Source organism: Gobius niger (assembly GCF_951799975.1).
Source record: "Gobius niger genome assembly, chromosome: 9".
Classification (NCBI taxonomy): domain Eukaryota; kingdom Metazoa; phylum Chordata; class Actinopteri; order Gobiiformes; family Gobiidae; genus Gobius; species Gobius niger.
The window spans coordinates 14836868-14908956 of NC_136860.1; the positions used below are offsets into that span (position 1 = coordinate 14836868).

Below are 72089 nucleotides of genomic sequence, written 5' to 3' on the forward strand. Positions count from 1 at the left end.
AGCACAGCTCTTATAGATGGTGCATAACGTGGAGAGCGTGTTATTGTGGGGAGAAAGTGAACCCAGTGCTTTGACAGATCCATCACACAGCAGCTCCTGTCTGTCCCCGCGCACACAGGCTGGCTCTCAGGCTGGTTGAGGGGCCGATCCTGGGGCCCCCGCTGCTGGAGCGTGGGGCCCGCGCCGCTTCATCCACTGGCTCCGGGCCAAAACTGAAGCCCTGTCGCCGCTGTCCTTCACCCTCCGGCTCTGATGAATGCTGCCCGATTAGCAACTTTTATTAGATCGAAAATACTTAGTAGAAATTCTTTGATTAACAGCAGAGTTTAGGGGATGGAAGGCTATGAATTGGGCGTTAACCGAGAAACAGGCCATGTTAGGTATGAAAGGATAAAAAAAAATCAAAATAAATAAAATAACGGAGAAGCCACATTTAAAGGGTTTAAAAATGTTGAAACTAAGTATTTTCCTCCTCCTACATGTTCCAGCCATGTCCTAATGTGTAGAATGAGCCCAGACCTGTTCACCACAACTGCCTCTAAAATCCTGCACTGTTACTCAAAAAGTTGCTACTTTGTGTCTGAAGTGCCGTCATGCACAAGCTTAATATAGAACCTGCAGTTACGCGGAAGACCTGAGGTGGCAGTAGTGAGTATAAAAATGACTAACTTGCATCTAGTGTCCTTAAGGCTACCGTATGCAGACAGTTAGCAAGCTGGCTAGTCAGGGAAACTTTTTTAGCATTCATTCGACGGTGAAGAGGGAGCTGAGTCGGGGCAAAGCTCTCGATTTACCGATCGATCTACGTTCCCACCCTCACCTATGGTCATGAGATTTGGGTAATGACCGAAAGGACAAGATCGCGGATACAAGCGGCCGAAATGAGTTTCCTTCGCAGGGTGGCTGGGCACACCCTTCGAGATTGGGTGAGGAGCTCAGTTACCCGGGAGGAGCTCGGAGTAGAGTCACTGCTCCTTCACGTCGAAAGGAGCCAGCTGGTGGCTAGGGCATCTTTTTCCGATGCCTCCTGGTTCTGGGCATGTCCTAGTAGGACATGGCCTCGTGGAAGGCCCAGGACATGCTGGTGGGACTATGTCTCCGAGCTGGCCTGGTGTCTCCGAGCTGGCCTGGTGTCACCTCGCGTTCCCCCAGAACACTGGAGGAGGTGTGTGTGGATCGGGAAGTCTGAGCATCTCTGCTGAGACTGCTGCCCCCGCGACCCGGCCCCGGATAAAGCGGAAGAAAATGGATGGATTGATGGAACATCATAAATTATGAACGATCCAGACGTTTTAAGGGATATCTAAGCCAAGTTTGAAATCATTAATCAATGTAAAGATCTTTAAAGATTAAGATGATAAAAGTGGCCTAAATTAGCTAAATGCTAAATCACATTCAATAATGTTTCTGCTTTTTGTGGGGCTGGATACACATCCAGTCCTGACCACTAAACATCCTCTTATAACATGTTAAAGATAAACCACATAAAATAGATAAATGCCTTGAAACGGACAAACAATAGCTCACCACAGTTTAATATAGGGACTGACTTCACCATTCATTTCTATGGGGACAGAACACTCGAGTCAAACAGGTCTAGGAAGCTTACCGAAGAATTAAATTGCTATCTTTTTGTCTAATAGCGGAAGAAAATGTGTTTTGTCCATCCTTTAGTTAGTATATTGTAAACTGGGAGAAACACTGCATGTAATTATTAAGCCTTATATCATTTCATGAACTTGCAGTAGTGAGAGTTGTAAAACATTCTGATAAATGTGTCCCTGTGTATTAGTATTGAGAGGCTACAAATGTGTTATAGGAATGAGTTTGGACCACAAATAACAGTTACATTTAGTGGCTTCCTCTTTCATTGTTTGTAAAAATAATGATAATGGAAGAAAAAAAATCAGGTATAGAGCCTTCATGTAATAACCAGTACTGTATTTGTAAATCAGTAGATGGATTGTGCGGCTGATGATGCCAAATTCAGGCGAAAGCAATGAACCGTCTGGACGAGGTCACATGAGTCTATTATTATAACTCAATGCTGATATTTTGGTACTAATTAAGAAGCAAATTCTCCATTGAAATTTGAAACCATTTTCAGCAACAAATCAAAATATTTCTTTTTAAAACTAAACCAATCCACCACATTTTTATAAACTTTTCAAGAGCTTATATAGTCTGAAATACATAACAAAGGAGTTTTGATTGTTCTCCCTCGCAGACGACAGGCCCGTGATGGCGAGCAGATTTGGAGCCTGCCCTGATCATCTGCTGTATCTGTCACATCCACAGTTACATTACCACTGTCTCTCCGGTGTCAAAGCTCTCCAAAGCAAACAGATGGAGCAGACTGGCAACAGAAGGCCCCACAATTATGGATCATTTGATTGGAGATCTTATTTAATTATTCAACCAAGTGGCTGTCTTGGAGAGGAGTCAATCCACGCGGCCTACTGTACAATATGTGTAAGCAACTGTTACAATGTTCTGTTAATTATGAGCTGAGGAGACGAGAGCGCCGCAAAGGCACTATGTCGACTGATGCAGTATGTTCAGAATTTTAACTTTCAGAGTTTGCAAAACACACCATGAGATATAAAACTAAATATGTTTTTTTATACTGAAACCTTTGGGTCACTTTTGGAAATTGGGGAGTTAAAAACAAGTGTCATAAATTTGTTCGAGAGGTCTGAATAGTAACTGTAAATATGTGTATAAACCCCCCCCCCCCCCCCCCCCCCCAAAAAAAAAGCAGCCCAGCCGGCACATGAAACGGCCCCTCCTACCCCACATCGTCCCATTAAGTACATTGAGCTGGCCCATTAGCTTCAGAAAACACTGAACTGACCCATCCCGACCAGCACATAACCTGACCCATCATATCCTGTATATAAACCAACCACTATTATCCATCATTTCATCACAGTAGAACTGTAACATTTTCGTCCCTTTCAACAAACCCATGTTTTATGTGTTTGTTATGTTTAAGTGTCTAAAGTGACCCCCGTGAGTGAGCACATTAACCAGCACATTAACTGACCCATACTGCCTAGCACTTAGTGACGTAATAATATATCCAGATTTTGGACGTTTTGATAATATATCAAATTCTCAACCCAGCACATGAACCGATCTATCCCACCCAACACATCTGATGACCCTTCCCATCCAGTACATAAACAAACCCAACTGACCTTACACTTGACTACACGTGACATGTTATATTTGTAAATTTGGACTTTTGATTGTGAAATATCCTCATCTTCTCTACCCAGCATTTGAGATACTACTTCAACTACGTCTGCGTCAACTGATACTGCGTCAACCAGAGGTGCTGGTCCGTACATACACGGACCCTTTAAACACGCAGTATTTGAATGATTTCGAGTGTGAACAGTAAATAGATGCCCTCACATTTTCTACCCAGCAAATGCAAACCGACCCATCCCATATCCAACATATATTGACCCATCCTACTCAGCATTTAAACTGACCCATCCCACCCAGCATTCAGTAGGATTTTCTTTGTGCAGCCTTTATTGTTAAACAATCCTCACCATCTCTACCCAGAATGCAAACTAACCCATCCCAGTCGACATATTAATGACCCATCCCACCCCGTGCAGAAACTTACATCACATCAAATACACTTTGCGACACAAAACCTATATCAATGGAGTTTTCAACATAAATCGATACCCCCACTTTGTTTATCTTGCATGTGAACTGACCCATCCCATCCAGCATGGTTTGACCCTTCCTATCCAGCACATGAACTGAGCCATCTTATCCAACTATATCCTTATGTTTTACTGAGGTCTTCGCTAAAATGTGTTGACCCATGAGCCTTGAAAGTACTGGAAAAAGTCAGCAAGAAACCCTCACTGAACTACTACCTTTTGGAAATAGCAAACGTGGAAGTAATAAAATGATTGAAAGTGAAACAAAAAACAAAAAAAAACTGTCACATTTGAAATCATTTGCCGAGTTAAATATCAAATTGAAATTACCACGAGTTTTTGATTTCCATTTGTCGCTCTGCGTAACTCTCTTACACGATGAGGACGACAATGGCAGCGAGACAATGAGCTGAAATTACAATCATGTCCGACGCCGCTCTGTGATTTTCCAGAAGTAAATTAAACGTTGTTGTCTGAAGTTGTTTTTGGCAGGGGAAAAAAAAAAAAGAGAGAGAGAGAGAGAGAGATGTATTTAACATTCAGGGACAAAGCAGAAAAAGTGACAATTGCACGTCTCCATGGAGATCCGTAATGGCCGGCGGATCATTGTGTGGAGAGTGGGCAGGTTTAATGCAGATAGGATGTCATTATTATTTTCCGTATCCTAATGACCATCATTATGCATGGACACTGATTGAATTCCATTTGTTACCTGCGTTTGAGCCTGAGTGGAATAATTACCATTTAAGTGTCGCTATTAAAATTCATGCGTGGATGTTGGGGCTTCCTTTAAAAAAATAACTCCTCTTTGAACGGGAAAAGTGGCTATAATGCGAAGTGTAATTGCATATGGCGATCGCAGTGGCTTTTTTAAGTTGGAGTCTGTAAATGGGGAAAAAGGGAAGCAGAGCCTTGTTTCTATCAATGCCGGCACAGTCGCTAAATATTTAATTAAAATAGATCTCTCGCTAAGTGTGATCAATACAGCATCTCGTCGGAATAAGCTTTTTCAACCTCTGCCGTCGCATACGAAATACTCAAGTGCAAATGACAGGTTAAACAGGGAGTTTCACTTGAACATAGTTAGGGTTCTTGTTCGCTTTCAGATTTGGGCTAAACTGGAGAAAAAACGGGGGTGAAGAGGTTAAAAAATGTAATTGCGGTACTTGTAAGGAAAATAATGCTATTTGATTTTATTTCTGAACTGTTCAGCCTTACCGCGCAGCAGAGGTGGGTGGAACTCACGATACATATACACGATACATATCACGATACTCAGGGGGCCGATCCGATACGTATTGCGATACAGTAATAATGATAAGTAATATGTGTCCAAAGTTTATAAACCAAACTCAATATGACATTATTTGAAGTGTTAAGACGAAATGTAACAATGTAAGTGCATGATTCCTCCAAACACAAGTATTGAAAGTATTGCGATACTTGATAAAGTATTGCAGCAAAAAGTTTTGCGATCCAATACGATGTTTTGTCCCAGCCCTATCAGTTACATTTACTCATTAGTACATCCACTTCAATAACTTTTTTGAAATAATCGTACTTTCATCGCACCAGCCTTGGCAACTAAAAAAAAGGCCTGGAGGCGTAACTGCACCGTTGACAAGCCTCTCCCGGCAGCGCATCGTTCAAGCTCCCGTTTGCGAACTCGTTCCTCTCGCTGTGGCCTTTTAGCTTTGAGCTTTTTTTGTTTTCTTCATTGCAGTAAGAGTAACCTCTGCTTTTCGCCAGTCCCTCATTAGTTTCTCACTCTAGTAACCCTCGAGCACCCTCTATTGACTGTCAGTGTGAGAATGACAAACGTGAAATTGGATGTCTTGATATAAGTCGCACCCCCAGCCACACTATGAAAAAAGTGTGACTTGTAGTTCGGAAAATACGGTACTTTTTTCATACAGTACTTTAAAGGGGGGGTATTATGCAAAATCGACTTTTCCAAGCTTTACATCATGTTATTATGTCATTCCCTCATTAAAAACAAGTGTTGCCTTGGCACATTCACGTATTTTTGTGTAATCTGTAAAAACTCTGATGGCGGCCATTTTAGGGATAGGTTTGCCTGAGTCCTCTTAGGAACGCCCCCACCTCCTGGAGACGCCTCCGAGCTTTCGTCACCAGCCGAGTAACCAACCACTGCTCCTCAGCAGAACCCCCTCCCCACTGATGCCACAGACAGCGTGTGGAGGGGGCGTGTCTGAAAGGGTCAGAGGTTCTTAAAGAGACAGACGCCTATTTCAAGACATTCGCTACAGCCATTTTGAGAGAGCAATTTTATACAAGGCAGTTATTTTAATTTACTGCATTTACAGACCAACAGAAGGTTTCGTCATCATTGTAGTGTGATATAGACTGGTGCTATGTGATTGAAAAAAGCATAATACCCCCTCTTTAAAATGTACTGTACTTTTACCTGAGTAAAAATCAAACAGTACTTAACGCTACTGAGAGTAAATCTGTGAGACGCGTAAAAAATAAGTGTATATGTAGATATTTTGGCTTCTCTACTCCCCCTCTGCCGCACAGCACCTCAACACCCCACATTCAAAGTTCTCTCTCCATTCTATTACCTTCATTCAGCGGCAACTTGTCCAATTCTCTTCCCCTCGTTCCTTAACTACAGTGCGGGCCTCCCTCTACGAGTGTTTACGTCGTGGGTAAATAAGACTTTGTGCTTCCCTAATACAGCCATCTCTGTCTCCGCCGCTCCACTATTGCGCTCCAGCAACCGATCCGGGCTAAGCTAATCCATCACTGACAGATTACCGCTACGGCCACTTCCACACACATTACAGCGGGACAAATGCAGAATTGCCGGTGAACAAGTCGGGAGTTTTGAAGCCAAGAGTGGGACTTCCAGGTGATTTGTCAAAGTCAGGCAGAGCGGGTTTGATTGCGGGCCGGTGTTTACGCCCCCTCAGCCCCAGCCACCGCGCTGAGTTTACTGTAAATCACATGGCTTTTATTGCCAGATTTTTGTGGCTTATCCTCCACGGGCGCGAGCCGCTTCAAGCCCCCGAGCCTATTAGGGATTTGCGTCGGACTGTGCGGAGGGACTGGATACACGTCGCACAATAAATCAAGACAATAATTTCTCAGTTTGGCGCGCGGTTCTTTATGGGAGGTAATGCTTCCGCGCAGTAAATGTTACAGTGCGTGAAATGGCTGCTTGTGGAGAGGATACAGCGGAGCTCGTAAAGATCATTGGATTCTATCTGGAATAACAAAGAATATAAACTCGAGCTGAGATGAGTTGCCACGTTAATAGACACAATGACACATGAGTCAAGGTATCGGCCTCATCCTGCAATGGAGAATCAGAACATCATTTATGCACATATTCAAAGCAGAAGAGGCATAAACACGTTCTCTTGTCCATCTTAAAGTGCGTCTTCAGCTCCATATTGTGAAATGATGTTGTTTATGCATTGACCAAAGCATTTCCTTTTTGCTCTACAGTAGTATGGGATATAGAAATCTCACTGGTGCAATGCTTCTGTCGATGTTCTATCTTCTACAGGAGGTCAGTCACACATTGTCGACAGTTTTATTTTGAGCTGTCGCCTGTACTCTGGAGTCGAAGTGTGGGTCATTTCGCCTCTCATCCCAGAAGCTGTGTCAGCGGTTCTTTGGTGAGGTCTACAATATACCGCACTGGTTTAAAAGGTGGGGTATATGCAAAATCGACATTTAAGAGCTTTTCACCCTGTTACAGTGTTGTTCTCTCGTCCAAAACATATCTGGTATTTTGTTTCGAGCCACTAGCACATCTTTGAGTCATTTTTGGATCTTCACCGGTGGAAATTCTGATCATTATTAATATTGCTCTTGCCAAGCCTTATCCTCTCATCTCAAGGTAAAAATACTTGCACGTAGGGATCTCTGTGAGGAGACCTCGCACACAGTCCGCTCATACAAATGTATTAAATTTGCGGCAAACTTAAAGGTGCATTATGCAACTTTTTTATTAAAAATTGATATGTGGGAAGAAAAAGGGAATAACTTTTCCTCCAGACACGACGTGTGTTCCTCCCAAACTATGCAACTTTGGTTTGTGAAAGAGCACTTCGATGCTACTGGAAAAATGTAATGGTGGAATAAGTAAGTGAACCCCTGTATTAAATAACTGGCTGACTCTTCTTTTGCTGCACTAACTGCTTTCCTATCTTTTCCTGTAGATTAGACGCTCACAACGATCAGGATGAATCTTGGACCGTTCCTCTTTACAAAACTGCTGCAGTTGATTCAGGCGGTGTACTTACTTATTCCTCGCTCCCATGTGAATGTTTACATGTTATGGCAAATAAAAATATGATAAAATGTAAATGTTTAGGTGATGTTAGTTCAAGCAGACACTGTTTAATATTTTTTATGATTCTTATGAAGATCAGATCACATTTTATGACCAGTTTAGGCAGAAAAAGAAATTCCAAACGGTGTACTCACTTTTTCTCCCCACTGTATATTTGGGCGTATTTGGCCTTGGGTGACCCTGTGGCTATATGAGTGGTCAGCATGGCGCCTTTACTTTAGATCATGGTGGCCTCTATAACATTCCAGAAGCAATTGTAGGTTTTCTGGTGAGAGGATCCATCAGCAGTGAAAACCTTCAAAACACTTGATCTTGAAGCATCCTAGAGACCACTGTGATGGAAAGCAAAGGCACCATGCTACCACTGAGTCACTACAAGGTCAGACACACACACATATCAACTTTTTATTTCTACATCAAAAGTTGCATTATGCTCCTTTAAGTTCAGATTCAAAACATAGTGTCATGGACGGCTCCCCTGGTGCCTGTGCTCGCAGTGCCAAGTGAGAAAGGGAAGATGGGAAGGTGCACTGAGAGTCAAGACACATCTGAGCTAAAGCAGAGAAACTCATCTTCTAGGGAGGGGGCACCAACTATTAAAGTGTTTCATGTAAACTCATTTAATTTAATCCTACAAATATTATTGGTGTAGATTTGAGCATGAGTTTAATTTTTATTGGTTTATTGGTTTATTTGGTCTGGACAGTGCATGTTAATGAACATACTGTACATGGGTCTCATGCATGTAAACAAGCCACACCGGATTGTAGCCTTGGGTAATTTCCATCGGGCGTCCCCCATACGCACTCTCTAACACACTCACATTCATCCTGGCCTATTGTACATGTTTTTAGTGATTTTAATGAGCTACCCCTCCACCCTCTTTTCTTTTTTTTTCCAGGGTGGTGGTGGTGGCAAATTTCTGCTTAGGGAACCATAATGGCTTGCGGCTCTGTGTCTCTCCTTATTGAAATAGATGTGCAACAAGGGTGAGCAAGAGGAGGGGGCGGGTGGGAGCTAGGGGCTTATGGATGCTCACTTGGAGGATCAGGAAGTGAAACTACATTATTGTTTTCACGTTTTGCTTTGGCTGTTCAAGATCAATAGACCGTTTTATAACAAACTGTATGATATTGATAATATAATATTGATATTATAACTAAATATGGTCAAAAACAAATGTTTAAAAGGAAACAAAAAGAAAGAAATTATAACCAAAAAAAGAATAATAAACAATGTGGTTTCACAATTGCAAATTTTCAAACTGTGACTTCAAATCGCTGCTTTAAATGTGCCCCTTTTCGCTGACTCCCTGTTCCAGTGACGTGTGATGGACACGGGGCGGTGATTGGCGTGGGTTTGGCGGTGCGTGTGCGTGCGGTCAGTGACGGGGTGTATCCGCGCACTCAGCCATGGCGTGTGTGGAACGTCGCGTAGCAGAGTTCAGGCCGGCCGCTGAGCAAAATAATTCCAGTGTCCTGCTGTCCTGCTGACACAAGGACAAAGGCAAGCGCGGAACATGCCCATATACAGACACGGACAACGGACACCTGAATGCACCGCCGCTGTTCTCACACTGACCTCTATAGGAGCAGAGCTGTTTCACTGGAGCCAACTGTGAACATATATCTCACACATATACCGTTATCGGACATTATAGTGCAAAACTGCGTGTAATTCATGCTGGTTGGATGACATACCCCCCCAAAAAAATCTTGAAATACACAATAATCACAAATCAATCATACACTCATCATGTTTTCTTATGCTTTTGTGCTGCATTGCGCACACATGAGGCGACAGGGGTAAGGTTGTGCACTAATGGGGGTGGGAATAGAATTGGCGGTGTCCGAATGTCCACCCTAACCCCTAATCCCTCCATCACTATATAGTTCCGCACTCGAGCGTATACTGCTGCATATAGTGCACTCATCCTGTCCACGATTCAGACACGCACTTTCTCCTCACCACAGACTTTGGTGCTTGGGTTAAAACAGAGTTCGCTAAATTTCAGTGAAAATTGATGTCGGCGTTAACGATTGATCAAATCTAAGTGGCTGTTCAGTAATTATGGATAAGTATTAGTCAGATAATACAACAATTCACCTCTTTGAGAGCGGCTATTGATCCTTTAACAGCTCAAGGCAAACTGTTTCCATTTGTGTCATTTTACAGCAACAATGACAATGAAAAGACACTCCAGGTTGAAAGATGTTTTTTCTTTCAGTTGCTCCATGGCTCTTGAGTTTTAGCTTGTGGACAATGTGCATTGTGGGTTTCTATGTAGCTTCAATATGAACTAATATGTAATAAAACTGCTCCCATGTCTAAGCCTATATTAGTAATGTAGTCTTTTGGGAACAAAAACATATGTTTGATGATATTGTAGGGTCAGAATAAGGACAATGATACGTTGGTTGACAAACAGGACGACAGTATTTCATCATTTAACCATAGCTTATTTTGTGGCAAAATACTTGTTGTTGTTTCTGTTTTAAAAGATAATTCACTTAATAATCTTTCAAATAAGTTCCAAAGGTAAATGGGCTCAACTTCTATAGCGCTTTTCCACCTACACTGGGCACTCAAAGCGCTTTACAGCAAGGAACCAGTCACCCATTCACACACCAGTGCATGCAGACAGTGGAGGGAAGGTAGAAGAAGTGTCTTGCCCAAGGACACAACGACAGTGTGGGATTCGAACCCCCAACCTTCCGATCATGAGACGACCCGCTCTACCATCAGCGCCACTGCCACATACTTTTACATTTTGTTTCACATGTTTTAAAGGAAAATACTTGTGCGTAAATTTAACTTTTTGTGACCCACTGACAGCATGGCTAGTGTGAATTTGAGCATATAGTGACCCAGCAGCTGTACCAGTGGTCAGCATGGCGCCTTTACTTTCGATCACAGTGGCCACCACAATGCTCCAGGACCAGTTGTTTTGTAGGTTTTCATGTGAGAGCGTCGATCAGCAGTGAAAGCCAACCAGAAACTTTCAAAACAATTGCTAACCATGCTAACCACCCGTACAGCTGCTGGGTCACTACATGCTCAAAGTTACACTTTTTTTCCCCCACATCAAAAGTTCCATAATTCACCTTTAGCACATAATTGCGGGTGAGAAGGCAAATCGGAGGTGACATTGTATTTGAGATGGTGAAAGTAGGCAAATCATCTACAATTTAGTCTGTTATACGACTAACAAAAACCAAAGCATGTCTAGGGCAAAAAGAAATGGTTCCTGAAAGAGAGAGAGAGAGAGAGAAAAAAAAATCACTTTTCCAACTGTAAGTGCCTGCTCCGTGTCCCCGCGGTGTCCTGCCTGATGGGAAGGATTTCTCCAAAGCGCTCCTGACGGTGGAATTAGCATGTTTTAGAGCGAGGACAGAGGACGGGTGAAGGCTGGGTCCATGCATCACCGCGGAGCCTGATCTGAATGTGAGCTCCAAATCCCCCGTATCCCTCTGCCCAGCGGATATCACCTCTGCGTCTCAAGGCTGGGCCCGTAATAGAGAGGAAATCCTCCAAATGTGTGTGTCAGACCGGACTGGACACGCGTGTGATTGATTATAAATAACATGGGAGTATGAGTGGAGCGGCTGATAGCAGTTCAGCGCAGCAGGATGCCGGGGTAGATATGTTTGACAGGGAAGTAGTAGGTCTATGATTAAGCGCTTTCAGGTTACTTTTTGTTTAACATATGCATACAGTTATTGCAAGGAGGTCCCAGGTTTGATTCCCATAGACAACGCGGTGCCTTCCTGTGCGGAGTTTCCAGTTTCTCCTTGCCTACAGCCAGCCGCTCACACATTTTGTTCAAAAACCGGAATCCATATTTGCTTGAAAAAGTTGGGATTGATTTATTTACAGATGCAAATGAATGAACTTTATTACTTTACTCCCCTGGTTTTAGCTATTTGGTGCTTCACCTGTTGATTTGGCAGAAGAAGGCGCTGTTTATCAGATTTTTGCTTGACTTTTACTTCTTAATTTATTCTACTCAAGTCGGCCTGTCAATCACGGCCATTAGAACTTGTGGAGAAAACGCCGGGGGTCCCAGACTGCAGATCTTTGTAGGTAGAATATCACGCAGGATTATGTCCACACTGAGTCTATAGGTGGGTACTTGACCTGCCTCAGGAGGTGGGTTCCAGCGCGCTGCATGGCGGATGCCCACCGATTCAAACAAGCAGCTACAGTGGCATTGAGGAATGGGACAAATAGAGAGGACAACTTTTCCTACAGGGACAACAAAGTAAAAATGTGTTCTCTGCTTTGACCAGTCCCTCAGTTCCATTTAGGCAACCTGTCCATGCAGAGACAATAGACCAATCTCTACTACACAGTGTGTCCTAGTGATGCGGCTTGCGGCTTCGGTCGGGTCGGGTACCTCAAGATTGCGGCAAACTTCGGGTGCGGGTGGGTTGGGTTACTTTTTTTTTGTTGCATTGTTGGATGGAGCATTACACATAGAGGCCACGTTCCTTCTTACATTATATTTTGCTACTGCCGTCTAAAACCTCTGTCTCCCAGGGCATTGCTTTTCTTGCACTGTAACAGATCAATCATTTTATAAAACCGAGTCAGAGACCTGGATGCATCAGCTGTTGCCTACCATTCACCAAAACATCCGGCGAAAATTGCAGAAGTAGCCAAAAACAGCGATCGCTCGTATGCCCCGTTTATGAACATTGTTTTTTTTGCCCAATCATAGAATTCTTATCATTTGTTTAAAATGCAAAATGCCGACCACGACCCCGAGGTGACAGCGCGATCGCTCGTATCGGTTCAGCCTCCCAGTCACCTGCACAGGCAGGGGCGGACTGGCCATAAGTCCATTCTGGCAGAGCACAGAAGGACCACCAGTCCCGCCTCAACCGAGCTTTACCCAAATCTAAAAGCTAAAAAGAAAAGCATCAAAGTAGCGAGAAAAAGAGGACGAAAAGTCAACGAAAACATGAGAAGAACACGGACAAAAAAAACTGCAAAAGGTGAGAAAAACACAATAAAGAATGATAGAAAAAATAATTTAAAAAACAACAAAAATATGACAAAAATGTGGCGAAAAGTTTCCATCCACTTTTGTAGGTCTTAGCTTTCAAATGAGGCGTTACATTGTTGCTCTCCAGTCGAGAAGCTTTTAGATTTGGGTAAAGCCCAGTATGAAAAAAACATGAATCTAAAAGGAATTCCGTGGAGCATGGTGTACCACAAGGTTCCATTTTGGGACCATTATTATTTATTATTTATATTAATGATTTTGCTTCTGTTTCTACGACCACCTTTCCCGTTCTTCTTGCTGATGATGCCAATCAAAAAAATAATAATAAAAAGCCGAACTGGGGAAAACGCACTCGTTGATGTTAAGGCGGGGGGTAAGAGGTTAAAATATGAATTTGTGGAAGTGCACAATTACGCTAATTTGGGCCAGGCTGGTCAGAGTCCAGTCCTGTTTTTCAGTCCCAGTCCGCCCCTGTAGCACAGGTAAGCCTGCATTTGACATAGGTTAAACAAAACAACAACAATTCGTCACAAATGTAGCAGTTTCTTAAATAACTCCACCCCACACTTTTTGTCAAACCTTCCCATATACCGCATAAAAGTTGACCCCAGGCGGGCGCTTAATAGACAGATCGCCTTGTCATTGGGGCGAGTAATCTATTTGGAAAAGCGGAGAGGGAGAGCTGAGGGAGGGAGAGAGGGGGGAACACACGCACAGCACGCTGCTTCCCTGCCTCTCCTCCTCTAATGGGGCGGCATGTACAATGTGTGTTTTATGTCATCCGCCGTGACTCTCGGACGCGGTTTCCCCTCGCTATATCCAAACTGCGCTTTCCCTCCCGCTTCAACACTCGCGCAAAAAGAAGTGACAGACTCCGGCCGAGCAGCCTGGTTGGTGGAGAGGGTATAGCGAGCGCAAGGAAAAAAAAAAAAAAAAAAAAGCAGCGGTGCACACAGTCTCCCCGCGCCTCAGGACACACACACGAGAGAGATCCTGCTTTCCTCTCCTCTCTCCTCGCCTCTCCTCGCTCGCTGCGCGTATTGTTTTACACGACACGAGCCGGCGAACACCAGCGGACGCGCAACGAAACGAGGGGGAAACCGTTAAAAAAGAAAAAAAAAAGAAAGAAAAAAAAAAAGTTGTGAAATCGGAGATGTGAGAGGCGACGACGGTCGTGAGGAGGAGACGCGAGAGCTGTGGAATTCCGCCTCGTGAAAAAAAAATTCCTGGCGTGCAGCAGTTTTCTCTACCCTTCTCTTGTTTTCAACGCGCGAAGACATGATCACGAGCAGCACCATTTATGGTACGTAAGCAATTTTTTTTTTTTTTTTTGTTGTCGTTATAATCATCACGCGTTTTCTTCCGATCGCGCGTTTGTAGCCGATTCGGGCGAGCGCGCGCCACTTTACGCGCAGTTGTGATGGGTTTGGTGCATGCACGTGCAGCGCGAAAAGTTTGGCGTTTTTCCATATTTTAATGAGCCCGTTCGAAATGATTTAGGGATGAGTGATTTTGCGTGGTCATGACATTACGGATCATTGGGGGGAAATTTACCGGAAGTCTAGACGACCACGCTTGCGAAACTGTACACAAGAGATATGACTGCTGTGATATCTGCTTTCACGTGTCCCGTTTCTGTTCAATTGAAACGCAAACGAGTCGCAAATGGCACTTAATGCCTGATACGCAAACTGACATTGTTGACCGAAGCAGGGAGTTGCACGGCATGCACGTTTGTTTGCAGCGTTGTTTCATATTTCTGCGATTCCAAGCAAAAATGACGATGTGTTCCTGTTTATCTTATTGATAATAACCTCACGAGCTGCCACGCATTCCACAAACTTTTCTATTCGCGTTAATGCTTTCCAAGCCTGTTTCGAATTGATATATTTTGCATTTCGTAGCAAGACAATAAGCGTCAAAATCATCCAATGAAGTTGAGTTTGCAAGACCAGGATTGCACTGTATTCAAGATAAAGCAGAACTTGTTGGATATGTAGCACATTTCATTTTATTAATTGCACATAATTCTCCAGATTTACTTCAGATTCAGATGTTTGCTGTCAGATGTCAATGGCCTGGCTTCTCAATTGACCAACTTTTTTCCTTCAAATCAATGCTGTACAATATCTTACGCTCGAGCTGAGCCCGTTCACTATTTCACGGCAACTTTCTGACGCGTGCCAAGTATTCGATCGGAACCTTTGCGACGACAGAAATGAATATTGAGCAGCATCGGGAGAGACGTGTAAAACTTGGGGGAGACGAGAAGACAGACGAGACGACGTCGAGCGAAACGCCGTCAGCGACAACATGGAAGGAGGAGCGTGAAACCTCCTCAATAAGGAAGTTTCAGGACAAATGGGAATTTCGAATTTCAAACAGTCGTCCTTATGTATGATTAGCGAAACAAATGCTCAGAGATCGTCTTTACAAGTCGAAATGTGACTTTATAAACGGGTGTGAAGATGTCATCACCGATTTCCCCCTGACCGCGTTTGTTTCCCACCGTGACATAATTGTGTTAAGAAAGATATAAACATGCTGTAAATAGGACGTAAAGGGCAATTAGGCGCAGAGGAAAAGAGGCTACGTGGAGAAAAAAAAAATATTAAAGAAGTGCTTCTGTTTGAGTGCAGCTAATTTGAACAGTTGCACTCAGCTGGCCGATAAAACGTTACGGACGAGCGATCAGATCAGTGTGTTTTCGCTCGCGTTCGACGACCATTTTTGGGCAAACAAATGGTTTACAGCGAGGTTCGACCAAATAAAAGTCGGCGTGTTACTTCTACAAACTCTCCAAAGCGAAGTGTCGTTGCTGACGGATAAAAAGCGCCGTGACGATTGCGGTTTAGGCAGAATGAAATGGGCACTCTGCTTTAAAATCTCTGCAAGGGTCATGCAGAGTTCACTTCAGGGGCCAACCTCAGGACTTAAAATAGTTGAACAAATCTGGCTTGGCAGGAGTAGACATTAATACTAATGCGAGTTTTTTTGAAAATATGGTCACGTTGCTGCTTTTATTCGAAATATCAGTGTCAAATATATTCTTCCATTCTTTCTTTGTGCACACTTTTCTTTTTCTTACACACTTCTTCCAAGCTCTTTTGGGCATTTGTCTCTGCTTCCCTTTTCTCCATCGCAATATGGAGCAAAGTGACTGCACACAGCTCGATTTGCAAAGAAAAAAAAAAGGAAATATTGGAATTCAGAATATTCGCCTGCTTTTGAAGACTTTAGATTGAATGTGATTATTTACATTTCTGTCTTGTGTGAAATAGTTTTGATGAGTGTGGATTTCTTGAAAGTGAGCCACGACAAATGCAAATTCAGAATGTTCAGAATTCTGGTAAGGAACTCATACACATCGGCAAATCAAGTGTGTCCTCAGCGCTCGGCTCTGACAAAAAAGGTGTTGTGACTGTAGGGTAAATAATAACGAGGCATTAGCAGCAAAGTTCTGTCAGCGTTTGCGAGAAGGCGGATTTTCATTTGGACCCGTTTTGATTTTGTAATTCAGTCAGTTTGAGCACGGCTGCGACTTTGAATTGGATGAAAGTGGTGGAGTGGCTGCAGCTTGGGCAGCAGTTAGTTAGTTGAAGTGGCATTCATTGTGGCATGTTGAACAAAATGTGATGAATTAGAGCCTATAGTCAAAGGAAATGTCTCATCAAAAATATTGTTTAAGTTCTTGAACCTATTCAGATTTTAACACCAAAACGCATAATTGGAATATTGGCATTGTGGCCCAATATTGTGATTTATCTCATGTATTTGTAAAAGTATAATAATTATACTATATAATTCTAAAATGACATGCACATTTGATTGCACTATTCTTCTATTATCGTTGATATTCTATAAGCACAGTTACACCACTGAAGAAAAGATGGTTATTTTAATATTGCATTTGGAGGTAGTTCTAAACGCGTGATATATAGACATTACAGTCAGTTCCAAATACAGCAGTTAATTCATGATATTTTCCACAATATTTCTGCACATTTTTCCTATTATTCATAACCTCTACTATTGCTGCCAGCACACTATAACTTGTATACTGCTGCTGTGTAGTTTCATATTATGATATAAGTAATGCATAATCAGCATATCGCGTTCTGGAAGCATACATGTCATTCTTATTCTTCTTTTATTCTTCATGAGGAGATGTGAAACCTTTGGAATCCGATTGAACTGCTCTATGGTAGATATTGTTGCAAATTAGGACATAGTATACACAAAAAGACAGGAAATGTAGTTGAATGCAGAGGGCTAATTGCAGCAATTCGATTAGATTGCTATTAATTGTGCATGTTCTGAAATCTCGCAGAATATTTAAAACAACGCTTGGCCCGAACTGCTCCTGTAACTGCTCCTATTGTTACTTTGTATAGTTCTGCGCAGTTTCATCATATTAGTTGGCGACAGCGCACCAAACAACAATAGCCACGGCCACTGTCCGCGTGCGTTCATCATCTCGCTCGTGCTAATTACCAGGTGCCACTTCTTTCTCGCGGGAGGGGAGGGGTCTGTGTGCGTGTGTGTGGGCATATGTGTGTGTATTTGTGTGTGTGTGTGTGTGTGTGTGTGTGTGTGTTCTCCTGTCTCCCGCGGCGACCGAGGTGGTGCCAGCAGGAGGACCTTGTTTAACCCCCGGCGCACACCCAGGAAGCACCGACTTGCACACGACTCGGGCTGGCCTCTTGCTTTCATTTCGGATTTCGGGTGACCACGAATTAAGACAATGCTTTTTTCTTTTTTTGGGGAGGGGGGGAAGCGGAGGTGCTGTTGTCACGGATATATACCCCAAGTGCATCTCTCCGCGTTAGTGAGGGAGAGCGTAAAGGCAGCCAGATCAGTTCTACGCTCAGGATAGTGCCTTTTTTTTTTATTGCAACGGGCCTATAGCTGTAGCTGTACTTTACACACTCGGTGTTGTTAACAAATTTGGGAGGCTTTTGGGTGTCGGGCTTGACAAGGCTTGACAAGGATGGAAAACCCCCCAAAACTGTTAAATAACAATAGGCCTGTAATAAATCAAGAGCGTGCCAAAGGTCGGTCTGATTTCGGAAATGTCAAATTGTGACATTTTGCGTTGCGATTTTACGATTCCATTTGCAATTTCTGCTTCATCGTGATTCATTTTGCAGCCCTACATCAGAACTCTACATTTGTTTTGTTCTGTTGCGTGGTCGGTCATAGAGCTTGTGTCTGTGTGGCTCCTAAAGTCATTGATCTGCCTTTAGCTCAGGGCATTGCGCTTACATACTGTAGTATTTCCTCTGACTGCATTGTCGTGTTGTGTGTTGTTATGTTTGCCTGCAGAATCTTTACACACATTTTTTTTGAGGGGGGGGGGGGGGGCTGTAGAGTGTATTAAATTGTGATGTTTTGATCAAACCTTGAACAATCTACGAGTTCATTTGCAAAAAATGTTGCTCTTGTTTTCAAAATTTCTCCCAAAACGTTCTTGATTTTGATTTTCTGCACGACAAAGGTGACACTTCTGTGGGTTTTGGATTAAGAATAAGCGACTTGGAAAAGTGATGGGAACGAAAACAGAGCTGATTATTGAAAATGCTGCTGTACAAAGAGAAAACGAGTTCAGTTAGTCAAGTTTGCCTGTTGGTTTGTGGGGCAAAATGTGACGGATTCTCGGATTTCAAGCAAAGAATATTTCCCAATGACCACACCAGGATTTTTTTTTTTTTTACTTTTTTTTTTTTGCTCCAATTTGTTCATATTTTTTTGCCTCATTTTTGCCATTTTTAAAAAAAAAAAACGAATATTTTCCCAATTTCCCCCCATTTTTTTAAAATTTCCCCCAATTTATTTAAATTTTTTTCCTTAATTTTGCCACAATTTCTTCCAGTTTCCTCCCATTTCCCCCCAAATCGTTATCCTTCTCCACATCGCTCGACATTCCACACATTAATCCTCCGCTTTCTTGTTCTGGATGACAAATATTTCAGTGTTTGTATCGTTGAAAAAAAGCATCAATCGGATATCGGTATCGGTAAACCATGCACTGTTAAAGTACTGGTATCGACGATGTTTAACTTTACCCAACCCTAGAAAGCGTAATCTTATTAAATGAACTCCCTCAGTCCCACGTGATGACTGACAATGCAGTGGCGTATATCCAAACCATTACGGTAAACATAATCTGAAGCGATCCCTAATCAGTGGAATTGACAGTAGAGTGCTGTACTCTAATCACCACAATTACTGCTCTTGCCTGCACGCTCGCCCGCGGGACTCCTCTGCGCCCTGTCAATTCTCCTCATCCGTCTTCGCTCTCTCTCTCTGGATCAAATATGTTAAGTGTTTGGTCTTTGGTCCGCTTTTCTTCCCCCCCCTCCTCCTTATATGTTTCTTTTTTTAAGTTGCCTTTGCAAGGAGTAGAAAGCGACAGGTTTTCGTGCGCCGGGCCGGATGACACGGAAGACTGCGAAAATACTTGACACCCCCCCCCCCACCCCCCTCCCTCTCCGTCCTCCCTCTCCCCAAACGCCTCCCCTCTCTCCTTCCCTCCACCGCCGTCTCATTTAGGCACTGTCTGCTCACACTTGCTTTGCTTTTTTTCTCCCTCCCTGTGAGTGACAGCATATGGCACAGAGGAGGCTGCTCAGATCTACCCTCCGAGTGTGCGTGTGTGTGTGTGTGTCTTCTCGCTCGCTGCTCTCTGTGATTCTTTTTCTCCGTCAGCATCGTTTTTACATGCGTCTGCTGGGCTGGCTTGCACTGCTTATTGAGGAAAGCGTTAGCGCTGCGAGTCGATTTGGGAAGTGTTTTGTAGGCCTGTCACGATAGCAAATTTGAAGTTCGATATATTGAGGCAGGAAAGTATCGCGATCAACGATATTATTGACTCCAACGATACTAGATAGTGTCAACTCTCCTTTGTTCTAAAAGTGCATCATCTTATCCTAAAATACCACACAAGCTGGAATAAACATGAAATATAATGTGGCTCAATTTGTTTTACAAGAAAAAATTGCGGGGAAATGATAATAAATGTACAGACGATAAATATCGAGCCTAAAATGTATCGTTTATCTGTTATTTATTGAACGATAAGGCGATACAGTAATTATCGTGACAGGCCTATTTTGTGTCCGTTTAATGTAAATGTTCAGGAGAAAGGCCCCAAACCACAAACCCTGTGGATATACAGAATAGTGGGGCAGATGAGGCTGAAAATCTTACACTTTGTCAGGGAATGCTCTCTGGATCTTAGGCATTCAGAAAAGCCTGTTAGCTGCCATAAAAAGATATGCCAAACACCTGATGGTCATATATAGCCTTTTCAGCCGACAAAAATATGTAATGTTTGACAAGGCAAGAACATCAGGCCCAATGAGTATAATAAGTTGTCCTCATCATATCAGAAAGCAGACGTGTGTCATTGTTTTCATGGACAGAGATCCCCATAGACTAAAATTTATTGTCATAAAAAGGAAACAAAACAATCAGTTTGACATCATTCCATTAAAGCCTCAAGAACTATCATTATATTGTGACACAGAGCTGGCGTTAAAGTGCATATGACACATTAGATATAATTTACCATACCGCCATTGCTATGCCCGATCCCGTCAGACCTGGGAAGCTAAGCAGGGAAGGGCCTGGTCAGTACTTGGATGGGAGACCGTTTGGTAACACCAGGAAGTCTGGTGAATGTAGTGAGTGAGTGGTTGGTGGTGGTCGAAGGGGCCGTTGGCACAGACTGGTTGCCTCGCTTCCGTCAGTCTACCCCAGGGCAGCTGTGGCTACAATAGTAGCTTACCACCACCGTATAGCATCTATATTATTATTATTTTTTGTTAAAACTTAGTTCACACAATTATATTTAAGATTTTGCTAAAACATGTGCCCAGTTTTCTTTAGTTTGACTATGACTATTTTTTTAGATGTTTATAATTTCACTTCCTTATTGGACACTGACAGGAAGTGACACGGATAGAGGCGAACAATTTTAAACTGTTGCCATGCCAACCATGTTAAGTCAATGGGAAATGAGTCAAACTATTTATGTCACTTCCTGTCAGTAGCCTAAACATTAACTTGAAATTAATAACTGTTCTGTCAAACATTTCTTCATGAACGTGGCTGCTTCACTGAAATAAAATGATAATTATTACTTACACACCGCTGGTATAAACCCTCTTAGATAATGGGCGGCTAACGGGCTTTTCTGAAACTGAAATCCTGTGGGACACTTATGGCAAGTTTTTCTCTACTGCCTCATTTACATTTTTGACCTCAGGGGCCCAACATTTCAGCCCATTCTCATTTCAACTGTACGCAGTAAAGGCTGTTCTAAAGTCCGTGAAAAGCATAAGTCCAGAGCTTTGTGGACGCCTTCAAAACAACATGCAGTGTTCCAGGTATGGTTGTGATGAGAGAACAACATTGTAACAAGCTCTGAAGAGTCGCACTGGTAGAGAGATTAGCTTAAAATCAACAAAAATAATGTCAAATTCAACATAACATAGAGTCCTGTCTTCATTACAGTCTCCTTTACTGCCACTTCCATGTGGGACACTGCCTAAGCACATGCTTGCAAATCTCAATGAATATGCCATTAATATTTTACCAATCGGTCGTCACTTTTTATGTCTTTATTACTTTCTAAACTGCCCCAAACCCATTTATTATATTACATTCCCGCTCTCTGCAGCCCATATATATGTCACGGGCATTATTTACATTTGTGGCCGTAAACTTTTCCGCGCTTGTGTACCGCCTTTGTTCTCCGCTGAGGTGAGCGCTTGTATATAGGAAGCTCAGTCTCGGCAGCGTGCTCCGGGCCTTTGGGGGATTGTCTATTCTAGCCTATCCCCAGGTGGACCGAAAGCAGGCTTAGCGCTAAGGCTTTTAATATAGACTGCTGTCGGAGATTCATGGGCGCTCATACGTGTGCAATTATGTAGCCCAGGAGGAAATAGTGCACCAAATAACATGGCCTTGTTGCAGTGTTTACGTGCGACTTTGGTGATTCGTGTTGACCGTCAATTAGTCAATCGCGCAAAGAATTTTTCCAGCGCGTTCAGTTGATTTGATTCCCACTTGAGATGTATTGTTCTGAAGAATCAATGCTCTTACCTGAACAAAACGCTTTTCACTTCCACTTCCACTATCTACAGAATGTTTTCAAGTCCATCAACTAAGCATCCGAGTTTTCACACATTTTGTCTTTTGTCTATTGGATTTGGTTGCTGCTAAAATGAGTTTCAGAAGCCGGATAATCACCTAATACTTTTGCAGTCTATCTCAAGTTATTATTTGGACGGCTACTTTACATTTCTCCTTGTGCACTTTTGTCTTTAAGAGGGCTCTTGTGCAAAACCGATTTCACAATGTGGTAGAAAGAGGCAAAAACATGCTTAGCTGTACGAAGTGTTTGCATTGGTTTGTTAGCAAATAGCCGCCCAGTTCATCTGTGGCGCCTCCTGTGGCTCTACGTAAACCTCGGTAAAAAAAACAACATGCTTCAGTTTGCTACTTTTGATGTCTGACAGTACCTACATCCACGGAGCAGGGGTCGCAATGTGTGTCATAGCGGAAACCAAGAAAGGGGAACCTGGACTAAGCATCTTTAGACCAATTTTGCATTTTCTAATCTACTCTGATCTGTGTATAATTTAGGCTACTCCACCCACCTCTTGTTTTAGGGCAACATTACACTCGGCATACAGTATAAACCTCATTGCAGTCTTAGCGCTGCAGCCTGTTACACGTCCTTACATCCATATTACCCACCTGGGATTTCCCGTGCACAGCCCCACAGTGTGTGACAGGAAAAAACCTCTTCATTAGTTGTGCTCACATTATTTACCGCTGCTGCCGCGCTGAATACGCATCCCCAAGGGCCGGGCCCGTTTAACCAGCTCACAATAGAGTGGCTCGCGAATCGCTGCAGTCTGAATGTCTTTGTGCTTTGGACGCTGGAGCTCGGCGGATAACCTTGGTGAGGAGCGGAGCGTTCTGTCCGATTTCAAGGTGCTTTCATGGCGACAGTGGCGGTGGGCAGTGAGGTATTCCAAAAGAGCTTTTCAGTGTAGGAGAGGAGAAAATTTAAAATGACGGCTGAGTAATGTTGCAAGGACTGCTGACTTAAAAGTGGGTCTGAACTCCCACAGAGTAATATAATGTTCACAGTAAACAAGCAAAATACAAATGTGTTTTGAAATGTGTGTGATTCTTGTAAAAGTGTTGTAGTTCGGTTTTCAGTTTTCCCCCACTGGTCATTTACCAGTAACTTGTGCACTGTGGAGTGTGGACTAAACCATGAGGCAAGACACGGCAGGTATATAGAAAAAACAGTTACATTTAGAGGTATCCCTTTGAAACCTTTGCTGCAGATTACTGACATAAGTATGAGAAAAAATTGTATAGCAAGGTTTTATGTTTTTATATTAAACTATAAAGCATTTTATGCATAAAAATTACCTTTTTTTTCCGTAGGGGTGGGAACCTCTATAGCTCACGATTCGATACGATACGCGATACATGGCTTACGATAACGATTATCTCATGATACGTCGATAGTGCGATAATCGATATATTGCACAAAAATAATCTATGATACATCTCGCTAAAAAAAAAACATGCTACTTTTAACCTTTATTTTGACAAACTACATATTATTCATCATTTACATTTCTTTTCATGTGCTTTGTACCATTTTATAAATGATCCCCGACTTACACACTGAAAATGGGTCTGTAGATCTGTCAGTGACTTCATTTACATTTAAATAAATAAGAAACCACAGTCCTATTTAAAAAGTAATAAATAAACCCCAAATGAATCTTCTTCATATTTATAAAAACTATCATTAAAAGTAATTTATTTGTGTGACAGTGTTTTGTCCAAGTACTTAAAACTGTAGTGCTGCCCCCTGCTGTCCTGACTGAATTCTTGATCATTATTGGCCTCTATAGTGGAGCACTGCTGCCTCATGAATATGCATGACGTTGCTCATTAATATGCATTGCGTCATCAAAAGTATCAATATCGGAATAAGAAGTATCATATCGTCCCGCAGAATATCGCAATACATCTGAAAATCGATATATTGTCACACTCCTAATTTTCAGAGACTAAATCTAAAGAATGTATAGAGCCAGGTTGAGTTGTTTTATTTTGTTGATATTAGTTACAAAGAGTAGCTCATTAAGTATTAATAAGATATGGCATTAGTAATCTGCTTAAGGTTGGGTTAAGGTCAGGGTTAGGGTATAGTCCATGAATAAGCATATTATTCATGGCCTATTAGTTTGTTAAAAGATAATAGTATAATAAGCAACTTATTAATGTGTATATATGCATATTATTCATGGCTTATTAATTATGAATGCTTATTTAATCCAAATGAGCACACCTTAATGTAAAGTGTTACCAATGCTTTTGTTTCTAGCACAGTTAAGAGAGATCAGACTGTAGAGGGGAAAAAAACATCACATGTTTACATCATGGTTTCAAAAGCTCTAAAAAGTGAGTCCCATCTTGTCGACTTCTGATCCTTCTTTAGGCCCTTTACACAACAGAATGTATTTATGTCCTAAAAAACTGCGCATAAAAAGCACGCTTCCTCTGTGTTCATTATCAAGAGCTCACCTCTGGGACGCCTGTTGACTTTACGTATGCCAAAATGAGCTGTTCTACTGAAATGCCCCGCGCCCGCGAACCCAATTCCACTCAGCGGTGTCAGGGGAGCGAGGCGGAGACTCTCAAACCAAAACCTAATTGTGTCTTATTTTAGCTTTGTAAATGAAGTGTGTATTGTACGGCTCATGTTTTTTTTTTCTTCTTTTCTTTTTTTCGTACGGGTCCACACTGAGATCATCGTCCTCCATTATCACATTCACGGGAACAATCCGACGGAGCAACACTGTCAAGTTTGTGTGGAGGTCTGCTCATTTGCAGATTTCTTTGTTGCTTGTTTTAATTAGTTTTCACTTGCAATACTTAACACTTCACAATCCCCCCTATTCTTTTTTTTTTATACAGCCAAATCATTTGTCAAAACACTTTACAGCAGTTTCCACTATTGAATGGAAGGTTTGAAGCGCAAATCTCAAATCTTGGGCACATCAACTGACTCTGGTCGAATATGCAGATGCGTAATTAATGCTATGTCCTAATCTTACGATGGTCCTGAGCAATGTTAGGTGGCAATTATTCCCTTTGTGTTTTTGTTTCCTATACCAATATTTTGTACCCAATTGTATGTCAGTGAATGGTTCCTTCTTAATAAGTAAGTCTTTTGATAAGAGCGTAGCAGATGTATAGCAGTCTTATTCCCCAGTGAACGAACATTAGCCATCACAATAGAAGGCATGTGTGGCTTAGCTGTGAGTCTTGCCCGGATACCTCCTTGTTTACCCCTTTTTTGTTTCCTGTAGCGCCTCTTGTGACGCCTCCACTGTGCTGCCGGTGCGGGGGCCTCTTGATGCCTCTTCAGTGTTTCAGAAGAAGAAATGTGCGGGTCTCAAATGTCTTTAGCTCGTAAGCTAGCCTTCAAAGCACAGGGTGGGAAAGGGCTTTACAGCGGGTGCCATGTTTTTTTGTTAATCTTAGGCTACAGGTCAGTTTACAAGTGTTATATAACTTCAAGTAGTGTATATATAGAGATAATAGTTGCTGTATTTAAGCTCAAGTGTCCAGAGCTGCATGATAAATTGCAACCGGAAAGTAAATTGCAAGCTAAGAAAATCACATACAGTAGGCTCCAATTACTTATTTAGCTCAATATCATTTTGCAAACAAAAAAAAAAGCCTCCATGGAGTCTTCTTCTGTGATCTATTTGCCCTCAGACGTCGGATCTCTGGACCTTTTTGTTTTTCCAAGCTCCAGTTGTCAAGTCGTAAAGTTGAATGACAGCGACGCAAATACAAACCGTATAGTAAAAAATGTGACCCTCATGTTTTGCAAACCGTGAACATATGTATAATCATATAAATAATGTCGCCGTGGACGTTAGCATTAGCATCACAAAGTGCAAGAACGTGGAAGCGTAGAGCTGTGTGAAATATTGCCTCGCCTCTTGCCCAGCCCTCGACCCCGGACTTCGCACTTGTCTTGTTGTCTGAGGGAGCGCGTATTACCCCATTGTCAGCTTGACGTGCATCGGCCCCACATGCAGCGAGCGCTCGGTTCATTTGGGTAGACGACAGCTTTGGCGTTTCAGAGTCCTGCCTCTCCCACATCTTTAAATGCATCCCCCGAGTGCTCCGCTGTTGTTTCCATTATTCATCTCCAAACTTCCATGTAGCGAGAGGCCGGTCGGGGCCGCAGGGGTGGAAATCATTTCAGTCCGAGAGAACGGATGTGATGTCCGTGCTGTATGCAAAGGCTCTGGCTATGTGTGTGTGTGTGGTCCTCCCCACACACCCAACAGAGGAAGGGGGTGTGCAAAGAAATGTGTGCTCTCATTCTCAAAAGCTGTGTCTGAACACTCACCTTCACCTGTTGATGCCATGAGATTGTGCTCCTGGCCGGGCATTGTTAATTACGGAGAGACACGGCAGGTGAAAACATTGAATTTTCATGCCGTGGTCACTGGTCAATGTTGAGCTTGTCAACTCCCTTAACATCTTAGTTTTCATGTCAGAGTATGAGAAACAAACAAACCTTACCCTGTTCGATGCTTATCTTATGACATTTTGTCCACTAGCTGGGCGGATACATCCAAGAAGTAGCTACAACATCACTGGCTTTCCCTCTCGCATTCATTCACAAATACACTGTGATGTGACTACAATCCAAATATGGTCATTTCCTTTTTGGGAGAACCCAGTGGGCAAAATACGGCAGAAATGTACTCGCGCATGTGCACAAGTTACAAGACTTTCAGGCCGTATTTGTCAAAATTAGGTTTTTGTTCCACTCATGCGGCAACTTCACCACTTCAGTAGCTCCTACAGATTCCAAACTTTCCCGTCTTGGTCTTAACAGTATTTTTAAGTTCTTTCAGAGGGGTTTTTTGACATCTGATTCATCAAATCTTCCTAATAAGGTCTTTCATTGTTTTGGAATTGGTAAATCCAAATCTACAGTATCATGTTCTGGGAACTGCATATAGCACCTACTGTACACATTTTTCAATACTTAACAAAAGTTTCAATACGATTTTTTCTCAGAAGGATTTGATGATAATTTGTGGCCTGATTCAAAGGCACATACCGGATGTTAAATATGTTACAAAAGTTAGGAATCAGTTTGGACCACAACTAACACATTTATTTAGCGGGTTCAAAATAATCAGATAAAGGGCCTTTAATAAGCGTTAAATCTCCCTGAATTGTACTCCCTTATTTACTGATCTCCCTCTGAATTATTATTTTCTTATCTAATATGTCACTTGAATAAACTGAAATCTCGTCTTCTTAACGCATAAAAGGCCTTATGTATGAGGGAAAATATGAAACAAAAGAAGACACAGCCTTCCCCCCTCACATTTATGTCGGTAATCAACAGCAAAAAGTTTCAGATTAATTTCTGTAAGAGATCAGTTAACCCTTCTTGATGTTAGCCAGAGGGGTGGTAACTCACATGCTGCTGAAGTTGATTTCAGCACTAGCTTGTACCGCCGCGAGGCCGCACTTTGTCTGATAAAAATGAGCTCTGAAGACGCATTTTTCACATGAATGACATGAAAGATGCATGTACACAGTGCCTGCCTCGTATGCAAAGCGCGCCATGCCTTGGGAGCGCGTGTTTGGGATAAGGCGTGTCATTCTGTCAGTTCGGCCTAACGCTGCTCCCTGGAGGCACCTGAGGGAGACCCGCCGAGCACCCACACCCCCCCGCCACCCTGCCTCCTCCTCCTCCTCCTCTGCTGGTGCCGCAGCGTTTGGTGACAACTCTCTCCACAGAGGGAGCCAGTGTCAGTGCGTGTATGTAGCGCCCTGACAGATGACTACAGACATGTGGCCTACAGACCCTCGCGTCGCCAACAGTCTGCCGATGAAACAGGCCTCTGCGATTGGGCTGGAACAGAAAAACAAAATATGTCATATGCATTTTGTGATAACCATTCAATATAGTTTTTGTTTTGTTCTGTTATAGCAGACATGTCAAACTGGCGGCCCGCGGGGCAAATCCGGCCCACGAGATGATTTAATCCGGCCCCTGACTCGTAGAGTAGAAAGTAAGTCTCTTGTCCATTCCTGTGCGGAGTTATGAATTTAAATAACAGCATGCTCATTCCAGCCACAAGGGGCAGCTTAAATAAAGAAAAGGAAAGAATTACACATGTGTCCAGCAGAGGGCACTGACATAATGAGAAATCAGGTTATGAACAACACATTATAGCCACGCGGTAAATGGACAGTCTGCCATAGGGCGGCTGTGGCCATCACAGAGTGTGGAGTGAATGAATAATGACTACAGTGTAGCACTTTGAGAAACTTGTGACACAGGCTTGTAAAGCGCAATACAAGTGTGAACCATAATTGTTACAGTCCTGTCGGACTTTTGACCAAATCTGCACTATTTCAAAATCACAGCTCATTATTATTCATTTATTGGACAACAGTTTTCTCAATAGTGTTTTCCTGTTTACATTCTAAACATGCGGGCCGCATATTTATCGCTTTATATTTGGCCCGTGACCCGCTAAGGAAGCTGGATGTTGGCCCACGACCCAATTGAGCTCAACACCCCTGAGTCCTTCCTTCTTCTAAACATATCTCAAGTGTAGGGCAGGGTAACCAGATGGGGCATTTCCTGTATATAAAATAGGCTATATGAAGCTTATTTCTTTATTAAAATCACTTTTTCGAAAGACGAAACCTCAAATCCAAAGCCCTCAGAGCTGCTTTTTCAGTGAAAGAAGGAAGAAAGGAACAGTTCCATGTCATTGGACGAGCAACACGGGCTCTGTAAACAAGGCCACAGATTTTGGATGGTTTTTCAGATCATTTTTTCGGCGGCTTTGGCCAGACCTGGCAACCCTGGCGTCGGGCCAAAGAATGAGCTCGGGAGGCAGTTGGAAGAGGTCACTCCCTGAATAAGGATGTCTGATTGGCCGATACACATTGATTTGAAATGATTAACACCTTAAAATAAAATGTGAAGTGAGATTTTGATGGAAGATGAGTGCTTTGTGCTTTTTTGCATCTCCACCTTCATCACTTTTACAATATTATTCCAGGTATTGTATTTGCAGACACTGTGTAATTTCACAGAGCTGACATGCACTCTTTCCTGCATCCAGCGTTCACGTTCAAACCCCCGCTCACAATAATTCCAAGGCGTGCATAAAACGGATGCAAATAATCTGGCATGAGAAGACACCGCAGCTTCACGGCGCGGAGGTTGCCTTTGTCTTTTTTTTTTTTTCTTTTTTTTTTTCCTCAAGTTGAAAGTTGCTGAGCGCTCCGGGCTGTGTTTCTGGCCAAGCGCGGGTCAACTGGGTTACTGTGTCACTCCCCGCGGCCTCGGCTCAACCCTCCGCAAATAGAAATGCAGCGTCACCGCGGCCCGGAGGAGGGAGAGGAGAGGGAGCACCCAAGGGCCCACCCCCCCCCCCCCTCCCTCCCGCACATGTGGATTCTGCTCCAGCGTTTGACCTACACGAGATGTTATTTCATGCATACCCAAAGCGAGTCTTTAGCAATGCGTAAAAGTGGGGCCCGCTTGATACGCCTAACTGCCGGGCCGTTCACTATTCATCCGGAGAGAGCGGTGTTAGCCAGAGGCGTGTGTGTTTAACAATATGCATGTAACGGCAGAGGAGACTGTGCAGTAGTGGCTTTGTGTTGCGCTCTGATGCCTAAAGTTAGCGATATTAAACAGCGGTGGGGGTGTTTATTGTGGCTTCTGAAATCCTTTTGGACAGCTTTGCCTTGATATCACAGTTACGTGTTTGATAACTTGAAAAATGTTCAGTTCGATTTTAGCTCAAGAACAAATGGACTATTAGGCGCCTGGTGCCCTCTGCTGGCCACAGCGGAGAGTGAAGCATTTTGAAATGACAAATAGCAGCATGGCTAATGACAATGTGACGAGAACAGTAGACCAGTCCTGCCCAACCCGAAACCCAGTCCGGTTCCAGAAGTCCTTTTTTTGTTTGTTTTGTTTTTACAGGACAAGGACAAGGAATGGACAAGATCGCGAATACAAACGGCCGAAATGAGTTTCCTTCGCAGGGTGGCTGGGTGCACCCTCCGAGATCGGGTGAGGAGCTCAGTTACCCGGGAGGAGCTCGGAGTAGAGTCGCTGCTCCTTCACGTCGAAAGGAGCCAGCTGAGGTGGCTCGGGCAATCTGTTCCGGATGCCTCCTGGTCGCCTCCCGCGGGAGGTGTTCCAGACATGTCCTAGTGGGACAAGGCCTCGTGGAAGGCCCAGGACACGGTGGTGGGACTATGTCTCCGAGCTGGCCTGGTGTCGCCTCGGGGTCCCCCCAGAACAGCTGGAGGAGGTGTGTGTGGATCGGGAAGTCTGGGCATCTCTGCTGAGACTGCTGCCCCCGCGACCCGGCCCCGGATAAAGCGGAAGAAAATGGATGGATGGATGGATGGATGTTTTTACAGTTTTTGGAAAATTTAGATTATTTTGAGTGTGAAGGCATGACAGAGGCATACTTTCAATAACAGCAAACTGCTTTTGTAACGTTTTGTGTTGTAGATTTATTGCAAATTTACAAAGTTACCACATAGCTGGTTAGCTTATATCAGGGGAAGGCAATGTCAGGCCTACCTCCTTAGACTATTTCCGAAGGGAGGACCCCCTTGTTTTGAAAATATAGACAAACAAAAATACCATTTGCACAAAGCAATGATTGATTTTGGGCCAACATTGGGAAGCTTGACCCCCTGTCTTGTGACTAGTTAGAAAATCAGCCCACAATATGAAAAACTTGGCTTACATCGTGAGTCTTTTAAGATATTTAGACATTTTTTTGGAAGATTGAGACTTTTACTTGTAGAATTGGAGCGGGTTTTGAGGTGCAAGGGCAACGTTGAGCTCAATTCGAGGTCTGAAATTATTAACAAAGTAAAGAGTTGAAAGCATTTGTTCACATTTACAACAAAAACAGCTTCAGTCATGTTTTTTAACCCAGACATCGCGGGTTAAAAGCTCCAAATGTGGGTTATCTGCTTTAAAGATCCATCTGCTCGCCTTTACTCAATGAATGTTTTGAAATCGTCATTTTAACTGGATTTGATCTGCAGCGGAGTGTTTGCCAAGTAGTCCATAATAATTGATGCTGGCTCATACTCAAATGCACGAGTAGCCAGAGGTTGTTTCAGAATGGTGTAAATCTGAGATCGTGGATCCTGCGCAGAGATCTTGGCAGACAGCTGGTACTGTGGGGCCGCTGTAGGGGAGAGTCTGAGCCTGCTGTATTTGAAATTACCTTTGACAGAAGCCGGGATAGACCGAAATGCAGTTTTTCCTGGACAAATAACATGTGTGTGTTTTTTGTTTTGTTTTATAGTGGTGAAAAATTACTCAAGTTCGAGAATGAATACAAGAAAAAAACAATCAATATGCTTTAACTTTGGTGACATTATGCAGCCTCTCTGTTGGTTGAAAGCAAGAAACCGTACAGTCAATGTGGTGAATTCCAGAATATGTCCAAAAATATCTATCCCCTTTACTTTTCAACATGCTTTGTGAGTAATGCCAGCTGTAGGGGATGTTTCATTTGCAACATTGCAATAAATTTTGGAGAAGTGATTGTACATAAAGACCCGAAGGACCAGATTTTTTTGGGTTTTGTTTACAAACTACAAAACAATTTTTAAATTGTAAGTTCTTTCTTAAATCCAGTCTCCACATGGATGGGTCTATTCACACGTTGCATGACTTTTTAAGGCGAGACACTGCAGGTGAATATAGGGGGGGGGGAAAAATGTAGAGATATCAATTTGAAACTTTTGCTGAACATCACAGATATAAATATGAGAAAAACATGTATTGCATTTTTTCTGTCATTTTATGTTTTCACAAAAAAATAAGGCATTTTGAGCATTAAAATGGCCAAAATTGCCTATATTTTGGGCAACGAAATCAAAATAATGAATTGAGCCACATTAAAATGTATGTTTTTATTTTATTGACATATTAGTAACTAAGATTTTTTCAGAGGGGATTTTGGATATTTTGTTTAGTTTTTCAATAAACTAATCATCAGTGAAAAAATCTGTAAAAACTCAAATTCCGCCTGTTTTTTTGGTTTCAAAGCTGAATAAATCAGGCTAGGAATTAGATATTAAAAAATCCCTCTGAAAAAACCTTCAAAATATTATTAAGTCCAAGACTGGAAAGTTTGGAGTCAGTGGGAGCTTCTATAAGGGCTCAGGCTCTGCCCGAGTGCGGCTTCTCTCATTCAGAGAAAACCAGCCCTGAAGTTTTGTAGCGAGTGCGCATGCGCGGCCCGTTCTTCGACTCTTCCGCACCAGCGTCTCTTAGGAGGAAAAATACCATATTTGGGTGAAAGCGTCATCACGGGGACCCTTAGCAGGACACGTGGATGGAAATCTGTCAATATTTATGAATGAATACCCGCTTGAAAGACGTCCTTTCTACGCGGCGCAGCAGCTACTTCCGGGTTGCCCCCACCTCGCAGACAAAACATCATAAAATAAACATCATGCGGGGTGAGTTCTGTCATTTTTATACTTTGACATGAAAACTAAGATGTAAAGGGAGGAAAATAGATAAAAATCTCCACTTCGACCAATACTTTCACCTCCCGTGTCTTGCCTTAAGAGCAAAACTCACATTAGTGTTTAAACAATACTGCTGTTAGTTCGATTGACGCGCTTTTCAATCGTAAAGCCGTTTTATCAGCAAGAAGCACAAGCGCACAAATGTACTTTTATAATATACTAAAGGAAACGTTTGCTTTTCCTAAAAATATACATCAAGTTTAGATGCATTGTTTTCTTTAATATGGTTGGCCTTGTCCTCACTCACGCTGCGTCCTCAGCTCTTCAAATGCGCATATTATTCCAAAAGTTCATTCTCTGCTTACCATGGAATACGATTGGTCAGCGATGCATTCAGGTACTGCTGGGAAATCAAATCCATGAGCCGTGATGAGTTCATGATCCATCGACTGTATCCGTTGCACAGTGTTTATTGTGATTTCTCGCGCTGCCATTGTCCGAAGAGCGGTCTGCGTTTGAACAATGGCCCGCCCCGGCCTGTGTGTATCGATGAGTGGGATTTGTTTCTTAATAGAATGGTGTCTAATTAATTAGCTTTTAATTGAGGGGGAGCTGTGAACATGCAAATGCAGCACAATGAGGAGCTATCGGGAGCTTGGGCGTAGAGGGGAGGGATGCAGATCAACGGCGGCTGAATGAAATGTGCTGTTTGTGGAATATAATAGTGATCCATCTTTGGTTTGTCTTGAGTGGCTCTTTAAACGCCATTCTCCAATAGACTTTCCCGAGATAGTATAAATTGGAAAGGTGTCAGACCCTCTGTAATATTTTTATATTTTGTTCCAATTTTGCCCTATGCCCCGGGCCGGGACTCAAAAACCTCTCCTGCTTCATTCATGATGAGGACGTTCATGCGTTAGGACATACTTAAGAAAATTAGTACAAAATATCTTGACATGATGAAGATAGTAGCCTAGTTACATGGCAAAGCGATGCTAACTTCCTCTAGGCTAACCACTGCTCCTTGTCTTTGTTTATTACTATGTTAGCTGTGTCTTGCTGAATAGATGGAATAATAGATTTTTAAACAGAAACATGTCAAAAACTCAGTATGTAAATGCTTCAGCGGAGGAGACTTCTGTGCTTACAAAGTCAAAGAAGACTGCGTTTTAGCCTCGAAGCTAAAGGCTAGCGTTATTTTGGCGCTAACCAAAACAAAGTAAAATAGCAGCAACTCATTTTTGTTACACACACTCGCTTGACGTTTCTTTAAGCTTTCTTCTGTTTTTTTAAAATCTCTTTCCATTTTTTGTTTATGTTAAAATGTGGACAGGAAGTAGTCTTTACCCCACACAGGAAGTGAGCCAAAAACATTCTCTGTGCGCAGAGCCTATTGGGTTGAGGGGATTTTACTTTTTCCTGCAGCAAAACAGGTAGAAAACCAAACCATTGAAATTCGGCCATATTGATTTTTTTTTTTTTTTTTTTTGGCAGCCAACGGGCATTTCTGAAAGAGTGGGACTCCGAGCGCATTCCCGGAAAATGTAGCACTTGTATCACAAAGCGAACAATCTTTTTTCCCAATCTGCACTGCTAAACAAGTTCCAAATGACAAATAAAATTATTCACGAAAGAGAATTTGTTTGAAATGAAAAGCTTTTTTAATTGCATGTCTCAATTTTTTCACACGTTATTCGTTATTATTATACGTTATATTGCAAATGGGATTAATGTAACTTCTGAAACATTCCTTTAAAAAGCCAGTTCTGAATAACTCGGTCCTTCTTTATATTGAAGCATATTTAAGCCCTCATGTGGCAGCCGCCCTGTTCTGACTGCAGCCCTGTAATTGCGTGGCCAGCTCTCATTGTTTGCCAGTGGGCGAACCAATCTGCTGGACAGGCCTTTCCTTGTAAAAGTTCCCTTTGTGGCGGCCCACTTCACCGCAGTGACTTTATTACTGTATAGCTGAGAGATTTCTATTTCGTGTTGACCTCAGATTGCTGGAGTGCTCTCATTTCACCTCGTGCGCGGCCCGAGCTGGAGCGCTGACCTGTGGAGCAGCCAGTCGATGGCGCACGGGGGCCGCCGCTGTGGATGCGACCAAACGCACCCGCGCGGTCAGCAGGTAGCTTCAATTAGAATGGGTTTAATAGATGGGAAACAACAGGGGCCCCACTGTCTGGGCAGAAACTTTTTCCCTTTTTCAACTTCCTGAAGCATCTCACCTGGCTGTGTTTTAGCTGGATTGATACAAAAGACTGTTTCGGTTTCGTGGGATCTATTTACAGCAAAATTCCTCGGACCGTCTGTACTGCGGTCATTAGTAACTTTATTATGAAGAACAGTTGAAAAAGGCTGGTCTGGATTCTACCATTTACTCCTATGAGAGAGCAGTGTAAGGGAGTTAATTTTTCTTCTGCTTCTCATTTCATCTCTCGACTCCAACCGGAACTAAGCACATGTTCTTCTCCAGTTTGGCTTTACGCAAATCTGAAAGCTTCTTGAAAAATAAAGCATCAATATAGAGACGAAAACGCACCGGAAAAGCAAGCAAGAAAAAAAAAAAAAAGCAACAGAAACGAGGAAACAAAGAGACAAAAACATGACAAAAACGCTAAACATGTGACAAAAGCACAGCGACAACACAATAAAAAAAGTTAAGATCAGTTCAGATCAGTTTTGGGCGGCACGGTAGCGCAGTGGTTAGTGCCAGGGGTTCAATTCCCACCAGGGCGGGGCCTTTCTGTGTGGAGTTTGAATGTTCTCCCCGTGTCTGCGTAGGTGTCCTTTGGGTACTCCGGTTTCCCCTACCACAAAAAACATGTACAATAGGCCAGGTGTGTGTGAGTGAATGTATGGTGGTTCTGTCAGTCTCCCCCAGGGGAAGCTGAAGCTAGAAATGTACAATTGTCTCATGTAAAGCGCTTTATGACTATGTCTGTGAAAGGCGCTATATAAATATAGATAATATATAATATATAAATCTATATAAATCTTCTTCTTCTTTTGTAGGTCTTCGCTTTCAAATGAGACGTTACTCTGGCCTATAGGCTGTAAACTCCAGTCAAGAAGCTTTTGCATTTGGATAAGGCGTCTACGAAACAAGTGAAACTGCAGTGCAGGCCAGCGAGTGTCGCTGTGTTCACCTTTTTTATATGTGTCATAAGTAACACAGAGGAAGACCGTTTCTTCTTCCTTTGATGGGTATTTTTAAGGCAACTGTGGAGCTTATAGGGGCTAGATGCAAGTTGGCCATTTTAAACTCACTGCTGCCTCCTCAGGTCTTATGCGTAACTGCAGCTTCTATATTAAGCTTGAGCATGACGGCACTTCGGACCTTTTTGAGTGACAGTGCAGGATTTTAGAGGCAGTTGTGGTGAACATGTCTGGGCTCATTCTACACATTAGGACAAGGCTGGAACATGTAGGGGGAGGACATTTTTAAACTCTGTATAGTCCCTTTAAGTAAGTCTGCACAAATGATTTACAAGACGTTATTTGATGAGACATAAATGTGAGAATTGCTTCACAAGACAATATAATGAGATTGTGTGTTTTGCCAGTCAGTGTTCAGATATTGCTGTGACGTGACTGCAAAATAAAAAATAGCGCCAAGATATGAATTAGCCTGGATGAAGAATGATCGGCCTGTCCTTTTTCATTTTTATTCAAAATAATCCGTTAGCTCCAGGATAAAAACTCCTACTTTAACAAACACAAATGCTCCTGCCAGTGTTTTTTTTTAACATGTTGTCAGTGACTGTCTACAAGAATCTTGAAATATTTATTTCGAAACGGGAAGAACAGGAGAGGAATACTAGTCATTCAGCCTTGGTGGGTTCTCGCTGTGTACATCTGCGTTGTCTGCTGTGTGCGGATTCTAAATACTGCCTTGACACAAATGGCCGAATACATTGCTTTCTTACAGTATTCGTCTTGAGTTTTTCCAAGTTGTGGAATGAAATTTGTTTTTTCCTTTGGTATATTGTTAAAGCAGGACCACAATAACAGTTACGTTACTCGCTCCCTGTACGATGATTGTTATACTGTCGGTACAGGGACTTTGACTTCATATGAACTTTTCAATCCACGGTCGGCTCTATCCTTCGAAAATGGATTCTTGCCCAATTCATCAAACCCACTTCTAATAAATTATCTGCCTACACATATATAGTTCCCCTGAAGATTTTACATCAAAATGAGTGAAAGAATAATCGAAAAGTCCTTCTTCAATTCCCATTTCTCCAACTGGACAGGAGCTTGGGGCGAGGTCTTCCTTGGTGCAACAGCACTTTCGGGCCCTAAGCATTTGGTCCATGATTCGACTGTACTGTTTGGTGCCAAATTTAAATGAAAACAATAAAAATACACAAACAAAAACTATTTTCTTCTGTGTGGTGTGCTGAAATGATGATGCACAGTTGATTTTATTGATTGCCACATTTTGAGCTCTTATCCATGTTATATAATGTTCCATCCTCATCCATCCTCAAGACTTGTATTACCCCCAGAGGGACTACGGAAAGGATTTATGCTGCTTTAAGGTCTAGACGCTTAAAGCAAACTTGTTTTTTCACATACTAATAGGTTCTCTAGTCCACAGGAGTGCACCCTCAGATGGCGATATGTAAAACTACATATAATAACATTTGCTTAACAAGGGGTATTTTCTACACACACGTTATACTAAAGTACCAAGATGAATAAGTCCGCAAGAAGTTCTGTATGAAGAGTAATATGCAGCTTTCAAAGCCCAAATAAGCAAAAGGCAACAACAGTTAGTGCACTAACAAAAGGTTTTGATGGAAGTTTGCAAAAGATTGTGGACTGGACAATCCGACATGTTTAAGACTCTATTATAGCCTCTGATTACAAGCTAAAATGCACCAGCTTATGAGGCGTTCAAGGGGTGTGGGATATAAAACTTCATCACCATAAACGTAGTTCTAAATGGAACTTAAATCTTCTAAATGCCAGAAACACAGGCTGGCTCACAAGTTGTGGTTACGTAAATAACTTAAACATATCATTGTTTTGTTGAGTTTTCCCTTTGCCTTTGAAAGCATCATCACAGCATATGGAGACATGGTAGTGAGAGGCGTGAGTGAGGAGGACACCAGGTGAGACAAAGGGGGAGGCAAAGCAGGGCTCACTACTGCCACCTACTGATGGAAAGACGTCATATAGAATCAACCTCACTTTCGTTGAGTTTAGCAGTGTTCCTTATTTGAATCAGTAACTCACATGTTCCATGACCCGTGTGCCGTTTGCAGGGCTTACACAGGATTTTCACATTTAACTGTACTTTGATTGACCACAGCACGCCTGTCTCTGGATATTGACTGTCTGAGAAAGCTTTGGGTGACCATTATTCTTGAAAGTCTCCGCTAAACACGGTTCACACTGGTTATCAGCTCGTTTAAGTGTGTTGAAATAATCCCTCGCGGAGCTAATATTTAGTTTTTTTCCCGCGCGCCGTCTGACTGCGCCGCCCGTATCTGAGCTCTCGCTAATTGCTGGTGTGTCGGCTACAGAAAATCACCCAGGCTTTTTGCAAAGACAGTTTAGAACCGTCATTTACTATCAATAGGACCATTTGCGGAGTTAAAAAAAAGATGAATTCAGAGCGGAGCATTTACATCTCCTCATTACATATCAGAGAATTATTCAAATGATCTCTCTGAAAAACATGCTTCTGTGGGGACTCCTCTGAAGCACTGGGAGCTGCAGGACGAGTCAGACGGGAAACACGAGACTGCCATGCTGAACAGTTGTACGCTACATCTTGGCTAATTTGAGAAATATTTGAAGTGAAGTATTTGAAAACGATGCGCGGGAAGTGACTTTTGAAATCGGTATTGATAACCTAAATATGCACAAGTTTGCATTCGTGATTTGGACTCGCAATTCATGTTTCATATCATTCCGAAACACGCCCATTTTAAACATAATACAAGGATTGTGTCAATTTGAGAACACGATTGGCGACTACATTGGCAGCTGGTGGAGACATGGTATTTTGTGATGGTCACCTTCTTCCATAACTGCAGTCTTTGTCATTTTGCAAAGTACAACTTTTCAAATTGTAATCCATCCATCCATCCATCCATCCATCTTTTCTGTTTCCGGATCATGGGGGCCCTATGGCTCCTCCTGCAGGTGGTGGGTCCACCGAAGGATGGCCTCACGATTCTAACCGGGCATGTTGGTCTCTCATAAGGGGCTCTTTGTCTGACCCGTCACCGAGACCTGTTTTCCATGGGAGACCCTATCAGGGGCACAGAGCCCCCAGGATCATTCGGGCGCTCAAACCCTTCCACCACGTTAAGGCGGCGGTTCCAGGAGGGGGCAAAATGCTACCCTATACTGAAAATGTTACTTTTAGACACAAATATGTCCTTCGGCTTCTGCCTCTTTTCACTTGGCCTACAAACAATAAACAAATGTCCTGTCTGTCTGAACCAGCCATTGAATAAATCTTTTGACCATGTTACAATGTTGCTCTCTCATCAAAAAAATATGTGGAGCTGTGTTTCGACTATAGAGGAGTCGGAAAAAGAATTGTTGAGGTGCCCAACCCTAGTTTCGACCCACGTGCGCATCTTTGAGTAATCTTAAGATCTTCCCCAGTAGCTATTTTTAGTAGGTAAGTGATAGTGATAGTGATGGTAAGTGATAGTGATGGTAAGTGATAGTGATGGTAAGTGATAGTGATGGTAAGTGATAGTGATGGTAAGTGATAGTGATAATAAGTGATAGTGATAATAAGTGATAGTGATAGTTAGTGATAGTGATAGTGATAGTTAGTGATAGTGATAGTAAGTGATAGTGATAGTAAGTGATAGTGATAGTGATAGTAAGTGATAGTGATAGTGATAGTTAGTGATAGTAAGTGATAGTGATAGTGATAGTAAGTGATAGTGATAGTAAGTGATAGTGATAGTTAGTGATAGTGATAGTTAGTGATAGTAAGTGATAGTGATAGTGATAGTAAGTGATAGTGATAGTAAGTGATGGTGTGATAGTGATAGTGATAGTAAGTGATAGTGATAGTAAGTGATGGTGTGATAGTGATAGTTAGTGATAGTTAGTGATAGTTAGTGATAGTGATAGTGATAGTAAGTGATAGTGATAGTAAGTGATGGTGTGATAGTGATAGTGATAGTAAGTGATGGTGATAGTAAGTGATGGTGTGATAGTGATAGTTAGTGATAGTTAGTGATAGTGATAGTGATAGTAACTGATGGTGTGATAGTGATAGTGATAGTAAGTGATAGTGATAGTAAGTGATGGTGTGATAGTGATAGTGATAGTTAGTGATAGTTAGTGATAGTGATAGTGATAGTAAGTGATGGTGTGATAGTGATAGTGATAGTAAGTGATGGTGTGATAGTGATAGTTAGTGATAGTTAGTGATAGTGATAGTAAGTGATGGTGTGATAGTGATAGTGATAGTAAGTTATAGTGATAGTAAGTGATAGTGATAGTGATAGTGATAGTGATAGTAAGTGATAGTGATAGTGATAGTGATAGTAAGTGATAGTGATAGTGATGGTAAGTGATAGTGATAGTAAGTGATAGTGATAGTGATGGTAAGTGATAGTGATAGTAAGTGATAGTGATAGTAAGTGATAGTGATAGTAAGTGATAGTGATAGTAAGTGATAGTGATAGTAAGTGATAGTGATAGTAAGTGATAGTGATAGTAAGTGATGGTGTGATAGTGATAGTGATAGTAAGTTATAGTGATAGTAAGTGATAGTGATAGTGATAGTGATAGTAAGTGATAGTGATAGTGATAGTAAGTGATAGTGATAGTGATGGTAAGTGATAGTGATAGTAAGTGATAGTGATAGTGATGGTAAGTGATAGTGATAGTGATAGTAAGTGATAGTGATAGTAAGTGATAGTGATAGTAAGTGATAGTGATAGTAAGTGATAGTGATAGTGATAGTAAGTGATAGTGATAGTAAGTGATAGTGATAGTAAGTGATAGTGATAGTAAGTGATGGTGTGATAGTGATAGTGATAGTAAGTTATAGTGATAGTAAGTGATAGTGATAGTGATAGTGATAGTAAGTGATAGTGATAGTGATAGTGATAGTAAGTGATAGTGATAGTGATGGTAAGTGATAGTGATAGTAAGTGATAGTGATAGTGATGGTAAGTGATAGTGATAGTGATAGTAAGTGATAGTGATAGTAAGTGATAGTGATAGTAAGTGATAGTGATAGTAAGTGATAGTGATAGTAAGTGATAGTGATAGTGATAGTAAGTGATGGTGATAGTGATGTTGATAGTAAGTGATGGTGTGATGTGATAGTAAGTGAAGTGATAGTACGTGATAGTGATAGTAAGTGATAGTGATAGTACGTGATAGTGATAGTGATAGTAAGTGATGGTGTGATGTGATAGTCGTATTGCACAGCAGACTGAACACGCATGAAAACAACTTTTGACTTGGCTTCTGGCTTACAACTGCAATATCTGCACCGCTCTTCTTCTGAAATAACTACTGAGTTCATCTTGTTTTTATTTATAAACTTAATTACAATCTGTCTGCAATGCACGCTTGTCAACTTGAGTAGTGGCTCTGTAATAAAAGCTAAAGCTGGAATAATTATGTTTACATTTTACAGAGAGGGGGGGGAGGGGAAAAAAAGCAAGAAAAGAAAATCCTGGCCTGTAATGATAAGTAATTAGAAATACTTTGCTGCGCATGCACTGGCTCAGCTGGGGCTATTGTGTGCTGTCAAGTCAACCACTGCGGCTTCATTATGAGTGTACGCGACTAAACGGAGAAGAATTCAGGGGGAGAAAAAAAAAGATCACTTTGTGAGCATAATCAGGAGAGAGTCAGGCGCTTGTGAAGAGCGGTTTATTAAACACAGGCGTCTTTGGTGGGACGAAATTGGTAAAAATGGTAATGAGTCTGATTAGGGCATGTTTCAATTTATAACTGCTTTATTCTCTTCGCTTCACCCACACCCAGAGTTTGCACTGTAAAAAAAAAACATCAGTGAATTGCTTGAATTCAGAATATTAGAATTGGCTAGACTGGCTAGTTCTATACACAGAGTAATTCATCTCTGAAGGCAGATTTAGTTTCACATTACTGTATTTTGTGGACTAAAAGTCGCTACGGAGTTTAAGCCAAAAAAAAACGCCTAATGAAGAAAAAAACAACAGGCTGAATAGGCGTGCGGTTTGCTAGCATAATATAGTAATGGTTAGCTACATGAAGCATAAACAACAAACTAAATAGGTGTCTGGTATGTTAATGTCACATACACAGATAACTATAGCATACAGAACATAACAAACTCTCAATCTCACTCCAAATCACTAAATCCACTGAAATCTTCATGCTCTGTGTCACTTCTGAACAATCGCCGTGGCAACGACCTGAGTATGGAGGCGTAGCTGCGCCGTTGACAAGCCTCTCCCGGCATCACGTCTTTCAAGCTCTCATTTGCAAACTCGTTCCTCTAGCTGTGGCCATCGAGCTTTTAGCCCGTGATTAGCTTTTTTTATTTTCTTCATTGCGGTAAGAGTAACTTTCTTTCTGCTGCTCGATGTGAAATGATATATTTGAATTTAAAAAAAATCAAGAGTAAAAGACGCACCCCCAGCCAAACTATGAAATAAAGTGCGAAATGAAGTGCGGAAAATACGGTACATACTTTACATACCGTACATGCCGGTGCATTATATAATTTGAGGAAAGAATATGATATACTGCTACCCTCCTGTTGTCCTGCTGCAGAATGGTGCTTCCTATCTTGCATGTGTTAGCAAGAATCTCATGCATTGCAGAGTTTGTAGAAGTCTGAACCAGAGTTTGCAGGTTGCCCCGGTGACAGGATACTTCCTTGTTTGCAAGAATATTTTATTTACTATAATTGCCGCCATTGCGATTTGCTAATTACATCCTTTCCAATTTGATTTAGATTTGGATTGCGATTAATTGTGCAGACCTGTCACAGATATGTCCTTTGTTGCACTGCCTGCACACCCGCATTAAGCCGTTCACGAACATAGGGAAAGGCAAAGCGCTGTTCTTTCCTTTCTGTAATGAATAGAGAATTGTGAGCGCGGAGGTCCAATTTAGGCAGTGTGAGATTGGCCGGTCGGTGCTAGAGGCCCACTCTTGTTTGCTTTAAAAAAAAAACGGACCCAGGCTTCCCAGATTATAGTTCCCAAAAAGGTCAGAGTCTCAGTTTCATGGATGAAGTGCACTGGAGCAGAAATGACACCGTCGCAGTGCAGAAAAAAAAGCCAACCCCCGACAATACACAATGTACACTTCACTAATTGGTGTCATTATTACAGCGATAGATATTTTACACCACATAAATAAAACATGCAGTTGAATGTGATTATGGCACAGTAATGATTGTTCAAAGGGATGTACTTCAGTGTTTCCCCCCACAATGACAAAATGCCATTCAAGCAGGCTTTTTAAATCAATGCGCCCTTGTGCCTTTAATTTCTTTCTTTCTTTGTGTGAAATTTAACTGAAAAGGTATTTGAATAAAATACCTTCACAGTCCAAAGTTGACAAAAAAGGTCCTTTTTCCATCACGGTAAATCATCCTTGTGTCAAAATCACCACGTATTATTTGGGTCGTCAGCAGAGCATAATAAAGCAGATTGCACACATCTCCATGTATTTAAAATAGTACTTTAACATTTTACTCTTTTGGCGCATGAAGGATTTTACCCCACAAAATAAAAAGAACAGAGAGAGAAAAAAATATTGGTGCAGGGCCTTTAAAGTGATAGTTTGTCATTTTAAAATGTATTATAAATGTGTGTGATAGCTTGAAAGACCACCTAAGCCTGCGAGTTCGTGTAATGTAATATTAACCTCTTAACCCCCGCCTTAACCGGGCACATTTTGCTTTTAGATTTGAGTGAAGCCTTTCTGCCGTGAGAGCAAACAACCTATAGGCCGGTGTGACGCCTCATTTGTTGCTTCTCCAGCACGTTTTTGTCACACTTTTGCCACGTTTTCGTCTTTTTTAATCGCTTTTTTTTTTTTGGTAGTGTTTTTTTTGTTGCTTTTTCATCACTCTTTAGTCGTGTGTTTATGCTGCTTTTTTTTATTGTGTTATTGTTGCTTTTCCGGCCCATTTTTGCTTTTAGATTTGGGTAATGCCAAACTGGGCAAAAAAACTTAAATACGTTTTTTTTTTTTTTTGCCTGAAGTCCCGCCCTTTCCTGATCTCAGAAACCAATCAGAATCCCTGGTGCCATCACTTTGACCAATGAGACGAGCTTTCCTGTCAGCTGGCCTGTCGGGACGAAAGAGGATGGAGGATTGATTGTTTACTTTTGAAATTTATCTTGCTCTTTCCACATTTTGCAATCTTACACATTATCACTTAAACATGATTGAACACCACCTCAAACTCACGTTGCTGCGACATAAAACTGGAAATTATAAAAGCATTAAATTGATTTTTACAACATTACATCAGTATAGCAATATAACTCATTAATCCAGAATATGGTGCTTTCGTTAGCAGATCTTTTCTTTTTCGTCTTCTGAAAGTCTGCTATATACTGAGGGCATTGTAGGCTCACAATCTATTCTATACAGCCCTGTAATGCACTCTGCTGGTTTAACGTGTACTTGTTTAGAGAAGCAGAACTGATATTTCTGTGGTGATTGTAATTGAAGGTGACCTGCCCGTAGAAAAAAGGGAGAATAAGCTGCACATAAAGCCAGAGCAGCCCTTAATTGAAGCTGTTGTGGGAGCGCTGCTGTCTGTAGATAATCATCTTGGATGGTTTTCGTTTGAGCCGATAGCACAAATCTCAAGTACCCTCCGCAGTAGTACTTTGATTGTCCAGAGTGGCCCATTGTTCAGCGTGGATTAGGCGTAATAAAAGAATCTCCTTCATTTTTGTTATTGACAAATGCGCTGAGAGTGTTAAAGAAGTGAGTGAATGGTTTTACAAGGGCTATTCTCCTGCTCCTGCGCTTTCTCCGAGTGCACACGCTTCAGCCGGGCTCTCAGGCTGTCAGCGTGTCTCTCGCACGGTGTACGAGGAGAAATTTCTCCTGCAGCCTCTGTCAATCATAACAGGCTCTACAGTAAATACAGCAGCAATGTTTTACTGATGTTTTCTCACTGTAGTTTTAAATCCTGTCAGGTGATTTTCTCAGGTATTAATTAAACACATTTTAAATAAGATCGCCTCCATTGTCTCCTCAGACGAGCCCTGCCAATCCTGTAAACCATAGGATCAAAGGTGGTTTCATGTTCTAGCTTGGCGCACCTTCAGTTGTCATATAGGCCAAGTATTCACACATGTTTTTCAAAGCGTAAAAAAATCTGTCCCACTGTAATTTTGGATGATTTCAATCAAAAGGTTTGCCTGATAGTAGGTACAGTTAAACAATAACAGTATGGTATCGGGAAAAAAAAAGAGTGCAGGTGCTGGTGGTATTGAAAAAAATAAATGTATCAAAAGCAGGTACCCCAAAAAATATTTATCTTAGATGCAGGTTTTGATATTGTTGGTCCAGGGACAGAGCGTTAAGGGAAGTGACTTTCTTTCAGGTCAAATAAATGATACACATTTAAAAGCAACAGTACAATATTATTGTTCTGTTTCTGGTTTTAGATGACACATATTTGAGTAGGTATTGGAAAAAGTATCATTCAGGTATTGGTATGGGAAACCAAGTGTCGTATAAGTACCAGTATTGAAAAAAGTGTCACAGTACCCAGCCCTACCTGTTAGTGATCATGTCTTTGATAAAATGTGTTATCTGGTTCGCATCATTAAAGAAAAGACCCAGTCCTTTGAATGGATCCCAAAGACTCGGCTCCCAGTAAAGAGGCATAAATCCCATCACTATCAACAGCTGGGTATGACAGTGTGACTAACTGTTTTCATCACATCTAAACATTTTGCGTCTTTAAACAATGTATTTCTCTTAACCCTGCAACTAAATATTACATATATTTGTTGCAAAAGTGAATCCATATTGTGCCATTCTTTGGATTCATGATTTATTAAAATCAGCTAAATGTAGTTGTGTCTTTTCCCCCTTAGGCTGACACCTATTGTAGCACAGTATGACCACCATATTCCTAGGCGTCTTGCCTTGGGCTTCTTTCTTTTTCCTTTTTTTTTTTTTTTTACAATCACTATCTTGGATGCCTGACAAGCGTGTTAGCCATAGCATGGATCTCTTTGACTAAAACCTTGTAAATTAACACAATTAGAATAGCATCATCCCACTAATTATCTGGCAGCGCGGAGTGTGGCGGGTGGGCTAACGGCTGGGAGGCAGTCAGGAGGGAACCGGGGCTTTTCAGGAGAACCTTCTGTTTGTGAAGTGCCTCTGGACAATAGCTGTTTGTAGCTTAAAGCCTGTCACTGAGACGTAACCCACTGGAATACAGACAATGGAGGAGAGCAATGGCCGCCGGGCAAAGAGGCAGGCTATTCTAACAAACAGGGGAAAGATTTGCGGCAAATACGACGGGTGATATAAGGCATACTTGACTGAGATTTTTTTCTTTTTGTATTCCTTGTGCTTTTTTGTGTTTTTGACAGGATACAATAAACATATGGGGCCCAATTAAAGAAAAAATAAATCCAGCATGCATGACGCCAATTATCATTATATTACTGTCTGTAAAGTTAGAATTGTTTTCCTTTAGCTGGACTATTAGGTATTATACATCACATCAATGATTTGTGCAATCTGTCCGTATCTGCAGTCCACTGGCCTCACACAATTTTATTTAATATTGTTTGGTGCTATAGTCATAGTTATTTATAGATCATAGGCTCACAATCATAAGAAAATATTCTATCATAAACAAACTGTTCACATATTGTCGACTTGACTGAATTGAGTTGAAGAAGTTTTGTTTCTATCTTCAGAGGCTCTTTTTCTTCTTGTAGTCAAGTGTTACCAGTCTCAATATAAAAATTATAGTTTAACATACTCATCTTTGAATAGTTTTTCTTTGTTGTCATTTATTTTACTCATGTCATTTTGCGACATGCCCCTTTTATTCAACTGGTGCTCTTTTGTACTTTGCTGCTCCAGGAATACCATTTCCCCACCATGGGAGGAATGCAGGTTTTCTTATCCAATCTTTTCTGTTCTTGTAGTCTGTGTTCACTTTCCTCTTAAAATCCAAATTCAAGGTAATATTTCCCTGCCGATTTACAGTAAGATTTTGTCTCGGTTGTCTCTCTGAAATATCGTTGCTGCTAAAAGACCAGTGTGCCTCTCTCCCTGCCTCTCCTTCTCTCTCCCTCACGGAGGACTGGGTAGGAGGATGTAATTCATGCCGGACTCGAGCTCTGTGTGATGAAAGCACCGGAGCGCTGCCAGGGAAGATTGCTTTGGCGCTCTCTTCCAGTCCATGTGAAAGTGTTCGCGATGAGAGCGGGATTATGGAGTGACCCCCCCCTGTCTGTGTCACTCCGCTCAGCGCCCGCAGAATTACAGCCTAACCAGGTGTGGCTTTCACTGGCAAACTGTAAAGAGTGCTTAGTTAGGCTGCCAAGACGTTTGTTGTGGTGTGTGTAACGAAGTCTGATATGTTCGGTGTTATGATGCTTTTAGACTGCAGAAATTGGGGATGAGAGGAACTCGCAGTAATGATTTAATGTTGTAGAGAGACATTGTGGAAAGGTGGCTAAGCTAATCAGAAGAGATATTGAATCAAATTAATGTATTCAGCAATGCAAGGAATTTCAAGTCACTTAAAATGCAAATTGGAAATGGTTTTGTTTCACTCATGTCTGAAGTGACCAAAACATACAATTCTACTTCCCTGTTCTTAATCCAGGAAGTGCTTCCCCATTTTGTAGTCCACAGACCCCCACCAAAGTTGTTCTTTTTTCCACCAGCGTTTCATGCATATATGAATGTAATAATAAACCTCTCCTGTATATGAATAAATTAACGTTTGAACTCACACATGACATTCCAGTACCTTTAATACAATGCGTATTAAACCCTTTGGTGGCTTTTTCTTGGCTTTAGCTTACATCTGCTCTTCTCTCTGTAATCCCAGGTCTAAAGATGCAGTGGACCCCAGAGCACACACAATGGGCAGAGCAGCACTTTGACATCTCCTCCACCACCCGCTCCCCGGCGCACAAAGTGGAGTCGTACCGTGGCCACCTGCAGAGGACGTACCAGTATGCGTGGGCCAATGACGACATCTCTGCACTGACCGCCTCCAACCTGCTGAAGAAGTACGCGGAGAAGTACTCGGGCCTGCTAGAGGCGCCCAGCGAGAGGGCCCTGCTGTGCTCCTACTCTGAGAGCACCACTGGACTCATGAACGGACGCAAGGCGGAGAATGAGTCCTGGCAGGAGGGGATTTACCCACTGAACTGTGCTGCAGATGTTATATCTGTGAGCAAAGCTGGAATGACAGCTGCCCTGCCCCCCACAGAAGTGTCCGCCAGCATCGGCAGTTCGCCGGGGGTGGCCAGCAGCCTGTCCGAACCCAGCTACTCCAGCAGTAACTGTGGGAGCCACACCGCCACCACGCTGCACTCGGGCCTGGCCTCTCAGGAATATACCACCAGCTACAATGGCTCCTACCTGCACTCCTACAGCGGTCAGAGCACCCCTGCTCTCCCCTCCCCACACCCCTCGCCTCTGCTCCAGCCTCCTCCCCCCTCTTTAGTCCCCAGTTACAATGCTGGTTCTCCAAACCTTCCCAACTACAATTATCCTCCAACAGGCTATTCCTCTCAGACTGCAGTGGGTCCCAGTTATAGCCCTGGAGGTGCCCCTCCTCCGTCTGCTTATCTGCCGTCCGGTATCGCAGCCCCCACACCTATCCCTCCCTCCACTCTGCCCAGCTACACTTACCCCTCCCATAACCACACTCCCATCACACCCACACCTCTGAACGGCAGCACATCGGGCTCATTAAAGCGAAAGGCTTTCTACATGAGCGGACATGGAGATGTGGACTCCAGCTATGGTCATTTCAACTACAACCAACAGCGCTCTGCTCACAGCCCGATGTACAGAACCCCTGACAGCAGTGTGCCTGACTCCACCAGAGGCAATAGCTTTGACAGGAACACGGACTCCTCTGTAGCCTTTAAAACAAGCAAACAGAAGTTTAATGTTCCTGCAGGCAGAGCACTGACTCCTCCTTCATACGGACCCACTAAAGGCTCAGTGGGAGATCACAGAGCAGGTGAGGCCTACAGTAAGTTTGGGTCCCCCGTCATGACCTCTGACCTGGGCTCAGCGACCTCCTCCATCCATGCTGCAGAAGAGCAACTGAAGAACAGTGACCCCAGTCTGGTGGAGCTGGTGAGCGCTGAGGTTCTACATCCGGGCCCTCCTGTGGACTGGAGTGATATCGCAGGTTTGGAGATGGTCAAAGCCTCTATCAAAGAGGAGATCCTCTGGCCCCTTCTGAGGCCCGACATGTTCAGTGGACTGGCCACCCTACCTCGCAGCCTGCTGCTGTTTGGACCTCAGGGAGCAGGGAGGACACTTCTGGCCCGCTGCATGGCCAGCCAGCTAGGAGCGGTGTTTCTGCGCCTCAGCGGCTCTGCTCTGGTCACAAAGTGGTTAAGTGAAGGAGATAAGATCATACACGCATCTTTCCTCATGGCCCGGTGTCGGCAGCCGGCCGTGGTCTTCATCAGTGACATAGAGCTGCTGCTGTCTGCGCAGATCAGTGAGGACAGTCCTGTTAAGTGTCTGAAGACTGAACTGCTCATGCAGTTAGACAGTGTTCTGAGCTCTGCAGAGGACCATGTGCTGGTGGTCTGCTCCACCAGTAAACCAGAGGAGATCCAAGAGAGTCTGCGCAGATACTTCACTAAGAGACTGCTGGTGCCGCTGCCTGATGGGACGGCCCGACACCAGATCATCAGCCATCTGCTAGCCCAGCACAACTACTGCCTGAGTGACAAGGAGCTGTCACTGGTGGTGCAGAGGACAGAGGGCTTCTCTGGGCTGGACGTGGCCCAGCTGTGCCATGAGGCTGTGGTCGCTCCCCTCCATGGCATCCCTGCTTCTGACTTATCAAACATGCACCCCAGCCAAATGAGACCTGTGGCTTACCAGGATTTTGAAAATGTCTTTTGCAAATTTCAGCCCAACATATCACAGAAAGAATTGGACATGTACACTGAGTGGAACAAAATGTTCGGTTGTAGTCAATAAAAAACAATATCAGTGTAAAGCGGTTCCGAAATACACAATACTACACTGGTCACATGGACAGTACAGCAAAGTGAATGTCGTTGTTGGCTTTAGTTAAAGGAACAGCATTAAACTCCCATGTTGGTAAATATAAAATGCTTTATATGGCCGAAGTCATAAAACTAAAATGGATTGTTGATGACGCACCTGTTTTGTACATACTGATATAAATATATACATATAATTCTGCTGATTCTGAGATTTAGTGGCGAACAAGTGCCTAAGGTGGTGCTGATTTCGTATTTTCCTGACACTCTTCATTGGCGATCATTTATTATACAGAAGCTTTAATATAACTTTTTTGTTCTCCCATTGGACCAGTGCTCTGCGGTCTGTCTCATGCTCCCGTACACATTCCTGCTTTGGAATCGTTTCAGTTTATTGCAATGACATGGTTTAAACTTGGTTTGGACAATGCTGTGTTACAACGAGAACAGATAGTTGATAAACTATTACGTGCATGTTCCTCTGCCAAAAAACTAAAAACAGCCTTTACCCCAAATTAAATGAAATACCCCGACAATGTGACACCATCATTTGGCCAATCAACTTAAGTCATGTTACTTTAAAAATAGTTTTACTCACGTAGAAGTAGTCATCAATATTCATACCCAAGGAAAGTATTCAGTGTACTAAACGTTTTTGTTATAGTTTTGATGTAAACAAACAAAAATGAAAATTAAGATTTTCTTAAAACCTAAAATTCTTCATGTCTACTTGACACTTTTGTTATGTATAGATTTACTCATAAAAAGAGAAACCAAACATTTTTGTCAAGTAAAAAAAACAAGACTTTCTGCAGAAGGCACATACTTAAACGTCTGTTTGATGCTTTATCACACAGCTTTCATTGTTTTATAATGTGTCATTCCTTCCTGTCAACAGTAGGCATTGCAGGCCAATATGAAATCCTCATCAGCCCAGTTCATCACTATCTTTTTCTTACACTGACATTATTTTATGATTCAAAACGTAAAATGTCAATACTAAGGTACCCAAAAGAAGGTTTTTAAGGCTCAATTATGCACCGTATGTCCACTTTTAATGTTGACGCGAAACATACTGTCATGGAACTACCCAGTTTCATCATCAGAAAAGTTACTCCTATAAATGTTCTCGAGTAAATGTAACCGATTTATAACCCACCTCGCAAACCCAAGTAATCAGTGTAGACAATACCAAAAAGAACTCGTAGCTGTAGACCTCAACAGTTCACAGTGAAACTAAAGAATATATAAGCGTCAACATTTGGATTAGGATTACAGATTAGAGATTTGCCCTTGAGTGAAACAGAACCGTATCTTAAATTGTGTCCCACAGGCTGCGCATTGTAATTCAGTTATTATTGACTGTCATGAGGAAAACCTTTATTTCTAAGATAGCTGCTTTATAGTTTGGCAAGAGGTGCAAGACAAACATCTCGGGTTTGGGGTTAGCAGAATGTGGCTGGGAGCGCTGTCCTTACACTGCCTTGTGTTTTTATCACTAATGGAAGCGCGGGATTATGTAGAGCCACGGTTATCTACCTGCTTTTGTAAGTGATCTCCCAAAGACAAATTTATACAGAGCAAAATGTCAGCCCCTCTTTGGTCGTGTCTCTGCGAGGACACGTTGTAGCTGTGGAAAATCCCTACTCTGCGCCGTGTGCTTGAAGGCACCACTGCAATGGCACATTTTCTTTTGAACAGAGTTGTGGCGGCGTGCTGGTGCAGAGTGAAGGTAGATTGAAGGCATGAATTGCTTGTGAACAGAGGTGTGTAGAGCCAAAAAAGCAGTCACCCATATAACTACTTGAGTTGCAGTAAAAAATAAAATATACTAGGCTACTTGAGTACTGAGTAATCGTTTGAACACAAAAGTCTTATTTATGTACTGTAAGTGCAAAACATAAAGTAATGAACACACCGTAACATTGTTGCATCACTATTACAGTTACTTTTTCCCCCCACCGCAAGTTCATCTGTTGTCAACAATATGACATGACATGAAAATTAGACTAAGTTTAATTAAAGCAGAACTGAGTAACTTATTCATAGTCCGTGAGAGTAAATACTACTCTGAGAAAAGACAAAGGGAGAGAGGGATATTGTATTGTAAGGATATTGTGTGTGTATCGCTCAAACTTGGCTGTAAATACTGCTAAAGTGGCGCTAGCCCACAGTTAGCTTTGCCTGTTAGCCTGTTAGCTTCTTCTGACCGTGATAAACCAAGGAACAACGTTTTACAAAATGTTCATCAACAAACCAAAAGCTGTAGACAGAATACAGCAGGACTTACATATACTGTGTCGTAAACCTCAGAAATGTGAGCCAAACGTGATTTTGTGAACATCTGAGAGCAGCGAGGGAGATGATTTCCTTTAGTGTGTATTGGGGCTGCTGGGTCGGAGGCAGGGAAAGTTGCATGTGTGGTTTTCTGGCTAGAGAGAAGATGAAAGAACCCCCAATCATCCCATTAACACTTCTATTACCCGCAGAGGGACTACGAAAAGGATTTGTTATGGTAAAAAAAAAGTTACTTGGCTCTGCTTTAATACATACTTCAATAGTTTTTCTTTTGTATCCTTATTTTAAAGTGCAACTAAACACCAAACACCTTCAGGTATACAGTAGTTTGGTGGTCCAAAACCATCTAAAAGCTTGTGTACTGCCCCTCATGGCTAAATTGTGAACTGCATTTTTGATTTTTGTTTTTGGTGTAAATGTAGAGAACTCCACGTCATGACCACACGTGGACCTTATCAGCGGATCCTTCCCCGATCAGCTGAGGAGGAAGCAAAGCATCAGCCCTGAAATGGTTTGCTGGACCAACCCACTTCTGCAAATGTGGGCGGAGTTTTGTGTTTAGTTGCACTTTAAGAGTTCTTTCTTTCTTTTTTCAATGGCGTATTCCTCGCACATATAGTGATTTTACAGCTATTGCTTTGCCTTTCTCTCCTATGACACGGTCCCTCAGTACTCAAGTGTTATTATCGCCAAGTATTTTATTTTTGACTGTTACTTGAGTCATTACTTGCGTCGCGTTTTACTCCTGCTTGAGAAAATCATTTTAAAGTAACGCTGCTTTCGCTCGTACAACTATATGATCAAATCTGACACATTTTCGGACCCAAAGATGAAATGAAGTGAATATGAAGTGTGAATGTGAGCCCCTGTACAGTGCACTGAAATACAAAACAAAGAAGGACCTTGTCTTTTTAAGTGTTGTTTATGTTTGTTCCAAATTGCAAAAACAGCCGAATGGAGAGCTGACATTGCCAGTGTAACCCTGGCCAACCCTGAACACAAGACTTCAGAAAAAAATAGCCTTTAAAACATTATCCCAATGCTTAATTCAGTTGATCTTTTGTAAAAATGCATTTGAATATATTGTATGCAGCGGCACAAGAGGAAGGTCTTAGTCCATTGAAACTGGAAAATTAGCGGGGGAAAAAATCACCAACTATTTGGTGAATATTTGCACTTGTCCGAAAGAGTTTTTTCATTGACTATGTACTGAATGTGTTGGGGAATGCGCTCAAGGCTTCGAAGCGCGGCTGACCTTTGAGATGACAAATTAACAGCGCTCTGACAGGAACTTTTCCATAACTTCACTCACTGTTCAGACATTTCAAGTGTAATTTTTTCGCTTTTGAACAGCTGTGAAAGTGTTTACCTCTTCTGTCTTTTTTTTTTAATCATGTAAAGCAGTCAAAAGTTAAAGGGGAAATGAGGTTTTGAGAACAATTACAAGCGCTCAATTTTTTTGCATTATTTTCCCGTACGAACACTGTACCCATTTCACTTTTTCTAGAAGTGGGATGAAATGTGTTTTGTCCAAGGTGTGAAACATGCTTATGCTGATTACTGTGAAGAATTGTAATGTTAGAAATGCCACAACTATATGGACTTAACACTGTCCCTCTTCCTTTGTTTATTAACCACAACAAACAGGGCCTTGAATAGGATTTCCAAGCATAGTATCTCTGGGCACATTGGTTTTCAAAAAAAGTGGATTCAAGAGACATAGAGTATTTTTGATTAAAGGGGAGCGGGGATATACATCTAAATCTGCTGTTAAACATCAGCAGCTTCCTCAGCCCCCTATGGTTAGGTCATTGCAGTAGCTTCAACCTCTATTTCGATTCGATAAAGGTTAATTGTGCAGCCCTAGTTGTCACCCACTCGCACATCTTTCAGTAGTCTGTGAATCTCCTCCAGTGGCTAAGCTTCATCCTCTCGACACGACGTGAAAACACTCGCCGTAGATTCACTACAGCAGGATTTGCACGGACAAGAGAAAGCGGAAAATGGGGTGGGAGGGGCTTGCAGGGAGATAGTGTGAAAACCAGGAAGTGAAATGACTGGATTCAGTTTTTTTAGCTGTTAGATGAATATTTTCAAACCAACAAAGGGGGCACAAAGACTATCCTCCATAACCAAACACATTTTCTCCACTTCAGCTTTACCCAAATCTAAAAAAGTTTCTTAACTGTAGCTCACAGCCTATAGGCCAGTGTAACGCCTCATTTGAAAGACCTTCAAAACTGATCCAAGATTTTTTTTTTGTCGCTGCATTGTCACTTTTTTTCGTATTTCTGACGCTTTTTTACGATGTTCATTTGTCACATTTTTGGGGGGAGTAAGAGCACACACAGCATTCTTTAACTTACAGATAAGATCTGAGGCCCTAATACTGTCTTCATAAATGACCCCCAAAGTGCAAGTAAAGATGTGTTTGAGATTATTGCCAAATCCCAGCAGAAATCACAACATCCCCTCTTTAATAACACGAAAAAAAGATTCTCAACTTTTCCCATGTTTCTTTTGAGCCAACAGTTTGACAGGCTGCGGCGTATGTTTTTTTCTACATGTAAACAAATCTCATTTTATGCAGAGTGGAAAAAAAACAAAAAAAAAACAGTCGCACAAAAAGTGGCCAAAAGACACAAAACACCACGACGAGCACATGGCAAATGACCCTGAAACCTGACGCCTTGTTTTAATTTATTATGGATTTGAACCGTCTGCGTATTCGTTGTGTTTGAAACCCGTGTTCCCCCTTGATTCCATTTTATAACCATTTCTACCTCATTGATTGTACAGCGAGTTGCGTCATTTGAATGTGCCCTGTTTATGAATAAAACATTTGAATAATCATAATAAAGAAAAGAGGGAAAAAAAAGAAAATTTAAAAAAAGCTTAACAGTGAAAGATTTGCCCTTGAATCGGAGCGGCCTACCTCATGAGAAGTGCTCAAGTGGCGCATGACCGAAGGCGCCTTGAAGAGCGAGGGAGAGGACGGCACACGGCGTCGACAAAGCTGCGTTTCCCCAACAATTATTGTGGACTTTGACAAGGTCTCCCGCAGAAAGCACTGCTGAGAATTGCTTTAATATTTCAAGGAATCGTCGCATCAGTGTGGATCCCACGCGTCCGAGGGGCACAATGACTTACCGTGATTTGTATTTTTCATATTGTACTGTAAAAGAGTCCGATCTGCACATAGCTGTAAGTATTGTACAATTGTTAATGACAAAAAGCACCATGTTTTTATGTTGTATGCATCGCCGAACCGTGCAGTCAGTTTAAATGTATTTTAATTCCATGGTACGTTGACAAAAGTTATGGAAATTCTTACAATAAAGATGTTTTGGATGCATTTGGGATTTCTCTTGATTAAATTAACCATGGTGTGAGGGAATCGAGTCGAACGCAGTTTTCTTGCATGCTGTGAATACTTTTAGATTCACTTGCAAAGTTCTCTTTCGGATGGAAACCTTGCCTGCGTTGTGTTTGAGGAAATCGATACAATCATTGAAAGTCGCATTGTGGAACATTCCAGCTATGCGGCTACGTCATGGGAACAACAAAACCTCAAAGCAATAACAAACCTGTGATACCGAACACGCTCCTAATGGCAAAGTAAGTAAGCAACGTTTATTTATCTCGCACCTTTCACAGACAGACAGTCACCAAGTGCTTCACAAAGTGACAATAGAAATGCAAAGTACAGTTAAAGTCACAGAACATGACGGTCACAAAACAACCCTTAAGCCACTGGAATTAAAGTGCTTTCTGACACAAGGAGGTTTTCAGTTTACTCTTAAAAACATCCATAGAATCAAGTGCAAGGAAGGTGGAAGAAGATCTTTCCAGAGCGTTGACGAAACCTCAGCTTTCAAGGGCAGGTATATGGACACAACGAGTCTCTAATGTAGCCTGACCAGGCAAGGCTCTGAAGGTCAGCACCAGGATTTGAAAATTGAAACGAAACGAGACTGAGAGCCAATGAAGGGCTGTTAGAATGGGAGTAATATGAGCCCTTCTGTTGGCTGCTGAAGACGAGGCAGCTCCTTTTTGTTGGTGTCCTAATCACTTTATATCTGTAGCACTGACAGCATGTATTCCTTTTATCGCAGACATGAACTAAGCCTTTTCTGAAGGTTTTTGACCCATTATACTTTTTTTCCTATATTGGGTCCATATGTTGCTTTTGGCTTCCATTCTGTACAACAAAAGGCTTTGAAATATACAGTTATGTACTGTATTAACCACAGTAACACCACTGTGAATCATTACAAAGTTTACAGCAACACCTTGTTCACACGAAAGAATCACGATAGTCTGTGTATTACTGTAGAAAACACAGTCGCCATAACATTACTGTCAAAAAAACTCACAATGACCAGTGCATTACAGTAAACGGTAAAGTAAATGACTGTATTTCTCATTTGAGGCCCAATCACACATACTTTCAAGTTTGTAGATACTTTAAAGCCAAATCATACATAGTTCCAGTATTTAGATTAAGCTATGTTTAGACCCAGACATACACTGTTTGTACATTTTTATTTTGTTTTTAGGACCAATCAATGATGCACAAGCAAATGTTTGATTTCCACAGTTTTCAATTAGGCTTCACACAAAACACAGTAAGCCTCTGGACACACTTCGGGGATGGAAAAGACTTGTTTTATTTACTTATTTCTGTTTTAAATCGAAATATATGTGCATCCATGAAACAATGTTACACAGCTCATCTGAGACGTAGGTGGACAGCTTGTGAGAAAGCTTCAGATCTGTAGTTTCCAACACAAAAGACCACCAAGTTTCTATAACTTTCCAGTCCAAAGTTCCCACTGTAACCACGTACATACGTATCAACACACACAGTATGAAGGAGATTAAAAAAAACAGCATACAAATACAAATAAGATTTCTTCCTCTGGTCAAATAGACACAGACTTTATGTATTTCAACCTGACAACCTCAAAGCATAAAGTACATTCATTCCACTAAGACATATCAGAAGAATAAAGCATCCTGCATCTCTATAGGTCACACTTGCAAGTATGAGCTTTGTCGTCCCACTGATGTAAAATGTTGGGTCTTGCAAGAAAGAGGCGTTCCAAAGTTAACCAAACAACACCCTGGCAAAGACTTCTTCTCCTGTCACATTCCTTTTGTCTTTATCATTGTCTGACTTCACCGAAAGCCTCATGGTTCCCCTTTGCAAACGTATTATTTGCTTACATTCCAGAACGACAATGCTTTAAACACGCTTGTTCAACACGCAAGACTTTTTAATCAGTGCTGTCACCGCCTCATCTTCCGCAGAATGGTAATAATGTAATGGCTGCCATAATAATAATAATTTGAGTTAAGTGTTGAACCGTGGTTGGTGGTGAGCAGTGGAAAGCTCTTAAAGCCCTCCAGCCTCCTGCAGAGAGCTGTCCTTGGTTTGGTAGGTCACACAAACAGAGCGTTCAGCGTGGGGCCAAAACACTCAGCACATTATTACTCATTATCGCACGCATTAGGCACAGATCTTAAGGGACTTTGGTAGATTGTGTTTTCCAAAAATATCCGCATTCTGCAAGTTTGTCTTTTCAAGCGCCGACTATACCGCCTGCTCGAAACACAAATCCGTGCCATGAGGCGAGATCTCCGGGCTTATTCCTAACTTCACTCGGCTGCCTGTCGTGGTCAGCCAATCACAGCCTGCAACATCCGTTTATCGAGATATTTTCCTGCCCCAGTATATCGAACTTTAAATTTCGTTATTGTGAAAGGTCCACATTTGAATCCAAACCATTCACGTAAGTGCGCTCTTATAGTCATGAATCTATGTGCAGCAAGCCTCCTTCACCCCATCAGCAGCACGACCTTTAACTATCTCATCCTCTCCATCTCCTCCTCAATATCCATCACCACCATAGAAAGGCTTTTCAAGTCGCTACTTGTACTGGCTTATTTTGAACCTACGACAGCTCAGCCACTTATTGCTACAGTAACAAGCTGGAAGTTATTCTTGCCATTGGCCCAACAAGTTCATTTAAAAATTGTCTGTCATCTTGTTTAATTACCTTAAGAAACTGTTGATCACAATCAATCAATCAATCAATGGTTTTGTACAGCCCAATATCACAACAGGAGTTGCCTCACAGGGCTGCACCGAACATTAAGGCAATAAAACAGAGCAACAAATATGACAATGTAAAGTTCAGGTGAATGAACTATCCAGGCGTACATAATGCTGAAATAAGTATCGGCAGCCATGCTAATGAATTCATCCCTGTGAAAAATCAAGTTGGTAGCAACGCATTAGCTCTGTCATGCTTTCAAACTTGGAAACAATATATAAAAAGCAGATACAGGTAAAGGTTAGAGTTCAGCAGAGTGATAAATATAATGCAATCATTTATGGAGCTAACTGCTAGCATAGCATCTTCCTATCACAATTTTTTCAGATAACTTCCAGCATGAGCCAATGTAAAGAAAGAAAAAACTTTATCAGTATTGCAATGCAAAAGTAAGTAAGTAAATAAATGTTTTATTAGTCATTTTACAAGAGTAACAAAATAGCATTCAGGAGTTAGTCCCGACTGAGTGCGCCACAACTGTGGGTCAACTTAACCAGCATGTTTTTAGAGGTCAGGGGAACCGTTGCACCCGGAAGAAACCTGGTTGGCTGCCTTCAGTGATCCTCTGAAACGGTGCACCGCCTGCTGGGTTTGTCTGTTTCAGAGCGTGGTGTCCTGCACTGGTCAGCTCCTCCTCCTTCCTCTTCCTCCTGCGCAGCTCCCTCTGCTCCACAACAGTCTTTCACCATCTTCTCGTTTGTCCCTTCCTTGTTTCCTGTAGCGCCTCTTGTGAAGCCCCCGCTGTGCTGCAGGTATGGGGCGGCTCTTGGTGCCTCTTCAAAAAGATCCAACCTGAAAGATCAGTAGCCTATCTATTCTTGTCTTGTCTCATGCTTCAATCCTGGCTACAAAGAAAGCTGGAAAAAAAAATATCGTTATCTGTTCACAGCCATCACTTAATTCATATTATAAGTGTTTTTACATAATATGTTCTTCCGATCTCTATCTCGTGCCACACTTGCTAATCTCACTGAGTCTCAGTCCATAAATCTCAGACAGTTGGAATAGAAGGGATTACGTGCATCCAGGTATTGCTGGTCGTTTTAACACCATCTACATATATTCACCCAGAAAACAGTGTCGATAAGAGAAACCCCAAAGTTGCGTCCAACAAAGTGTGCCGCGTTACGAGCGGTGCGTATTTGGTAAATAGCGGACAGCACTCGAGCGCTTCATTTGCATTCTGATGAAAGTGGAGTGGATGTGTGAACCCGGGGTTATCTGTGCGGCCGACCAATCCGACGCGGCCGCTCCAGAGGATGGGCCACGCACCCCTCTCCAATCACTTCCTTCGTAACAATTAAAATATGCAAAGTGATCATTTTTCTTAAGTGCCTTAAATGTGCGGTCTATCTGAGTGTGAGCGAAATGGCCCTAAAGCTTGCTGTTCGGGGGGGGAAGGTGGGGGGGATGAATTATGCAAATGACGCGACGGACTCTTGAAAGCCTCATTTTTCCGTAATAAGCATAGTGTTTCATTTAATTTTTCGCCCCTTATTAAAAGTGACAGTCCTTTTGCCTGTTCTGATGGCTATATCTGACACAAACGCGTGCGACCGCCGCTAACACTGCGGGCTAAAGCGATTTTTTTTTTTTTTGGTGAGATGATGGTTACATTGGCCAAGTAATTACGCACTCCAGTGTCCAGAAATAAGGTTTAATTACACAGTAATCGCCGGTGATGGACAGTGGCAGAGTGGTGAGCAACGGCAGCGCGCAATCCATCAATGACAAAACTCCGCGCCGCTTTTTAATCCCCCCCCCTCTTCATTTGCATCGTAACCCCGGCGCCAAGTTGCACGGAGCGCCGCTAAATGTTAATAGGACCTGTCTCTCCAACTCAAAAACGGACGCTTAAGCCATTTCCATTCCTTTCTCTTCCTCCTCGGTATCTCCCCCCCCTTTCCCTCCTCGTCCCATCCACATAAATAGGCGGCTCTACGGGAAAAAGCACCGTCGACAGCGCGCGGTCAATGCGGTGCTAATTGGGAGCAACATGTAAAGTTTTATCTCGCCGACGCTAACAGACGAGCGTAATTCCTTTCGGTTAGCGTAGCCATTTTTTTTTATTTTTTTTTGGAGACGCGCTCAAAAGCGAGGGCCCTCGAGTTGCACCTAATCCCCATCCTTAGAGACCAGGAAGGGGGGATGTTATTATTAATTGAAAATGATTATTGGTGGCACAGACGTTCTTCCGCCGTGCTCCTCCGGACTTTTATGAGGTTGATTGAAGGCAAGTCGTCTCATTATCTCTCTATATATTCCTTATTAAACGTGGGACGTCCCAGTGCACAGTGCGCGGGGGTCAAACGCATACAACAGCGGCGCCCACTCGAAAACCCAGCGGGGCACTTGACTTGAGAAAATAAGAGTGTTTATTTACAGCAATGAGGCGGGAAACGGCGGATATCGTGCCAGCGGCGCTCCCGTCAAAGCGAACGAGGCGGCGGCCTGGTCTTGGATACTTAGGATGTGACCCCGCTAATCCCCAGGTATTCCGGGCAATTTTTTTTATCTTGATTTGGAAAAATAATGAGATGTATGGAAACAGAGAGAAAACACATTCAGCCGTCAGACTTTGACCCGGGATTGTAATTAGAATCAAGAGTAGGGTCTGTCGGTGTGTGGCATTAGCCGCAATAATAAAATACTTACCATTGGAATCTCCACTTGTGTTGATCATATTCATTAGGGGTTTTTTGGGGGGTCAGGATGGCTCCACAGTTGGTTTCGGTATTTTGGTGTAAATGCTTAAATGAAAGTAGGGAGAGGAAAAATGCAGCAATGCTGTTGGTGTCAAAATGTCTAAAGCAAGCAATAGCAAAGTGTATTTCATGGTCTCTTGGTGCAACATAAAGATACTGCAGGGGTGTTTAAAGTTGTTTATGCTCAGATTTTGTAGATTTGGTGAGACACTTTATCTATCATACAGGAAAATTAGCTCTACACTTGTGTTGCCAGATCAAAGGCTAAAACCGCTCTGTAATGAATATTAAATTGCAAAACCACAACACTTGTCCCCAATCCTAATTAGTGCTGGTGCATGTCTCCAGTACTTTAAGCTTAGTGACTGAACTTTGAAAGTCCCGAGCTTGAGGAATGGTTTGTCCATGGCAGTTTTTGACAGTTTCAGCATCACCGCAAAGTGTCTTAAAAGCCGCGGTTCCAGATAACACGCTTGTATCCCGCACGCCTCAGTCCAAGTCTAAACTCACCTTGTCACGTATCTGCTCTACCCTGTACATGTGAGGGTTTCCACTACACATAGATGCGCACGCTGTACTAAAGCAACAACAGAACGGCCTGAAACGATTTGTGAGCCGCAATGTGAACATTGTGGACAAATGCTGCCTTTTGGGGAGGTTTATGGAATTATTCAGAGGCGCCAAGGCAAATACTAGAGGAGAGAAGCAGCTAAAAGACAACTATGAAGGTAAGCAACATCTTAACGTTATGCTAACAGCGGCTAAAGTTGTGCTAACAGCGGCTAAAGTTGTGCTATCAGTGGCTAAAGTTGTGCTAACAGCGGCTAAATGGCTATTATCGGCAAACTCACCCTTTTCAACAGTGGTATAATGTTGTGAAATATTAAATCCGTATGCCCTGAATGTTACTAGTGTCCTCTCTCTCAGGAGTCTGTTCTGTATTCTTCGGTTTTGCTTTGAGGCAAGAGGTCGGTCCCAAAGCTTATGCCTGGTCAGATTGGTTTGACCCTACCTCGGCAGTGGAGACGCTCACCCAACAGGGTTGACCAGGCACTAGGCTGGGCAGGGCCTGCCAGTGGAAACACCTTTAAAGACAGTGAGCATAAGCCCGATTGATGCACTCATGCTACACAAACACCATAGGGGCTTTCTGCCCTTGGGCACTGCTCTGATGGACAAGTGTGAACGCACACTAAAATTCTTTTTCAAAGTGCAATAAAGACACGCATACTTGGAAACCTTAACCAATTACAGCATGATGGTCTTCTCCGTCCATAGTGTTCTACCTGAAGTGTGCTATAGCTCTTGCTTCTTTGCTCATTAACACACAGCGGCCGCTCCTGTTTCCTCCTTTAGCTGCTGCAGTGGAGAGAGACTCTGCCCTCTCAACGTGCCTCAGGTCAACGTTTTCACATCCACCGACAGGAGCCCAGCAGAAAATCCCACCCAATCACCTTTATTTATACCCGGCTGTGTCCAAGAAGAGTCTTTCTCTCTCAGCGTCGGATAACAAGCTGTGAGCGCACCTGAATGTCCTCCACCGAGATGCTGTATGTTTTCAACAAATTTGAGGCTGTGAACTGTAATATGCTCGTACAATTGGGGAACACTCGGCTACAATAACAGCAATTCATATAATACTGCTCTCTTACAAACGAGTAATGTGGCATTCTCGATGTAAAAGTATAGAGGTTGGCTTGTGGTAATTTTCCACACATATCGTCAAAACTCTTTTTCCCATTGAATCCGGAAGCTTGATCGCTTCTTGTCACAATATATAATTAGCAGGAAAGCATCTGACATAAGAGAAAACCCTGCAAAAGTAATTTCCAAAAAATGGGCTCTTGGCAATTATGCCATTCATCTTGACCTTTTCCCAAATATGCTAATCATTTCTGGCTCCATTGATTCTAGCTTTAACGACCCATCACAAGTTGATATTGGCGATTGCCCCATTAATGTCTAATAAAGTCTGGGAAGTCTTTTCATCTGTCCAAATAAGGACCATAATTGTATTTAACTTCAATAACGACTATTAGTGCCAAGTTTAATTAAGAGCATTGACATGAACTTGTAACGGACGGATTTTTGGGTGCAAAATGTCAAATTAAATTAATAAGGCTGTCAATTCAGAGCTCTTCGGTCCTTGGAAGTCGGGCGGCTGCGATGGCTTCCGGAGCGCTACTACTGGCGGCGAATTGGCAGGATGAAGCGTGTCTTTTAGCCCGCCTTAACCCCAGGACAAGAGCTGCTAATGGGAGGCAATGACGGAGTAGTCCATGTCAAGGCAATCATTGGAAACACAGACCATCACTCTTTCAATTTCGGGCTCGCTAACGTCATTATCTGCCGCATATCTGGCCAGTTTCTCTGACAGGGCAGTGTTATCCCCGCGCAGGGGGGAAATGCAAATTGATTTCATATCATCCGTGGCATTTTTAGAGCCCCTCACCACCGCCACGTGCTACATAGGCTGTCATTTCGAAGAGAAGGGAGAAATCACAGTGAAATGTCAAAGCCAGAGAAGAGGGAGCATATCATTCAGGGGCCTGTGTTTACGCAGATCAGTGGCTCGGGGAACAAGATAGTGCCTAATGCCACATTGTCAGCAGGCCGTTTAAGAGGTCTTTATTATAATTTGATGGGATTGAGTGCAAACTGGATAGCACGCTTCGTTCAAGTAGGCCTATTGTGTTTGACAGTTTATTTGCATTTCTATTTCACTTTGTGGTTCATGAGAAAACCCTCGTTGAGTGACGTGTTTTGCGCCCCGTTTATGATGTAAGATATTGGAGCCCTATGGCCAGAATTAACTTCAGGAATTGATCTTTGCCTGGATGAATGCAAGATTACAGAAAATCTTAATGCATCTCAATACATTCTTCAGTGTCTAGACCTTTTTCTAAATTTTATACAAGGTTCATGGTCCAGGGCAACCTTTGGATACGACAGGAGGATGTTTGCATTGTACAGACTGTAACTCTTTTAATTGCCTATTATGAACGTTTGTTTTAATGACTGAGGTCGTATGATATCAAAATGAGTGAATTTATTTCTCAAAATGAGTGAATTAATTTCTCTAAATAATTAATAACCATGTGTGTCCGTGTCTTTTGTTCCTTTTCTTCTTTGGCTAAGCTCCAGGGTAATGTCAGAACTTGGTTTGACACGACGAGCAGAGCTGAGGAGACGCCAGGCGGAGGAGGGGCGGAGGAGGGGCGCAGCATGGCTGGGAGACGGCCGAGTGATTGACCGGGGAGCTTAAGAAGGGGATCCTGGGCGAAGAATGGCGGAAGCAGGATGAGCCGCTGTGGTGATTGGCTGACTCGAAGGTGCGGCTCGAGATGGGGCCATGATTGGATGATTGGATAATGAAGGCTGCAGGTAGTTCTTCCAGGTTGAATTTGCGCTGAAGCTTCATTTACCTTGCTAGCAAGTAGAATTCTCGTGGAATTTATCAGTTTACAAACACACATTTGAGCCGCTCCCGCCTTCACAGTTCGGAACAGAACCAAAATTGGTTCTGGCAAAAATGACACCAACAATGCGGCAATCACAAAAAAACACGAGATATGCTGCAACACATAACACAAACACACAGCCCTTTTTTTCAAAACTAAACATTGAATGGATTGGTGTTGTTCTTGATCCAATCAGCAGCAAATGCAGCTCCAAACATGCAACCTCTACCCGAACGATTCCAGCCGGAGTGGTCCCAAATTGATGTCAGTGCAAATGTCATTGGCACTGTAATATCAATATGGCTTTTGCCAAGTTAGTACTAGAAATCAGCTTGCATGAGCAACTAAAACCTGAAGCAAAGTGAATATCTCATAATGTGTGCTTCATTCTGCTAAATCTATCAAATCACATTACTTTGATAATGACCACAAGTGGGGTCATTGATCAAATACAGCTGTTTATTTATTTAGCTTATTAATCACTTACTGAGACACAAATGACATTAAAGTAAAACAGGGTAGACACGCACAAGATGCTACACGCAAGGGACGCATGCTAAGGTTAGTAGTTTGAGTAAGAAACAAACACTTCAATGCAATTTTATTGGCACCACGGCATTATGTCTTTGCCCTTCATCAAATATGATAATTTAAAGGTGCATTATACAGCTTTTTATGTGGACAAAGAAGTATTTGAATATGTGGACGTATTCAATATTGTAGTGACTCAGTGACTGTATGGGTGGTCAGCATGGCACCTTTACTTTACATCACAGTGGTCTACAGCACTCCAGGATCAATTGTTTTCTAGGTTTTCTGGTGGGAGGGTATGTGATCCTGGAGCATCCTAGAGACAACTATGAAAGTAAAGGCGCCATGCTGACCACTCATATAGCCTCTGGTTCACTACAAGGTCAAATACGCACAAATATCAACTCTTTTTTTTTCACATAAAAAGTTGCATAATGCAGCTTTAAGAATTAATAGATGCAACATTAGAGGGATTAGTTTATTATTGTCAGGTCCGCCTTGGGTAACAGAATTTCCAGCCTAATGCAGCTGAATGCTGCAGGTAGCTTTGCTTAGACAGGTTTAAAAAAAAAATGAAGCAGATGGTGAAATATAGAAGTCAAAATGGAGGAGTTTGTTAATATCATATGCATCAGAAATCACACACACATAATCCAGAATGAACACCTTAACTGTTGGTTCTCTCTCTGTCTCTCCTGCTGTGTCCCCTTAACCCTGACCTCTCATGCTTGATCGCTCACCAGATGCATTCGCAGCCGTATATTCACATTTAGAAATATGGGAAACGTGCTTTATGCGATATCATAACTCAGCCATGATGGATAGGCCACTGTCAAAGGCCTATCTCAACACAAATACACTTGTCTGTCATCCTGCCTTGAGTCATCAGTTTCAGCCCCTGATCAAGCACATTTGCTAAAACTAATTATCTGTCTCATTAGGAACGCTGCGAAGCTGAGAGACTAGTAATCACTAAGAAGAAATAAGGACGCAATTATGGCATACACTTGAGTCGAATGCTTTTAAAATGTGAACATCTGGTTTCTTACATTCACATGGTATTCTTAAACCCTTGGTGCTAAAGGGAGTTTGTCTTCCTGGTGGGTGAAGCTGTTCTTCAGTCAATTGGACCTGGGTGTTTTTTGGAATCCCTCTCTGAAATAACCTGTCCCCTCTTCTGTGCAAAAGCCAATCAAATGAGCACTGTCCAGATGGTTGTTGTTCAGCCATGTGTCCATAAAAAATGAGAAACGAGAAAAGAGTCTATCCCATGATATTCATCCACCCACAAATGTATGTTTGCGTGCCCCTATTATACAGTACATGGCTGTAGAATGTCGCGAAGTCATCTGAAAGCCCGCATTAACATCTACCATCTACCACATAGGCCTGCAACACCCACGCCAACATCTCATTGGTGAAAGCCGTTCCCATGACTGCTGAAGAAAGACTGGCTTTATATTTTGTGCTGTCAAAATGTTAGGTCATTCTATCAAGGCCGAGCCACTTCTGTACAATGGCACAGTAAGCCTTCTGTTGAAAAGCGGCAAAAGAGTGGGAGAATGGATTCTGCTATTCACCGCGATATAGGACCCTGGTAAAAAAAGAAGGCACAAGATATAAAAACGGAGATATCTCAGTTTATTTACGCAGTATATTGAGAGGCAAGTGCTATAGAAATCAAAGAAAATCTGATGTCACTGGGGTGTATCACAAAATGAATGCAATGTAAAATGTTCCTTTGATTTATAAAAAGGAATTTAAGCCATTCAGACACGGCTTTTGTTCCATTATGTCAGTGTAATCTCTGTGATGGAGTTGGTGATGGAGTGCCATCATAGCAAACAATTTGTTTCGGTTTATTTTTTAGCTACCAAAATGACTTTCTCATTATAATATATTATTGGAGCCTCTTTTTCTCTCGCATGTGGGCTTCCAAAAGTAAAGTTTTATGCTAAAACAAAAAAAAAAATCCATACATGATCTTTTATGTCTTCTTCTGCAGTGTAGACTTTACTGTCCTTTTTACTTTCATAACAATAACTGTTTTATTTGAGTAAATAAGTGTCTGGATTATCCATCCATTTCTTCCGCTTTATCTAGCTGTTCAGGGGGGACCCCTAGGTGTCCCTAGGCCAGCTCATAGTCCCTCCAGCATGTCCTGGGTCTTCCTGAGGGCCTCGTCCCAATGGGACATGGTGTTCCGGGCATGTCCCATTGGGAGGAGGCCCCCTGGAAGACCCAGGACGATGTCCGAGCCACCTCTGCTGGCTCCTCTCGAAGTGAAGGAAAGGAAGTCTCCGAGCTCCTCCAGGAGACTGAGCACCTCACTCCATCTCTAAGGTTGCACCCAGCCACCCTACAAAGGAAACTCATTTTGACTACTTGCATCCACAATCTTGTCCTTTTGGTCATGAGCCAGATCTCATGGCCATAGGTGAGGGTAGGAACGAGGATCGACTGGTCAATTGAGAGCTTTGTCTTTCGACTCAGCTCCTTCACCCCAACTGCATCACTGCACCAATCCGTCTGTCGATCTCACGCTCCATCCATCCCTCACTCGTGAGCAAGACCCCAAGACACATAGACCCCTCCACTTGAGGAATTGAGTTCAGGAGTTCTAGATTTTAACAGCAGCAAAGCTTGTTAGAACATAAATAACCAGTAACATGGCTAAACTGTAGACTATTTGTAACTGGTGAAGGTGTCTGGACTTAAACAACACAGGAGCTTCATGGATCACATTTCAACCTTTTGAGCAAACATGCTTCTTGTGAAATGGATGCTAGAGACAGACGCAACTCTATACGCTTTGTCGAGAGGACAACGTCGTGACAAGGTTAAATGTCCATGAAGTCAATTTAGCAAATAGAGACACTTGGGAGAGTTCTGTTTCAAGTGCCCTCTTCAGTTTGACGCTTTGCTCTGATGCTTAAATTACGCTGCAAAGAATTTTCAGCCTCACATGAAATCGATGAATTTTGAAAGGCCAGAGCTGATGAATTTGGGCTCTGGTCCACTGCGTATCGGACGATTGGAACCAATCGCATAGCACTATTGTCGGTTGTGGTCGGGTTTTATGGATTTGCCGACGACAGCAAGCACTTTTATCTATATGCTTACAACGAAATATTCTATTTCTAGTTGTGCTTTGTTGTCTAGGTATGTTTTGAGACTTGGTTGTGATTGGCTAAACCGGAGCCTTTCCAGATTCATAATAATATACTAATGTGATTTGCACTGTGAGATCAGCCTGGCTCTTACTCACTGATTGCCAAGGTTTAGATCTGTGGAAAAATACATTACAAGCGCCAACATGAACCGCTTTGTCATGTCATGTGTATCCTCAGACCGCTCTCATCCTGATGGGGACTTTGAAAGCACAGTGTTAATGTGGGAATGGACCCGTTTTCATTCATCTGACTGACTTGGGGAGGCTCAGGGCGCCGTCACTCAAAGCCCCGGCCTTTGAAACTCTCCAAGCAGCGGCGCACATAATCTCTGGGCAGTTTGACCAAAGACCAGCGCTTTTTCTTCGCCTTCTTCTTCTTCTTTCCCTCAACCTCTAAATCTCCGAAATAAAACAGTCCATGTTCATTGTTAGCTGGCGGTGAAGAGGCATGAGGGGTACACAAAATAGATTCCTGATGCTACATTAAAAGGAAAAATAGAGACAGCAGTGTGTTGAAGGATAACCATCATTGCAGGTGGTTTGAGGCTACACAGGCACAGTTGATGGGTTGAGTCTGCCGAATGAACTTTAGGATGACAGGACAACTAAAGGAGACAACTGTTAAGATTGTAATTATGCACGTTGATTTGATATTCGTTCTGTGTCAAGTTTTAAATTTGTAGATTGCACTCCTGAAGGACAAACAGCCCACGCAGTTCTATCCGATAAACAAGCACAAAATAAACTTTCTGCCTCAAAAAAAACAAAAAAAAACATTAATTGCAAATTATAAATGCAAGTCCTATTTTCTCTGTGTTGGAAAGGTTGTCTATGTGAGTGTTTTACTGAAAATTTGTTTGCTGTAGTAGTAGTTGAGAAGTGGGTGTAGAAAGCCTCAAGAGTTGAATCTCAAATTTGGAATTCTTGGCCAGGCCCAGTTTTGGCCGAGCAGCACTCTTCACTTGCCTTCAGGTTTTACAGTAAGTCCGTCTGCCTTATTTCCTCTGAGTTGTATTGGAAATGTGGCGTTTCAATCCATAAATGTAAATTCCATCTGCCTCATTTGTGATGATAATATATTGTTTGGATGATTCTTGATTTTCCAGTAGAAAAAAAAAGCATGTTTATATAAGCTGGTGGGTAGAAATTATCGATTGAGGATTCAACCTCATACATATTCATGGTGAAGTATGATTTACAAATCGAAAGTTGCACAAATCTATTTTCCTGTTGCACCAATGCTGCAAAGGTTTTTGTGCTGTGCGTCTGCAACTTCGAGCTCCCAAACTTTTGGCGACAAGGACTTGTTCAGGATATACTGTATACTGTACCCTGTATGTACGTTGGCACACCCTAAACAAAACTCTGATCAATGTGAACAATGACGCAAGGGCGGAAGATGACATGATCTCTAAAAGGCATGAAGTTAACGATGAGACACCCCCATAAGATTTCTAAAAAAAAAAAAACTAAAAATGACTTTTGGAGAAATTAGCAAGAACTGAGGGAGAAGGCGAAAGGGAGAGAGCGGGCGCTTTTGCCAGTGAAAGAAAGACGTAGGAGCTGCACAAGGCTATGCAGATTCTGTCTGTAATAAAACCAGATGTACTTGAGTCCAAAGGATCTCTATGGGCGGGTGGGTAACAAAAATACCAGGGAGGCAGTCTCGGTGTTCCACTTTTCAATGTATTTTCTTGTGCAAAAATACACACAAAAGTGCACAGTGCAAAAAAGGTGCATTAGAGGATTAACATGGATTAACACTTCTCCAGCAGCAGAACCTAGAGTGAGGGTATCCGGCGCCTTAAATACCCTCCCACTAAACTGTATAAAACCATAAAACCTAAGCAGGTGTATGGTATAACATTAGCTTTTAAAAACACATTACAATCCTCCAATAAAAACCATAACATAAAGAAATGAAAACCCCCCACAATATAAACTCCCTTAGACTCCTTAGAGATGGCAGAGCTGAAGACTGAGCCTGGACTAAACCAGGACTTACAGTAAACTGGCTAAAAACCAGGACTAAACCAGGACTGAATTAAGAAACTAGAGCTCTTAAAGGAATAGGCCACCGTTTTTACATACCAAGATATGTTCTTACCTAACCTTAGTCGAGTTAATATATACCCGCCTGGTCTTTGTCCGTGCGCTCTGTCACGCAAACGGAGCACATACACAGCCTCTCCCACATGTCATATAGCTCCAAAAAAGCTCACGATAGAAGCTACCAAGCTCTTCCACGTGTTCCCTATTTAAATAAAGTTACGTGAAGTGTTTTCAAGCGAAGTATATTTACACAGAAATGTAACATGTCGATTTTATAAGCAGATAAAAAGGGGTACTATATTGTGAGGCGTAATGATACGAGGAGCAAAACGTCCGCGCAGTAACTCCTAAAGGTTATTGACGGAAGTGAGCGGGGGAAAGCTCCGTTTGCGTGACAGAGCGCACGGACATAGACCAGACGGGTATATATTAACTCGGCTAAGGTTAAGTAAGAACATATCTCAGTATGTAAAAACGGTGGCCTATTCCTTTAAGTGAGAATTCTGCTCAAAAAATGAAGTTACAGGTGACGCTGCTGCGGTCTATATATAATATTTCTGTGAGGCCTGGTACCTGTCTCTGGAGCCGTGGTTGGGGGCCCCTGATGTAGAACAAGCACTTTCCTCTGAACCCACTCTTTCCGCGGTAGTGGGGGTGAACACGTGCTTTTGTTTCCGGCTGTACATATCGTTCTCTCGAGACACCGAACACAGACAGTGTTTAACTCACAGTGGGATACGTTTTTAGTTTTTCCTTAGAGACCTTAAAAAAGCCTATAATGCTAGAGGGAGAACATGAGGTAGCGCGATGTAAATGAGGAAGGCACACACTGTAGCTCAACCACTGGTTTATCCACAAATCTTCAATGATGTTCAGGTCTGCAGAGTGTGAAGGTCACGGCAAAACCTTCAGAATACATCTCTTGATGTAACCCATCGTGTGTTTAGGATCATTACTTCAGCTTTTTCACCAATGGGGTAACATTTTCTTCCAGACTTTGTTGGAAATTAATTGAATCCATTCTTCGTTCTACCTAAGAAATGAATTGAAGAACATCTCATCTTCTCTTTGCTTCACTTTTCATTATAGACATTTTTATTTGGCGCCTAAACCTTGGTACCCCGTACACCTTTGTATCAAGATCATGCATGTTTTCTAAAGCCGTCACCAATGTTTTACTAATCCTATATCAAAAGCCACAATGCAGGGTACGACGTCCGCTTAAACATTAATCACCCAAAGGTAACCCCCCCCCCCCCCAAAATAGTTACAAAACCTGCTAAAGACAAATGAAAAAAATACCAAGTGGTAATATGTCTTACCAAATGTATTACCAACCCTCGCTGCACTTCACCAGGAAAGATGAGGCGAGTCTATTCAGCGCACATTCAAAGGCGAGGGACCGCCGCTCTCCTGTGACTTCATTATCATGCCCAGGTTATCCCGGGCCCGCGGAATCTGGAACGCAAATGAATTAGTGCGAATTAAGAAGTCTCCCCGGTCTCAAGCCTCTCCAAATCTCCTCCAAAGATGAAAGCTACGTATCCCCGGCTTGTGCCCCGCTGGTGCCGCTATATCTACCAACCCACCAGAATAGCAATGGTATAACCGCGCTCATGCATGATGTGGCCTATAACGTCTCCTGACCGCGAGGTTCAGTTGCGTGGGGGGGGGAGGCAGAGAATGGGGAGAATGGTCCGGGCGTCTGAAGCGGTCATATCGCTGGTGATGAATTAAAACATTGGCACTTGGGCGCGTTGATCCCCGGGTAGATGGTTTCCTCTCATCTCCAGCTCTCCGTAGCCTTCAAAGGGCTCTCCAGCGCGGGCAAGGCTGAATGAGGGCCAGGTAAGTGATATGCCACGGCGCCGCGGTGACT

The 72089-nt window shown here is 42.4% G+C and overlaps 1 protein-coding gene across 1 annotated transcript; it reads left to right on the plus strand.

Annotated features, from left to right (window-relative positions):
- The first annotated feature begins 13779 nt into the window (after window positions 1-13779).
- Window positions 13780-50521, plus strand: fign (fidgetin). The gene is made up of 2 exons (XM_079562897.1): window positions 13780-14324; window positions 47715-50521. The coding sequence occupies exons 1-2, from the start codon at window positions 14300-14302 to the stop codon at window positions 49844-49846; spliced, it is 2157 nt and encodes a 718-aa protein (XP_079419023.1). The 5' UTR covers window positions 13780-14299; the 3' UTR covers window positions 49847-50521.
- The last annotated feature ends 21568 nt before the right edge of the window (window positions 50522-72089 follow it).

Excerpts from the sequence above, each read along its gene's own strand:
- fign (XM_079562897.1), top strand. The coding sequence starts at position 14,300 with ATGATCACGAGCAGCACCATTTATG. Across the intron at positions 14,325-47,714 it reads CACGAGCAGCACCATTTATG|GTCTAAAGATGCAGTGGACC; the intron begins GTACGTAAGCAA and ends CTGTAATCCCAG.